Raw genomic sequence first — 72089 nt, 5'->3', positions numbered from 1 at the left:
GGGTTAGGGTTTGTGTGTCACTGGATTGTAAACTACTTGGCAAAAAAAATAAATTTTAACAGACTTTTATACTATAAATATTGATGGTAAATCCACTGTTGTTTAATATAGAATTGTTTTATAGTCTATACAGTAATGCAATTACATCAGAAGTAACTAATTAAATTACAGAAAAATTAAAAGTAATCCCTAACTTTACTTTTTCAAGGGAAAATTAATTGCCTAGTAAAGCATTATACCCAACACTGATTATTAGTATATATATATATATATATATATATATATATATATATATATATATATATATATATATAAAAAATGTCTGACATTTTGAACGTGACGAAGTACTTTAGATATAACCTCACAATCTAAATAGTTGAAAAAGGTTTTTAAAAGGTTTGTACATCTATCAGAGCTTTATACATCCCGTAGTGTAAAATTGTTTACAACACAACTGCAAAATATGTAAAATGTTACTATATACAAAGTGAAGTGGACATCCACAAACCAAATGATAATATGTAATAATGTGGTGCTTATGTACTCTTTCCCCTTAGACACAAGTTATTTATGTTGCTCTCCCCGCCATCTCTCACCTCTCCATGCTCCACTGCTCTGCCCTTCGGAGTGTCCTCAGGTAAGAAGTAGAGTCTAGAACTTGCCAACAGGCGGCGCTGCGTCTGATCTTCCCAAAGCAATGTGACCTCCGCTATACACACAGGCTCCTGAGGGCCACAGCGCATGAAGTAGAACTCCCCAAGCTTCCAGACCTGAGTCGGACCCCCAGATTCCTGCTTGCAACCCACTGACTTATAAAAGGCAAAGGAGCCTCGAAGGCAGCTAGGAGCACCTAACCACTGATTAAGACAAGAACACACAAAAGCAAACAGGTTAGGGAATAAAAATGTCTGAATGCACATATGAGAACAACAAAATAAAGTCACTCACATAAGGCTTTTTTTTTTTGCAGATGTGTGAGAAAAGATCTTTAATACCTTCAGCATTAAAGGGATAGTTCACCCAAAAATGAAAATTCTGTCATTTACTCAGCCTCAAATTGTTCCAAACCTGTACGTTGAACACAAAAGATGATATTCTGAAGAAGATATTTTGAAGAATATGGGTAACCAAACAGTTGATTGGCCCCATTGACTTCCATAGTATGTGGGGAAAAATACTATGGAAGTATATGGGGCCCACGTTTGGTATCCATATTCTTCAAAATATCTTCTGTGTTTAGCAGAAGAAAGAAATTCATACAGGTTTGGAACAACTTGAGGGTCAGTAAATGATGGCAGAATGTTCATTTTTGGAAGGACTATCCCTTTAATGAGTCAGAGTACAAAATTATAGGTTACACAAGTTCAAAAGCAGTCTGTGGTTAAAAAACAACTTATCAATTCATACATTTCATTTGGAATTTGCTCCTGTGCAGATCATTTAAGCAAACAGAAATGCTGTCGTTGCACAAACACTTCATAACAGTCAGATCACTCTGGAAGAAAACATATGTATACGAAGCTCAAATACACACATGCAAACACCCTTCACATGATTCAAATTATCTGTCTGAGCAGCAAGCATTGCGGTCTTCTCAAATCAGCTGAGCGGTAAGACTAAAATATTCAATGTCTTGTCTTCTATCAGTATTTTTGCTAAAATCTGAGACAAAAAGTCCCCCAAAACATACTATACAGTGGGGCAAATTACACATGAACTAATCATTCACGTAACCTACTCAGAATTGTTTTTTTAAAGTTTCCATGGTTGAAAACACATTCCAATGTATTAATCTACTTAGGAATGGCCTGATAGCAATGGAAAAACACATAAAGATTTTTCTATTATTTGAGTTGCAGAAAGTAAAACATACAAAATTCCACAGAGATGATGCCAAAATATGGTTTGCTGCTATCAAATATATATATAAAAAAAGTGCTGGAGGTACATTCGGTTACTAAAAATGGATAATAAATGTGGAGGCTAAACTAAATCTTTTATGTTTTTGTTTTTGAGAAATATGTATACATATGAAGATTGATTCATTTATCTTCAACATACTGAAGATAATTTAGTTGATAATATATATTTTTGGTCAAAAGCATGAATGTATAATAGTGTGTTTAAATACATTCTTTAACTTTATTTTTAATAACATTAAAATGTTTTAATACTAGACTAGTATTATTGTTGTTGTTGTAATAGTGTATTTAAAAGGTTATTGTTATTGTATTAGCATACTAAAAGAGTTTAAAAAAATAAATAGGATAAAAACAAATAAAATTTAAATTAAGCTATAAATAATGCAAAAGGCTAATTAGAATTCATTTATCTGAAACAAAATGAATTAACTTGATAATAAATATTTTGATAACAGATGAAATAGACAATGAATGCGGTGAATGTCACTAAAACTAATTATTTCAAGAAATATGTATATACATATGAAGACTGATTAATTTATTTTCGACTTCAAAGAGAATTCAGAATTCATAATACATATGTTTGGTTAAAAGCATGAATGTATAATATTGCGTTTAAAGGTAATCTTTTGAGTTATTTTAATAAGAATAAAATGTTTACTAGTACCATTGCTGTTGTTTTAATATCTCAAGTTATTGTTATTGCATTAGCATACTTAAAGAGTTTTAAAATAAATAAAACAAAATAGTTAAATAAAGCTATAAGTAATGCAAAAAGCTAATGGGAATTCATTTATCTGAAACAAAATTATTTAATTTAATAATAGATATTTTATGAGGCCAGTGTATGTATAGATAATAGCTTATATGTTTTAACTATGATAAAATATATAATTTGTTGTTAATATCTGAACTTAAACTATAAAAGATATTTCAGCACTACAGACTATTTTTTTATGGAAAGAGTAGTTCACAACACAATGACAAACTATAAAGAAATAAACTATTATAGCATTGTAAGATTTTAAAACTATAGGCGACCTTTTTGTTTGTTGTTATTAATATCTACATTAAAATATTTATAAAATATAAATTACAAATAATGCAATATGCACATGGAAATTATTATCCTTATACATACACATCATTGTGTGTCATCCGTTTTCTATAGTAACATTGTATTACCTCTTGAACGTGGTCTTGAGCATGACATATTCTCAGTTCTTTAACTCAACATGTCAATCACAGGACACGTTCACGAGGTAATACAGTCATGGGTCAATCACCCCCGCCCTACCCCCACCGGTAACCCACATATTCACCGAAAAACCGACCAATCAGAAGCCACAACATTCGGCGTCCACATGTCGAGCGCCTACTGGTAAAAAAAGAGAACTAGACTTACAGTTAAACCACAATACACGTCTGTGACAGTCAACTTTTTAATTTATGTACTTCAACGAGTACCGAAGTGAGTGTATCACCACAATTCTAAAAACACATGGAGAACGTGTTAAAGATTTGGAAAGAGAAAAAATAACCAAAATGACCTTGGGAGTTTTTATTGAGCCCAAAATTGTTTACATTTATTAGTATGCATAATGAAAAAGGGCTCATATCAGAGTTGCTTACGATGAAAATTGTTTATATTTTATATACACAATAATTTCGATAACAACAGTGATAAACAACATCCTCAATCCGGGTGCTCTGAAGCTTAATAATGGTATTCGTTCAATATCTGTGAAACAACATATTTCAGCCAACTTCCTACTGCCACATACATAAAAGTCTCATATATCATGACAAAAATATACCTAGCATTTCTAGCCAACACGAATAATCGCTTAATAATATTAAAAGCATTAAAAACAAAACGATATTACGTTATTGTGGCTAAACACAACATTTAAAAAAAATAATACCAAGGCTCATGTAACGATCAAATAACTTGAGCTTGACGAAAAAACTTCGCAGTCTCAAATAAAATCAGCAGCTCCACCAAGTTTACCTCTTCCTAGAAGTTTCATTAACACTTCATTTTAAAATCATGCTCAATATCCGCGAGATTTCATCGAAAAATGTGTCGACAGATTGTGAATAAAAACAATATAGCTTTCCCTTTAAAATCGTGGGCTCGATTCGTATCGCTTTTAATAAGACATTAAAACAAAATCGGTTTGGCAAATGTGAAATGTGGGGGTGGGGGGCAAGAGGGAGAATCTAGGCAGTCAACACGACACACAAAGAAATTAATCATTAACGAAAAAAATCGAAATATCAAACGCACGCGTACTTGATATAACAATAAATCGTCACACAAAAACGATACAGCATCGAGGAAATTTCAATTACATTTCAAAACAAATAAAAGTTTCTCGGCGAAATACGAGACAATATTTTCAAGTCTTCGTTGGCTTGATTGGATAGGAATCAATTCGGCATTTTAGCGAACTTCAAATATTACTACGTGTCGCGGGAACAGCGGCTAAAAAATAGGATTTTAATTTTTAAAAACAAAGCAGCAAATTTCGAGCTCGCGCGCCGACCGCCTTTGAGCTGCAACAAAGTAACAGTTTAAAGTTGTAATTCAGTTTACCTGTATCGTACTCTGCTCCATTGCAACTCAACATTCCCTTATCCCTCTCGATGCCCCCTATCAAGTTACACAGCCGGGTACTAACAGCACCGGCACACACATAAACGTAGCTGAAGAAAAGCTTGTGCCTTTTTGTGAAAATAGGGCAGGATCTAGGTGTGGCTTAACTCCATTTGCCAAAAGAACTTTAATATATGTTTTGCATTGTACACAAAATTGCCTGTGGAAACATGCTCGCGGTTTAATTTAATCCAATGACTAACAGTGATCACGAAATACAACACATTTTCAATATGGAGCCTTGAAATCAGCATTTCAAGACAAAATCTATATGTACAGTACAGAGCATGCGTGCTGTTCTTCAATAAAACAGCTCATTTTGAATGCATAAAATAGATAGTGAACCCTCTAATAAATTTGCATTACTAATCTGACGTGAAATATTTCAAATGTAGTGTTATTATTGTTATTTTTAAATAGTCAAATAGTAGCAATATAATGAAATTTCCCTCTGAAAATATACATTTTCCGATTGTAAACACTAGTCTTGTTGGCTAGTATAGTCGTTTGCTGAAACAGTTAGATGAGACCGTGTTTAAATGTCGAATAGATATTAAAATATTTATATAATAAACAATACAAAATAGTTATATTTTGTTCTCCAGCAGGGGGAGTGTGCACGTGATCATTTCCACGAGACAATGGCTGTGACATTTCATTTTTTCCCCCTGCTCTTGCTGACACCAGAAACCTGATTTGCGTTAAAACACAGTTGAATGGTGTGTAGTAGGCAAAATCCTCATAATAGTAATTTAAAAAAAAAAAAAAAGTTGTTTAACAATTTGGTAGCAAATATAACATTACTGGCCAGCTCTCATTTCTTAAGGAGAGGGCAACAAACAAATACAATTTTACAACACTGATTGTAATGTTATTGAGACTTTGATTATTTCCCACAGTTGCAGGCATGCCTCCTCCTCCCACGATCTACACCCCTGCTTGTGGCAGAACAAATGCTGTCCCCCATCAGCCCTGAGAGGATCTGTGACAGCAGGAGGTCACACCACCATTACAAATAGCCTCTTGCATTTGCACTTGCATTTTTATTCTTTCAGGTTATTGTAGAATGTCTGGGAATCTGAAGCAAGTGGATATATATTTTTTCTATTTTCCCTGTTAAAAATATTTTAAAATATAGACCTGGGGCCACCATTTTCTGTATTCTGAATGGTCATCTTTTTTGGTGAATGAATGAATAAAAGGCATAAATATAACTGCATAAATATATTTAATATATATATTTATATATTTAATATTTAATATATATATATATATATATATATATATATATATATATATATATATATATATATATATATACATAATATATTATTTTATTATGATGAATTGACACACACACACACACACAGTCACACACACACACATATATATATATATATATATATATATATATATATGTGTGTGTGTGTGTGTGTGTGTGTGTGTGTATATATATATATATATATATATATATATATATATATATATATATATATGTGTGTGTGTGTGTGTGTGTGTGTGTATATATATATATATATATATATATATATACACACACACACATATATGTGTGTGTGTGGCAATAAAGGTAATGTATGTAAATGTATATAATGAATAATTGTATATTGGATTCAAATAATAGTTTTCAAGAAATTATATGCTTTACAAAAAGTATAATAAATATTTAAACATTTTGTAATTATGAATTGTGCCATACAGCAAGGTCAATTGTTTCTTGTTTCACATATGGCTCTGTATATCAGCACTGATGGTCAAACTCCAATTAAGTCATGAAAATAACCGCTTACTTGGTTTATTTGGTTATTTTAGTGGAGTTTGCAACTTCATCTTAAAAGTGAAATGCCTCTTCAGCACACAGGAAGCTGGGGCATTCTTCCTCACACTGGCTTTAAAAGACCTCATGGAGGCGCTGTTGCCTCCAACATTTTTTTGTCAGTGATAAGCTCTGCAGATGTCGGCTTTCTCGTTAGACGATTTATCCTTCAGTTTCTCTGAGATATGACAGTTGAGATGTGCTTAGGCATCCAACATTCTCTAAATACACCAATAAAAAGGGTTTGTAAAGTAGTAACATATGATATAAACAATGGCGTAATATTCAGAGACCCCTTATTCTGTGGTGGAAATAAACACGCTTGATAAGGATGTAACAAATTAGTTCACGGTTTGGCTTCATAATTTCCTGCTTCTCTTTTTCTGATAATGCTTGTTGTCTCACTTCTTGGCTCCCTGCTGCCACAGCTCATCATGGTTCCTACTGAGCCACTGTGAATGCTAACAGCTACTTTTCCACAGCCAACAAATTGAATGATTAACAAAAGTCTTATCTGTGTGACCAGTAAGCATATTGTGCCATTTTGCTGTTAAAAGGCTAATTTAAAAGGCTATAATAAGCATTTCTACAAGTGAAATACACCCTTGTTAAAAAGAAGTGTGCTTAATTGTATTGAATGTGTAGTTTGAATCTTATTTAAAAATACTGTAATTGCGCACAATATCAATAAAAGGCCACTAAAGTGAACTTAAAAAGAGTACACTTTCATGGCTTTTTCTTAACACACTGCATTTTTTACTTTAAAGTACATTTTAAATCAATGTTTTCATAATCTGTTGTCTTTAATAAGTAGCCTACACTCATTTTGATGTGACTAACATACTGAAGTAACATGTAAACTACTTGCTTAACTGTAATATTGTGTAACTGTGTAAGTTCATATACTTTGAATGTGCCAAAATTGCCTCAAAAGCACTCTTAAGTTCAACTATTGCATTTAATATAAATTTAAACTATAATACATTTTCATTTAAAAGTAAATAACAGTCATTACATGTCTCCAAAACATTATATACAGTTCACACTTATGTATATTTATTGGAAGTATATTATTTTTCTAAATCATTTTTTAAAAGTATGCTAAAGTTCTTCTTTTTCACAATGGTAATGAGACAGAGAAGCTAAAAACAAGTATGTTTTAGCATGTATGCTAATAGCTTGTTTTGGCGTGTAGTGATCATAACTTTTCATAATAAAGTTTTTTTTTTTTTGATTGTCTTCTATGATAAGCTCAAGTTATTAAAGTATTTTGTAAACTTTGTTTACAAAAATTTGTTACAGTATTTATTAATCTTTGTTTATGTTAGTTGTTCATGGCTTGTTCATGTTAGCTCACAGTGCAACTCTTGATTTTAATAATGTATTAGTAAATGTTGAAATTAACATTAACTATATTAATAAATGCTGCAGAAGTATTGTTCATTCTAGTTCATGTTAACTAAAGTAGTAAACTAATGAAACCTTACCTTTTGTGTGTGTGTGTGTTTGTAAAGGTTTTGTTTATGTAGTAGGCTTGTATTTGTGCATGAAATTACTGTAATGCAAGACAAATTTAAGACTGTCTGATTTTTTTTTATATTAATATAATAATAATAATAATAACAATAAATAAAAAATAAATCTTACATAAATAAAAATTCTCACATTTATTGTGGTTCTGTTTGGGCAGGTTTCCCCTAAACACATAAATCAGGTAATTTAGCTCTTCCTAGATCCCGGACCAGGAAATTGTCTTTTTTTTTTTTTTTTGGTGATACAGCCAAGTATTATCTTAAAATCCCTGAACTCAAACTTTACTATAGGAGCCTCAAGATATACAGAACAGTAGATGCACACAATTCTAATCGGCGTAGACAGACATTAACTGGACATCAGAAATGACTTTACTTCAGATTAAGATTTTTGATTGAAACCACGTTTGAACAAATGTCTTCACTGTTTGTGCAGCCATTTAATATTTAGAATTTATTTGTGTGTGATGTTTCATTTTGCTTATGTATTCTGGCATGTGTCTTCACACAGATGGGTTGCATTTCAGAACATGCTTACATGCATATCTGTTTGCCCACAGCAGAGTTGAAGTCTTTCTCTACACATTCCAGACTGTAAGTTTCTCAAAGGGAGGGAGGAAAGGCTGTCATATTTTATTTATGAGAAGTTTGCAACAAATCAAATGATCCCAAAACCAAAAATATTTGTTGTATTATCTATCTATCTATCTATCTATCTATCTATCTATCTATCTATCTATCTATCTATCTATCTATCTATCTATCTATCTATCTATCTATCTATCTATCTATCTATCTATCTATCTATCTATCTATCTATCTATCCATCCATCCATCCATCCATCCATCCATCCATCCATCCATCCATCCATCCATCCATCCATCCATCCATCCATCCAGTTCGTAGTCATTAAGAAAAAATGGAAGTAAAGGCATTTATAATCTTAAATTTTTTTTTACTTCAAATTAAATACAGCACAACTGTTTGTTATATTTATTATATTTATATTTATCATAAACAAATTTACTTTAAATATAAACTACAGTGTAATTTCATTAATGTTTGCAGTAGCAAGGACACATGAAAATCTTAAAACACTGAGACTTTCACTTTAAACAAAGAAGTTATTAAACCACATGTAAAACACTTGGGTTTTTTCCTAATATTTTATAACTCTTATCAACATAAACAGGAGCAAAATACAGACAACCCAGGGTGGGATGTTTTTAAGTATTTAATCTAGCCTAATTTAGGTAGAGAAAATATCATACCGAAAACAAACAAAACTCTAGCAGTGCCAGAGAGGGGAAACATTCCACAGGAAGTGGCTGAAATGGTTGGAACGTTCGCTGGACAAAGAAACATAGCAATGGCACTCTCGAGTTATGGGACGGTATGCCTGAATTTTCTTTTAAAACTGACCTTGACCCGGTGGAAAACCAAGCTTCTCAGGAAGTTTGTGGCATCCTGAAATCAGATAGCTCAAATGTCAACATACTTATTGCAGCAGTTTTCCTTTCTCTCTTGGCAGTGAAATCTGAAATATGACACTTCATGTTTTAGTTTGCAATCTTGCAAGAAATACTACTCAGTATTAACAACTTATGAGCTTCCTTGTTTTGCTCAACTTCTCATAAGTCAGAGGCACGAGCCCTACAGGCTATACAAGGCCACAGGGATTCTGGGTTTCTGCCAAATAGTAGAGCAGAAGTGCTGGGCCGATAATCTAGTTCGTCAATGGAACAAAACTGGACCTGTTTCAGTCTTCAGAATTTCCCTTCAGGAGTCCATAAAGTATTATTGCTGTAAAATAAAATCCTTTAAGCCAGAACTAAAATCCGTTCCAAATTTAAGAACACAAAAGCCATTGTTTCAGTTTTCCTTCAGCATAAAATATGCGTCACAATATCACATTGATTGACAAACCTGAGCATTTTCAAAGAACGTGTGGTTATGTAATATGAGTATGACGCTTATGCACGGAGGTGCGAATCACGACAACTTTACGCTGAGGACAACTTGATTAACACCCAAGTGACAACAGCAAGAGCCATGGTTTATAATCTTTGATTTATTTATTTATTTTAAATTAAATGAACTGCAGGCATCTTTCAAAGATTATACATGTACCCAGTTTTTTTTTTTTTTTTTTTTTTATGTGTGTATCACACTTTAAACTCAAACGTTCTCTGTTTTCTAAGATGAAATGAGGGTGTAGCATATCCAAGAATATATACGCGTAATCACTCACTTACTGATACTGTAACGGTGTCAAATCACATGGGAACTTGTCTTCTTTTGCTTAAACATAAAATAATAATCACAACACTTAACAATAAAGTTCAATTTGTTAACATGATTTGTTAGTTAATGCAATAGGTATAATGAACTAACAATGATCAACAATTTGTTTTACATGCAGTTTTGACATTTCAAATTGTCAATTAATTAGTTAATGTTTTATGGATGAACATTAATTAACATTAAAGAATATTACATTTATTATTAACCTTAATTTGGATGAATAAATGCTATAAATTTTGTTACATTAGGAATACAAATGTATCAACCAATTCTAATATTAAGCCTTATTGTAAAGTGATACAATGTTTCATTAAAACATTTACATTTTAAAAACTTAAATGTATTGGACCTTCAAATGGACTTAGATTTGTCAACACATTTTCCACTGCAGATATTGGGTGCAGAAAACTTGAATCCCTACATTACAGGGTCACAATTTCAATGTGAGTGTCCCGCCGAGAGCCGTCATCCCCACCCCCTCACTCTGTGACATGCATTCCTCGTGTTTCCCTCCATATTCTTTCTTTTCTTCAAGCACATTTGCAGGGGCAAAACAGGAAGACCAGTTCTTCAATCATCATCTTTGTTCTCGTAATCTGTAATCAAGTTACATTATATATGCACACACGTTTAAAAGTTTAGGGTCAGTATTTTTTTTTTTTTTGTTGTTGTAAAAGAGTTTTAATCACTTTTCTGCAAGGGTACATTAAATTAATCAAAAGTGACAGTAAAGACTAAGTTACAAAAACAAAAATCTATTTAAAATAATTTTTTACATTTTATTCATCAAAGAATCCTGAAAAATATCAAAGCTTCCACCAAATTTGAAGCAGCACAGTAGTTTTCAACATTAATAATAAATGTTTCTTGAGCATCAAATATTAGATTTCTGAAGAATCATGTGACACTGAAGACTGGAGTAATAATGCTCAAAATTCCTGAAAATAACAGAAATAAAGGACATTTAAAATAGAAAAGTTATATTATTGTAATAATATTTTACAATATTGCCATTTTTACTGTTTTTTTTTTTTTTTTTTAATTGTGTTTGACCAAGAGTGTGACTTCTTTCAAAAACATGAAAAAGAAAAAAATCTGACCAATCCCAAACTTTTAAATGGTAGACAGTGTGTGAGTAAATGTATATGGAATGTCTGCTTAGAGCAGATGTTGCTCCATCTTGGGTACAAAAACAGCACAGAATGTGAATCATGAATTTCATGAGTCAAATGAGGAAAATATTCAATAATCAAGCTGCTCTCTGGATGGCCTTTTCTCCTCCGACCCTTGGAGAGGAAAACCCTTCACTGTGCACAAAGTGAATATAAAGGGAATTACAACGAAGAGCCGTATCATATAAATTCCACAAGGTGGCGCTGCCATCACACAAATTAAATTGCATTACACAATGCACAAATCAGACACTGCTCATCCCAAACCTCTCTCCCTTTCTCTCTGTGCGTGTGTGTGTGTGTGTGTGTGTGTGTATATCCTATTAAAAAGAAACCAGAATGGCATATTAATGTTGCATTACTTCCTTCCATGTGGCTGAAATATTTTTTAGTCAACCTGTTGTTCATCTGGTCGGAGACTGACTAGACTACATCTAGTTTAAAGGCAACTAGGGCTGCAACTAATGATTATTTTGATAATCGATTAGTTGGTCTTTTTTTTTTTATTATTAATCGGATTAAAAAAATCCTAATTTTATTATTTTTATTTTATTGACAAAAACACATTATTGCACATCCTGCCCAATGTACTTGAAACAAATGTACCAGTTGAATGCTATGAAAACATGCCATGCTTAATTGATTAGACTAGCTATCATAATAAAAAGAGAACACACATATTTTAGTAATCTATCTTGTTTAAAATTAAAAATGTTATTGCAATTTATTAGGCAAATAACAAACTTAAACAACTAAATAGTCATTATTCACATATAATATCCAAAAAATAATAACAATCTCTGTTATTGACTGTAATTGGGCATCTGAAAAAACAACTATAAAGTACTTTACTTTTTTCTGCCTTTCTTGTAAAACAGTAAATTATTTGGATAACAATAATTATATTGTAGCATTAGAAATACTGCTGTGACTAAGGAGCTTACACATACTTGTGGATTAACCCTTACAGAAACATGAAAAAAAAAAAAAAAAAATTGATTTTAGTAATAACCAATATTAATAGTTTAGGACAGCTGTGGACACAATCACCTGTCATTTCTTTATCCTGTAAATAAGAAATGTCTTACATTTATATTCAATTACATGTTGTTATCCCTTTACAGGTACTACTCTGTCATGTTGACTTTTAAATCTAAATTTAACTTTAAAAAACATATTTCTCCCTCTCTACCTCGCTGGCGCTCATTCAGTAAAGTCTGAAGTTTAACGTATATTGTCAGGATGAGCCTTATTTGTTTAAGCAAAATGGAAATGCTCACGTGAATTTGTAACATTTACAGATAAGGATATAGCAGCAGAAAGAACGTTTTGCGCTGAGGACGCACATCCTTATAATAAAGAATTCTCATGTTTTGGGCAGCTTGAATCACATACCTTTCCTGCAGCAGCTCAATCTATTTTCTCCACTATTTTTAGATGCAATTTTGTCCATACAAATGGGTTATTCAGTGCTGTATTTGACGCGACTGGCAGAAGTTTTCTGTGCACGGTGGGCAGACCCGACTAATCGATAATGAGAATCGTTGTCGATGATTATTATCAATTTGATCGAATAGTTGTCGAAGACCTAAAGGCAATATTTCTGTAACCCCTTAACATTTTCCCAGCAGTTTATAAGGGACTTTCAGAAAACGGTATGGTAAATATTGCAAGCTTTTCAATCAAAATGTAAAAGAAAAACTTGCTGTAAAGGTGTGCTCACATCAGTGAATTCAGACAAAAAGGTCATTGGCAATAGCGTATCAATGAAGCACAGCTCACACAGAAGTCCTAGCAACTTTCTTTTAGTCAATGCAGTGAATTCGTGTGACCAACTAGGGAACTTGTTTGCCCTCATGTTAAACTCCAACTGCACAGATTCCTATTGAATTTCGCAGATAAAAAAATGAGATTTAATACAAACTTCATGAGGTGCCAATATCATTTAATACACTTTTATAAGACAACAAAGACTTTAAATATATAAATTTGTCATTTTTTAATTTTATAAAAGGCCATACAAATGGAGAGGCATTGAAAAGCACAAACACCAGTGTTAGTAAAAGCATGTTGACACTATCTTTTGAATTTTCTTTTTCTTGAAAGTCTTAGGCTGTTCTTAGAGGAGTCAATAAGGCAGTCAGTGTTTTCTGATTGAGAAGTGAAGGCGTTACTGGGACAGGAAGTCGTCGTTGAACAATCTACACTTTCAGACGTCCCAATCACTGCAGGATTGGCAAGACCACTGGGGAAGCATTTATGAAAGGATTAGTGCTGATTTTTTGACTTATGAACATACAATGTTTAGCAAACAATATTGAAATTGTACCAGTTGCTCTTTGTTGACACATCAGATGGCCCAGGTTCATCACTGCCTGAAAATAAAGAATTAAATATAATAAAAAGGCTCATCTGTCAAGCTTTATCGGCATAAACACACCAGAAACGCAAGAAATATTACACACCAGTATGTCTTCGTTCTGTCCGTTCCAGAGCAGAAAGTAGGCCGTTTTCCTGCAAAAGCACTACAATAATGACACTTGACACAAACACAATGCAAATCCTCTCAGAGAACGTTTAAGATTTAAAAATGACGTTAAACAAGTATTAGGAGTAAACATACTAGTTTTACTATATAACTGTCACCTCATTAGTTCTTGAGTCTTTCTTTAAGCACAACTCGACATGATCTTGATACTCCTGGGGTGAAAACAACTCCTGACACAGGAAGCACTTCTCCATCTCTGCTGACCTGCGAAGAAAAACACCATTAAAATGGGTTGTGTTTTTAATGACACTACTATTGTAATTAACTGTCAACATGTTCATTGAATGTTTGATGTACCTACTTGCCAAATCGCTGAGATTCCTCTGTTAAATTTCCTCTGGTCCTCCTCCGTCGGGCAACAACTACAATAAAATAAAACATTTCACTTCATAAATTTCTTGACCTATCCCAGAATTATCTCATGGACAATGGACTCTATGCACACCAACTGCATATGTATTTCCGCTTAAAAAAAAAAAAAAAAATCTCTGCTACATGAACTTTGTCACAACTGTTGATCACAAATAATTACATTATATATTATATACATTATTAACTTATCTATTTTTAAACAGACAAACATTTTAGCATATTACATTAAACCATGTTTTTATAAATTCCAGAAGCATAAAATGTGAAGGTGGATCAGATCAATATTGATTTGTCCTGTTCTCTAACACTCCCTCAAGTTTTAATTTTGTGCTTAATTTTCTCAGATGTTAAATGCAGAAGGGATTGTGCATAGTGTATAAGCAGCGGTGGTAATCATCATAATTTGATCGGTCTTCTTTCCTACATCTATTTGCATACTGAATATTATATTCAGCATACATATAATTCACACATAATATTCAGCAATATTTCTGATTTGACTGTATTGACACTATAGGATGAGAACTGAACTGAGCTGAATGATGACGTTCACCGTTTTGTACAGAGGTGCTTTATAGCTGAATTGAGCTTAATCATAATTGTTGATCTTGACACAGTTATTGAATGGAACTGAATTAACATTGAACTGATTTCACCGGAATAATGACTTTACTGTTGTCTTTTAAAGCTGCTTTACAGCAGAATTGAACTCTCCAGTTGCATCATTGTCAAATCATTATTTTCCTGTTTATTCCTGCTTTGAAACAAACTGAATTGTATAAAGCGCTATATAAATAAAGGTGACTGGACATGACTTGAATAGTTACAGAAGAGCTAGTAGAGAGCTGACCTTGTGATTGTTCTTCCTGCTGGTCTGCTTCACCATCACAGAAAGCTGCGTGCACCTCGATTCTGCTGAGGGGGAAGAGTTTAGAGCACATGGGGCACTCCATCCTCTGACTTTGAGGAGGAGCTGCTTCTGTTGGATCGCTCTCCTGCTCCATCATCTCCTCCGCTGCCACAGACGCACCTCCTCCCTCCTCTACCTCCATCACCTCGCTGTCAGCATGAGACTGGGACTGTGAACGAGGGAAGCTCAGTTAGAATTATAAGGTCTTTTTTGAATTCAGAATCCTCTGGTTGTAAAGAAAATGTTCCATTTCTTTTAGGATGCTGCCTAACTGTTGGATCAGAGCTGTATAGTGCTACTGTACCTGTGCGGGACTGGCAGGACTGGTCATCATTAGCTCTGGTGTGCTGTTTTCAGTCATCTGAGTCTCTGTATTCACATTCATCCAAATTATGTTTATACCACAGGAAACATTTTCATTATCTACTGAAGAGCTGGAAATTTTAATCACATACCTGGACAAACTAGATCATCCTGTTCACAAGCCTCATGAGTCTGGGCCTCCTGTTCCTCCTGCTCAGCTGGACACTTTATTTGAGTTTCATCCGAAATATCCCACGGAGCATTTTTCCTGTCAGTGAGATGCAATAGGACAGCTTTATAATAATGTCATGATATCACTAGTCCTGTCTAGAGCTTCATCACCATCCACTTCATCACTTTGAGTAAATCTTTCAGTTCTAAGCCAACAATTCCTTCAAAAATATATAAAAAAATAACATCTGCAATAAAACAAATGCAAAAAATAAAAAAAATAAAATAAAAATTATATATATATATATATACACACACACACACACACATACATACACATTTATATTCTACCATGATACATTTTTTCTTTGATGAACAAATTCATTTATTTGAAATATAAATCTTTTTTAACATAATAAATGTCTTGTTTTTTAACTTACTGAACTATATATACACACACATACTTTATATTTTTTTTATAATTAAATATATATATTATATATATATATTATATACGTGCAGATAGCATGGAGAGATGAATGACAGGACGATGTCAGAGGATCTTGCATCTTTGTGCTAGATACCAAGGACACCTTCAGGGGTCTTGTAGAGTCCATACCTCGGCGAGGCAGTGCTGTATATTTATATATATATATATATTTGATGCTGTGTGTTTGTGACATATGTATGTCACCCAATTCTTTTAAAGGGTAGAATGAGTAACATAATTAAGACAGAAAAGCTACTTTGGTGGAAATCTAAACACCAGACCTACCTGAAAGATTTATTTGCAGCTGCAGTTATAGGCTCTTCTTGGCTAGAGAAAGGGTTTTTTTCCTGTTGAGAAGGCAAACAGCAACAGGTGCAGCAACATTCTTAACAACATTTTGTCTTTGTTACGGTCAATAACTGGAGTGTCATCTTGTGGTTGATGATGGTATTACACTAAAACAAGAAAAAAACCTATAAAGCTACTTGGAGTCATGGATCCAAGCAGACATGCTGAAATTCTGGTTCTGACAAAAAAAGAATTTTACTTCACATGACACTGACAATCCCTAGATCTAAACAAATGCCCTGATATAGAGAATACAGTAATACCAAGACCAGTATACTTACCACTTGCTCATCTTTAGTCTCTGGAGAAGACAAAACTACGTATGTCTCAGTCTGTCCTCCCTCAGCTTCCTCCTGTGACCCCACCACAGACTCCTGCCTTGCTTCGTCCCTCTCTTCTTCTACCTCTATTCTGTTATTTTCCTTCTCTCCCTCTTCTTCATTCTCCTCCTCATCCTCCGATAGCTGAGGAGCTCTGTGGCGCTTCCATCTCCTCCCACCAAACGGCCTCTCTGATGAGCGAGGAAACACCTAAAAACAAATGTATCATTTGTAAGGGTGTTGAAATTAATTGTTTCTAAGTTGCATTCTGCATCGATGCAGTAATAGACCATGATCGATTATTGCCTACTGACCATCTCTGACATTATTTGTTGCATATGCGCTTTTCGCTCTGGTGTAAAATGGTGGAGGGAGGCAAAACACAAAAGCAAGTAATAACAAATGCACCCACTATATTAACATTTACAGTGTGCAAGCATGTGTGTGCGTTATTGTAATTTAATTACACTACTTGACAAGTTTCATGCGCTTTTATCAATTACTAGCTCTAAAGGCTCCTGTCATATGCCGCGTTCAGACTTAAGATTTGTTTGATGTTTGCTACATTCAGGAAGTGTACTTCATATATCTTCATAGAGTTCATATATCTGACTGCTTGTATTCATTGACAAAAATGTAGCCATGTGCGGTAATACTGAAAATTGAGGATGCAACGCATCATGATGCATTGTGGAATTGTATCGAATCGTTGAATCTTGAGACCAGTGACGGTTCACACCCCAAATCCTTTGGTAATCTACATTACTAAAATGGTATATATAAAAGAGGTATTGTTCCAGTGGGTTTGGTAGATAAAAAATAAATCTAAATACTGTATGTGACAAACAATATTCATGAGGAAAGCTGATTAGTTTCAGATTGCTCCTATAACCATTGTAATGTGACGTTTTGACTAATGAATGCACTGATGTCACTCACTGGCTGTCCCCAATCTGCTTTGCGCAGCAGTTCTCGCTGGGCCTCCTTTAGGCTCTTCTCATACACCTCCATCTGACACATGATTACACGGGTGTACTCGTCCGGGTTTTGCCCCACAGGACAGAAAGGCACTCCCCAGTAGTAAGAGATTGTGCATTGTCCTTTTTTCACTGAAGTACGTGGAGGATTACAATCAGAAGGTTTGGATTCAGCAGCTTTGGATGCTCTTGAGACCTCCTCCAGGACAGACTGAGACATTTGTGTGTCTTGTGTGGAAGGATCGAGGGTGATGGTAGTTGAAGAGATACAGGACTGGTTTGGGGAAAGCTCAGTCCTGATTGGCCGAAAAATCTTCTTGACTGGGCTCGGGGAGAGAACCTGCAAATGACGACATTTTCCAATTGTCGTTAAACCTTGATGTTTACATGTAGCTAGTGGAAAAATGTATCTACATTAGGGCTGTCAATTTAATGCAATTAACGCACTTGCCCTACCCCAGACCTATGTAGGTCATTTTACATTTCATAAAGTTGATTGATGACAAATATTATGCAGGGCAACAACTCACTGCGTAATGGAGCCTTTAAAATGTAGTTAGAATGTCCCTAAAATTCAAGATATGATCCTGAATGAATCAGCCGTTTGAACGAATCGAATGAAAGAATGATTCAATGACTTATTTATTGAGACATTTACCGCAACATACTGGCAATTTTAGTTTGTTATTTAGATTATAATTTGATCAAAAATTTCATATTTCCATATTAATAAAAAAACATTTGAAGGTAAAGTTCAACCAAATTTTTTCCGAAGCTACTTTTTGTCATGTCTATTTGATGCTTTACGCAATAAAGCGTAACTTTAAATTATCTTTTGGGGATAATTTGATTAAAGTCCCCCTGTGGTGAAAATCAAGTTTTTAATGTTGTTCATAAGTCTATCTGGTGTTTTTAACAAGCTTTAAGACAAACCATGTGATAATTCATAAGTCAACACCTTTGCTGAGTATTTTCTCTTTAAAACTTCAGTAAACCAAAGACAGTCTCAAAGCCTCTGGTGTTTCTGACTTCACAAACTATCTTGTAACCAATCACGTCAATGTGCCAGCGGGCTTTAGCATATCATTAACTGAACGCGCAAGGGAGTCTCAAAAGAAGGTCATCCTGGTATATTTTTCTGTTGCTAACTATCATATTCATAGATCCATGTATATTACATGAGGCAAGGGTGTAGAGTTACATTCAAGCAATTTTAAAGGCTTTATGATTTTTTTTTCCCAGGAAAGAATGTTTAAATATGTAATCTGAGTTTTCAGGGATAAAATGATTGACTACAGGGGGGACTTTAATTAAATTAAAAAATTTAATCACTTGACAGCCCTAATCTACATGTAATCAGCATATTCCAAACAACCTAAGACATGCACATACTTTTTGTAATTAATATCACCCAGAATTATCTTTTTTTGGACATGCACTGACACAAGTGGATATTCATTTAATTTTTACCCCAAATTCTAAATACAGCATATGCCAGATTCGAATTTCTAGAAAATTCAACATTAGCTGTATCTGGTTATGGCAATATTGTGCTTACATGAGGCTTACATAACCAGAATACATCCAAATACTGATATTCTTGTGCATGTTACTGCCTAATACCCCTCTGTTCGAATGACAGGCCATTAACATTCAATTGTTTTTAATATACAAACTGTTAACTGTATAGTACGGTTTCCCGCCTACCTCTTCACTGCCATCATCTTCATCATCATCATCATCTGTTAAATGCAAGACCATGTGACTAGTAAATTCATTCCAAGACTGAGTGTTTGGAGCAGTTTCTGCAGCTTAAAACATGATGAAATGATAAGGGTTAACCCACTTGTTCAGAATCAGAGATAATGGCCCTGCCTCCACCTGGTATTTAGATGAGTTTGGTTGATCGGATCACAAGTGATCCACCTGGGGCCTGTACCATGATGGTAGATGAACAAACTCAGGGTTATAGGATTAGTTTCGAGTTGACAAAACCAAACCACACCAATCCGGCTTTGTTGGTACCATGATGCAGATCATCAACTTTCTCTGTCAACTCAGGCTTTGATCCTGAGTTTGTGGAGCGCGGGCACATGAATCCATGACATCAGTGGCAAACAGCCAATCACATGCCTTGCAACAGAAACTGTCATTCACTTCTCGCGAGAGAGCCAGTGTAATTCAAAACTCTTTCGCTGAAAATGAAGAATTTAAATGCATTTACACTAATAGAAAATACTTGTCTGTGAAAGAAGACAAATAAAAGAAATGATCTTTCTCTATCAGTGCAAGTGAAAGTTGTGAAGTTTGTTGATAATATATAGCGATAGAGACTTAAACATACAAGGTCACATGTAGTAATTTTTAAAGAGTATATATTTACTCCTTATTTAGGCCTATATTACATAATGATCTATATATATTAATATTCATTGAAACTAAGTGCTTAATAACTACTTTTACACTTAATTTGCCTGTGTGTAATGGATTAATAAAAATATAGATCATATAATTATACAAATCATATATAAATTATATTATTATTAAGACAATTTCATCATTAAATATTTGTTTTTACTATATAATGACCTTTAATTTAGAGGAATAGAAACTGGGGGAGTGACTTTATTGCATTGGGTGTGTCAGTGTCACTTAGCTTACGTCTGATTGGTCCAATTTCAGTTTGAGATCTCTAACACAGAACATAACCTGCCCTGGAGCAGGTTAGCCGTGGAGCGTAAGTTACTAAGGCGATGAACACCACTAAAAGCCAAGTTACTTTCATGGTACCTAAAACCCAGGATTGGCGCAAACTAATCTGAAACTTACCTGGTTAGCCAGCTAATCCAGCTTCATGGTACAGGCCCCTGGTATTTTAGTCCATCTCTTTTGTCTATTTTCAACCACTTATGTCCTGATTTCTTTAAGGGGAGGGTTTATGGGTGGGTAAATGAATGGGTTTTTTCAGATGTTTAAATCTAATGGACAAAATAACATCACGCAATTTATATATGAACGTGCCCAGAGACGACGGGAAAAACATATGAAGAGGAGCAGCTTTTGTTTCTGCTCTGATAGCTGCAAGATCACGCCGAATGCTGTGAAATGGTGAGAGAACACTGTGCTTGGTATGTTTTTTTTGTCTTCAAACCAAACTTGGGTCTTCAGCTGACAAAGTTTAAATCCAGTCTGCTTAGCCACGCTTCCCATAATGTTTACGCGTTAAGTCAGTAGGCGGTCTTTAGTGGCTTTTTGAACACATTTACCCACATGAGTTTTTCCACTACGAAAGCAATCTAGTCAAATGCGTTTTCGACTACCTTTGGAAGTGGTTGAAATTGGACAAGCTCAAAATGTTTTAAACCCCATTTAGACCTGTATTTAGCGTCGTCCACTTGTGATCTGATCGACCAAAACACATCTTAATACCAGGTGGAAACAGAGCCTATACACTACCGTTGAAAAATTGGGGTCAGTAAGATTTTTGTTTTTGAAAGAAGTCTCTTGTCAAAATTCTTTTACATGTATTTGTAGGATTCGTTTATAAACAAAGTACAAAAGCATTTATTTGAAATATAAATCTTTCAGAATATTATAAATGTCTGTAATTCTGTATAAAATTCCTTGCTGTATAAATGTATTAACTGTAATGTATGTCAGTAGGAGATTTTATATTACATTTTTTAAAAAGGCTGAATAATTGCCCTGGCTGATTTAACATTTGTATGGAACCATCGCACAGAGAACCCAATAACTTGACAGGCCCTGTCGGCAGGAACCAAATTCGCTCTGTGTGGTGACATATACTACAAAACACTGCTCAGTCTTGCAGCAACAGTGGGTCAACCACACATGCAACTAGAAGTATAAAGTAAATGCTTTTCTATTGCCAGAACTCAAAATCAAATACTAAACACGAAGCATTTTGTTTGACATGAAGTATGCAAGTTAATCTATATTTGTGTAGCAGCATCAGACAAAGATGGCAAGTTGAAAACTGTAAACTCTTGATTCTAGGCCATATGGCTCAGAGTAAATAGTTCAAACAGCCAGCATGGCCACAGTAGAGAGGAGGAGTGTAAGAAATGGCATACCAGTGTTAGATTTTACATTCTCACCCTGAGGGGTTTGATCCACCACTTGCTTTTGGTCAAGAGTTTTCTGTTAAAATGATAAAACAATAGAGTTAGAACACAAATAAAGATGACAGATAGATCTCCAGAAACGAGATCCCTGACTCTAGGGCGAATCCCAAATCACATTTTATGTATCCTATACAGAAGAGTATGGGCAACATAGTATGTCAAAGATTTACAGATACTATACTATACTATACTAGCTCTCCAAGAATACAAATTGCTTTTTTAAGTACAATAATTGAAATAAAATGATTAGAAAGCTTATTACAGAGGATTAAGGCCTGTTCACACCTTGAATGATAACTTTATTAGCCTAAATTTAATCTGTTCATCATATAAATGCTGTCTCTTCAGAAAATTTGGACTAAACTGCTCAATTCATATGGATTAGTTTTATGATACCTGAGAATGAGAGTGAGAATTTTCATTTTTGGGTGAAAAAATTGTGTGAAATCATTTTTGTCCTATACTTACACTTGTTTCAGTGACATCTTCATTGTTGTTTTTAGGCACACATTTGGGGCTTGATATCTGGGATCTTTTAGAAGGTGAAAGGCACGTATCTGGATCTGTGCTCAAACCTTGGCTTAGCTGTGTTGGTAAATGAGTATCTTCATCAGGTATTTGAGTATTATCTTCATTCCCTTTAACATTTTTGTCCTCTAGCAAATCACTTGTTCGTTTGAAGTCACCCTGAGTGAAGACTTGCAATTTGGAAAAGGGCGAATCCTGTTGGGGGGACCGAAATCTGTCAGGGCAGGTGGAAATGACAGTGCTGTCCTGTGTGTCAAAGTTTATTGAGCCTGTGCTCTCCGGGATGAGTTCCTGACTCAGTTTCTCCACACATACTACAGGCTGGCAATTGAAGCTGCCATGCCTGGAGAAGACAGGGGATGTCTGGGACACAGAGCGAGATATGAAGAGCTCGTCCTCCGGAGTGTCACTGATGACTGTCTGTTTATCTGAGGTCTTGTCCTGGGAATATGCATCAACATGTGGGAAACAAAGGGTAAGGTTAATACTTTTATAATGAACCCAGTAAAGCCTGACATGACATAATAGTAAAAAAAAAAAAAAAAAAAAAAACACTATATATTTTTAAATGGAAGAGTTTGTTGAAGCTTTAGACCTTTTTTGTTGTGTTGTGTATAAGGGTTGGTAGGATTATGTTCACCAAGAGTGCATTTATTTGATTAAAATACAGAAAATACTACGGCTTTTCACACTGTGCTTAACCCCGGGTTATTGTCATTCTGAAACATTGCTTTTAACCATGGGTAAATGAACGTTTCACACTTGTAATTATAGCCCTATTCGGACAGGATTAGTTTTACATGGGGAGGTTGGGTAAAGTAATTATTACCAGAGCTTCTCAGTGATTTTAGTCCCGTCCGAATGTGCTATCTCAGTAATCATTGCGGAAAATGTCAGTAAAGATTACGGCGACTTTTACCTTCTGTAAAAAGGTCAGGAAAAATTACCTCAGGTAATACTAATCCCGTTCAAATAGACCCGCTGTAAATATGTATGGTAAAATTCTGTCATTTTCTGTTTAAAAGTAGTTTTTCAAACATGGAAGCACTTGAAGAAACGTTCAGTTGGGTTGTAGGTGGTTGGACAAGTCTGTGGCAAACCTCAAGTATTTTCCACATACCTTTCAGAGCAGAAAGAAGATTGAAAGCACTTGGCACAAAACTAATTTTAGCTTTAGCTAAGTGCATAATCCAATCAGAATTTAATTAATAAATAATTTGACCGGACCTAACTGTTATATATAGTTTATATATTTAGATTATGTGTTTGCACACATGGTATCAGGAAGCAACATATGCCCACATGACGACAGGGAGGTGACGGCGGTGCGTAAATCAAGTTACCCCTCCCACTTCTGCTAGTTTTACTGAGATGTCTTATCCCGTGCGAATTGGCCATTAATGTTACAGATGTCCTGAGGTAAAATTACATTACTTCACCTCCCCATGTAAAACTAATCCCGTCCGAATAGGGCTTTAGAAGCGGGGCTTGCACCGCTTTTTACCCGGGGTTATGAAACCCTTCTCCAGAGCAGGGTTAGCACTGCATTTGTGGTGTTACACACTGCGGTGCCAAACATGTCTAGTGTGAAACGATGCAGTATTAGAATGTTACAGCTAAATGCTTAGCAACAGACGACCAATTGCGTACTCATATTTGCCTGCTTTGGACAGTCATGGAAACACTGCGCATTGTATATAAACACTAAATTCAGCGTTTGAGAAGAAAAATGTCAAATGCTGACAGAAAACACGACAATTTGAGTGAAGAAAATACTGTTTCATTCTTACCTTTATAGTCTGAAATGCATGTTCAGTATAAACTCCATAGTACATTCGGCAATACGAGGATGTGCAATGCTAGAGCTTAAACCGGTCACATGCTGTGTTTATATAAGAACATTAACCCAGAGTTTAGGAATGTACAATGTGAAACATTAGCTTAAGAATATCTAGGAATTATTGTTAACCCTGGGTAAATTATGAGCAGTGTGAAACATGAAGCAAGATTACCTAGGATTCCATTTACCCGGGGTTTAGAATGACCCAGGGTTAACTATTTCAAATGTGAAAAGCCCTACTCTCACACGAACATTAGGGAATTAACCTATTAAAAGTAGGTTAATACTTTTATAATTAACCCTGTAAAGAGATGTAAAAATAAACAATCTCCAACAGCCATGTATCAGATTTTTCTTAAAATGATGTATGGATAATCGAGTAAACCGAAGTTGTTTCATTCCAGTAAATGTTCATCTTGAAATATTACTAACAATATAAAACTTATTCTTATGCTTACTTTATAAAAATCAGTAAAGAAAAAAATGTGTGTACCATGACCTGAAGGGGTCACTTTGATCATTTTGACAATTTAGAGGCCTTAGAAATTTGTATATCAAATATGATACAGTAGGCTTTATTGGTTTAAGAAGAAAAAAGTATTTAATAATATAATATGAAGCCATTTCATAACAACTAACCTGAGTGGTAGCAGGAGTCCTGGAGACCTGAGCTGAGCTCTTCGATGAAAGATGTGAGGAGGTCATCGGTGAGAAATCAGGCATTTCTGGCAGCGGACTAGTCGTTTCCCTCTCATTCTCGCTGTTTGTCTGATCTTGGCTGGGGTAAGACAGCTTTCGTCTCAAGTGTGATATCGCACTTGCTACATTCTGCTGTGGTTGATCTGAAGAGCTGGCTGCTTCATCCTGACCCTCTGATGCTTTTACAGTGCTCTCCTGCAGAAACACATGCAGCATTTTTGATTAATCCCATTCTGCTCATTGATTGGTTAAACTTATGAGAGACTTGTGAGATTTAAGGCTGGAATACACCACACGACATTTGCACAGATTTTCCCCTTGATTTGCAGTCTGGACGAGGTGATGCTAGTTGCCCAAAGTCAGAGCTAGTCTGAAGATTTTGGTCAGTCTGAGATGACAGATTTCACAGAAAATCACCTAGTGTATGATGGGCACAGACTCCAATTTTTTTAGCTTCAGACTTTGATTCAATCCACTTGATATTTTGAATCTATTTAAAAACAGATATTGCTTTCATGTGTCATGCAACGAGGTGCATGTTTTTTGTTTTTGGAACCACTTGAAAGTCTGGTAGTGTGTGATCCTCAGTCATTTAGTGCAGTGGTTCCCAACCACATTCCTGGAGTACCCCCAACACTGCACATTTTGCATGTCTCCTTGATCAAGCACACCTGAATCAAGTCATCAATTCATTAGCAGAGACTCCAAGACCAGAAATGGGTGTGTCAGACAAAGGAGACATGGAAAATGTGCAGTGTTGGGGGTACTCCAGGAATGTGGTTGGGAACCACTGATTTAGTGCATCATGCCAGTATTTCTCTGTAACCATTTCAAAAGTCAGCAAGTGTATGATGCCTAATTTTTCAAAATCTGTTCCCAATTTAAAAGTCGTGTAGTATATTCCGGCCTTTACAAGAATAAGTTACATTAAGACTTTCCGCTATGGCTTTCTGTATGTCTTTGTCTTCCAGCCTTCGTCTTTGTGCTGCACTGCTTGCTTCCTGCGCGCTTAGTTTTAGGGCCAGGTCCAGCATCTCTTCTTCTGTCAGCTCTGAAATTTCAGAGAATTGAGGCATCAGAATGAGATGTACATCCAAGATTTCATGGCACAATTTATGATTTGTTAAGAAATTCTGTGTTTCGGTACCTTGTAGCTGTGACTTGTTCTCCCTTCGTCTCCATCGGGCTGTCCGAGACGACCGTTTAACGGGAGAATCTTCCTCCTAAGGATAACAAGGCAAATCCAAGGTGAGTTTCTTGTCATTTCTTTCCTTCCATTTAAAATTAACCACTGTTATTTACTAGAAAATGTCATAGTTGTTAAAGTCTGCATGAAACAGAAGTTGCAATAGTCTTTTCTTCCCTATTGCGATGTAAATCTAAGTGAAACGGCTTCTGGAACAGGAAGAAATGTAGATTTTGTCCATGGGGAATTGATTAGATAGTTGTGGTTTGCTATGATGGATCTCATGCGTGTGACAGGTTGTCCCACCTTCATGCCAGTAAACACATAATCAGACAGAAGAAGATTTGTTGCAAGAGGAAGGGATGTTATTTTGATTAAAGTTTTTAAGGGAGCATAATTATTATTATTTTAATGTTGTGCATTGAATGTAGAATGTTTGGAAAACCTGTCTAATTCGTTTTACAGTTCCATTTGGTGACGTTAATAGCACAGAAATTAGCACAACACAGCTAATACTAAATATGTGGTACTAACTATGAAATTTAGCAGAAACAATTGTTACCATGGTAATTCATAAAGAGAAGTTGTTTTTCCCACTTAGCCAACTCTCAAACCTTTAAACGAACTTAAACACGCACACACTAGGTGGCTGTCTACTGCATACACAGTACCTCTTGTTCAGAATCAGAAATGACCAGGGTCTCCTCATTGTGATCCACTTTGCTGACTTTCGCTCTTCTTCCGCTTTCATCCGGTGTGCGCTTCCGGCGTGGCATCCTGCGACCTCGATAACATTAATTTTCCCTCTCTGTACACACCTAGACACGCACTCTGAAACGCTACCTCAGCTAACTGCTCAGAAACTTTTACTGAACACGTTCAGTGTTCATATTCGGTAATACAATGTTAGCTCGCCCAGTCAAAGGTTCGAAAAACAAGGATTTCGATTCCAGGATATTTTCACAAGCGGTTGTCAGGTCACGTGATAAAAGAGACAAGGAAAGACGTTACGTCAGAGCCGACAGCGCGCGCGCTGGCCAAATCTAAAGTTCGAATCATTTCCGTGAATCGGTTTGTTTCAAAGAACCGATTCATTGATTCTTTTACGTCATTACGCCGCCGCATGAAGCCGAATTTTAAATTTACTAAATAAATTCATTAGGTTCTTAAGCCATTTAACAACGCAAATGCAATAATAAATACATAAAAAAAAATACATTGAAGGACATCACACACATAAATTACAGATGCAAGGATATATTTGAAAATTTTATAGACTCAAAATTAGTTTCAAGGGCTGTTTGCATTGAAACAAGTAGGGTTTCAAGTCACTCCACTCACTTTAATGAATATACAATTTTTCTTAATAACATAAAGAGATCCATAATATACATTTGGGTAGTTTAAGTAAAACTGTTAATAGATTGATAGCGTGGTATATTAATGCTCCAACGTCTAAATAAATCGCATTAATTATTTTATTGGCACATACTGCTGTTTATTATATTTTAAAAATGAATTTATACTGTTGTTTACATTAACATCACGTGCCCCAATTCAGTTTGCTGAAGCCAAAATTCAGCTAATAAAAACATTTATTTCGAAATAATTTCTAAAGTAAATATATCCTATAATTTCCACCTGCAACAAAATTTATTCAATTACGGCGAGAATTGGACCGATTCAGACCACATCCTGAATTCACTAAAAGATTGACAAACCAGCACAAGATTTGAGGTGATAATTACATAGGCTATAGTGTCAAATCGATGGTTTTAAGATTCGCCGTAACTTAAAAGGGTGCCAATTTTACTTGCCAAGTTAAAAAGTAACGATTCCTTTAGCAGATAAACCAAAACACTTCAATTCAACTGCAATCATAGCAACAAGTTATGTTTACCTCGTCTAGATTCTCTTAAAGATCCTTGTCATCTGCATTGCTTAGTGCATATAATTAATTTTGTGAAGCATGTAGGATAAACAGTGCACATATTTGTTTTTAAATAGAATAAAAATGGGTTACAGCTTATCGGTATGAAGAGACTTGTGCAGCGCATGTATCGTCTGCGCATGCGCGACCCGCCTCCTGCAACCATCATGGCGCAGCAAGAGTCGAATGGAGATTTTCCGTATTTACCTTCAGGGGCGGCCGAGGGTAAGAGATCGGCGACACTCATTCAGAATAAATCGTGTTACTTTTGCTGCATTATTTATAAGTAAAACATGACATTTATTCCGAGAATGTACAGTGTCTGAGAGTGGGGAGAAGTGTAAAGCATGATAGCCTAGCTCAAGCTCCCCAGTGCTCTCAGGACTGCTGCTTTAGTGTCTAGGCAGAACAGTGTATACAAGGTCGATGTAAGACATAGCCTGATACTTGCAATTAAATGCAAAGAAAGTCTATTTTAGGTTTATTTTGAGCTTTGCATACTTTGCATCGAAGCTGTGTTGTATGTTTCTTTTGTATAACAATAAGAAATGTCCCTTTGTATTAACTGTTTCTGATGCTGCCCTGTCTTTCAGTGAACCGAATGATAAAGGAGAACAGTGACTTGTTCTCCGATTCTCAGTGTAAAGTGTGTAGCGCTGTCTTAATCTCAGAATCCCAGAAACTTGCACATTACCAGGTAAGATTTCACATTCACATAGACAGTTAATATGATCGCACCACGTCCTTTGTTCCTCAGCCAGTACGGTTTTGAGAACTAAATATTGATTGCAAGTATTTCAGGCTGTGTTCACAATGACATACTAGCATACTACTCATACTATTTCTGCAGCAGCATACTTTGTATTTTTTGTTTGCACATAATACCCAGATGACCACTGAATTTAACTAACTCTGCCGTATACAGCAGAGCACACTGTGCTGAGTACTATCATAAACAGTATATAGTAGATACAGTCTTCTTGAGTTAGATTTAAAGAGCGAAAATCGTACGCCCAACATGGTGGATCTAATAAAGATATTAATATCTCTGCTGCCATCTCTGATACCATTCATGATGGAATGAATTGATGATTTGAAAATGTGTTATTCAGTTAAATTAAATATTTCCCAAGATGGCCACCGTGTCAGCTGGCTTGCCTTAAAAGGGACTTTTGTGTACAAAGGGCCTGTCCCAGTACCCACACTTGTGGACTCGGCCACTTGAAAGTAAGTGCACACGACTTTCCCAGGTCGAGCAAAGTTTAGTGCCCTTAACGCACTCTAAATCCACATTCTCTCTAAAACTACTTTGTAGCGGTATTTTAGTCTAAAGTGTGGTGTACTTTTCATAATCAGGAGGGTTAGCGGACATTGTCGCACACTGTCACACACAATTTTTGTGTTCGCACGTACGGTGCCCATACAACAGCGCATGTGGGAGTGACTTGAGCGATTGAAAACAAAGTTCACTAGATCGAACACGTCAGGGCAAGAGGAGTATACTTTTAAAGGCTCTTGCACTCAACTGTGCAGAAGATGGTGCGGAACACAGAAAATGACATAAACCCAGGCCTTAAGCGTATCCCATCATTCATCGTGTTCAGGAACTCAAGTTCCCCTGAAAATGCAGGAATTCGAGCTTTATTAGATTAATTAATTTGTTAGTAAAACAAAGTTTGGCACTTTTTATAAGAGCAGAGATGAGTTTGTAAAACTTAACATAGTGTTGTAAAAACACAAGTAGTAAGCGTGTGTCATCGGGTCCCTCTTGCAGTATTCATGCCTATTTGAACACCAAATATGGGAAATATGGCATGTAAGTAGATAAGTGGTCAAGTGTGAAGACTGTTTCTCACAATGGAGCATGCTTAATGTGACCTTCAATTTCCAGCGTGATGTTACAAAACCCATGAACATCATCTGCTTCTTATTTGATCGCACTTTCAAAATTTAAGACATTTAACCCAAATGTGGATGAGAAATGCTATACATATTTCCAAAATGATAACTGTCTACCCCTTGCTGAATAATGCTTAGAAATTGTTTGAGGCATTGTGACAACTGTAGTGTACTACTGGATAAAACATTTATCATTGTATGAAGCATACTATACTCTTTCACATGCTTAAAGCATACTAAACTTTGAATAGTACTTGTGGATGGTATAGCTTAGTGGTTAAAGCTCCTGTCCCATGACAAAAGCACTTTATAAGACATCTGCTAAATAACAAATTAGAACCTTCTCACTGTTAACTTTCCTGTGTCTTCTTATAGAGCAAAAAACATGCAAGCAAAGTACGCCGGTACATGAGCATTCACGGTAATGAGGAGCCCATTGCAAAACGTTTCAAGTCTTCAGATGATGATGTAAGTCAGATGAATGGCCAGATATGTAGGCTTATTGAATATTCGATCACAGATATGTTTGTGTCCTGTATTAATGGCCTGTGTTCTGTGTTGCAGACAAGTATTGTCGATGAAGGGGGCAAATACAAAGCCTGCAGTGTGTGCAACATGACATTCTCTTCCCCAGTGGTGGCACAGTCACATTACCAGGGCAAAGTTCACTCCAAGAACCTTCGCTTGAAGACCTACGGTCAGCAGACTCCGGGTAAGACTTGAAATTATCATGAAATTTAGTACTTTATGTAGTGTCCTGGAATGAACAAACTGAGCTGTACACACTTGTTTTTTAGTAGATGGACTTGCTCTGTGATCTTTTGCAATGGGTATTTTCATGATGCATAATACCTACAAATTTTATTGAAAAGTATTATTTTTGGAATATGTTGTATGCCACAATGCAATGCTTTTGACTTGACCGTTTGACTTGACCTTCTTGACTTGAACTTTAATCAAAATATCTTCCCCTCTTGCAACAACATTGCTTCTTTTTTCTGATGACGTGTTTATTGGGGTGAGGGCAGGACAACCGGTCACTCACATCGACCAATAGCAATTTAGCAAACCGCGACCATCTAATCAATTCCCCAAACTACATTTTTTTTTTTTTTTTCTTTTCTTGTTCGAGAAGCCATTTCACTCTGATATACGTCACAATAGGGAAGAAAAGACTTCTGTTTCATGCTGACTTTAAACATACAATGAAGTAGAGCTGCACGATTTAATCGTTAAAAGATCGCGACATCGATTCAAACACCCACGCAATCTTATTCCTAAATGACAACTATTCAGCTATGTCTATTAAACTTTTGACAAAATCATAACATTTAAATCTGTGCTTGCCCTGCCGCTGAGACTACCACACAGAATCGTTATTTCACACTTGCAATAATTCAAATGATCACAGAAGTACTGCGATTAAAAGTTTATAGTTCAGATATAAACACTGATGTCTACGGTAGCGATCAAAATTGAGCAAATCCCCTTTTGAAAGTAACCTGGTGCTTCAAGTGCTTCAAATAACTATGGTGTCGATTACAGTGTTACACCACTATGTGGTTGCAAGAGACTTTATTTGTCTTATTTCTTAATAATTAATTCCAGAGATTTGTTCAAAAACACTTATTTAATCCAGTAATTAAACAAGTTAAGTCTTTATGAGTGAGTCATTGAATCATTCATTCAAACCATTTTTTATTTCAAAATAATTAATTCGGTATTAAACATTTTTAAATAGACTGCAGCAATTAATATTTTGTTAGAACCTCTAGTAAATTACATGTTATTTATTTTAATTGTGTGTTTAGAATCGTGGGAGAACCGTGATCTATTTAAAACAATTTATCCAGAATCATGCAGCTCTACAATGTAGCGTAGTCATTTAATTCTTTTTCACACTGTAAAACCCGATAATTTACGGTAACTCAAACCATTTGAGGAAACCTATTGCCGTAAACCATTTAAGTTTTAAAACCAATAAGTATGAGTACTGTAAACTCATATACATGAGTAAAGTTCACTTATATTTTAGTTTTGGTTTAGTCCATCATTTAGTAAAAATCTGCTGCATGGAGACGCGCGTCTGATGCCTGTCATGGGCAAACTCGCGACTATGATCAGAAAAACCAACATGCGTGAGAATTCTGTCCTTTTTAGGGTCTCATCTTCCTGTTTTTGGTTTGTTTACATGTCTTTGGTCCGTGTTGCGTTCATATATCATTCGAACCGCACCAGAGTTCGTTTGTAAGTGGACCGAGACCCATCTTTTCAGCGGTCTCGTTCCGCTTGTTTGGTGCGCATAAGGGTTCGGATGGCAGCGGTCACACGTTCAAATGAACCGCACTAACCAAGCAATCACACCAGGGTTCGTTTTAATCGAACCAAACCAAATCGAACCAAACATGCCAATTGTGAACGCACCCTAAAACAAAACAATCTTATCTGACATTTTTTTTTTTTTACCAAATAAGACTGGACAAACAAGGAAATATGTTTGTTTAAAAATTTATAATTTTAAAATTGAAAAGATTATAAAATTTAAATAATAATATAAAATAACTATGTTCTAACACCACCAGAAACAGAGTGGATCATTTTTATGTAGTAAAAAAAAAAAAAAAATACACTTTTTTGTATGAACTTAGTGTACTCTAAGGGCAGTGCACTGACCCAAGACTTGGCAGACATCAACACATCATCTTCAAAGACAAACAAAATATCCAGTGGGTTTAAAGGTAATGTTCCCTCGTCCTCCTCAACAGCAATGATGGTGACTGTTGCCTTCTGCACCTGGTCCAGCTCCTTTTTCTAAATGCATTAGAAAAAAAATGATAGTGTATGTCACCACACATAAAAACAACCCTTGTCAGGGCAGACGCCATATTTTAAATTTTTATAAATGAAAATAATGTTGTGAAGGATCAGAGTATTATTTATTCAATAGGGTATGCTTATTTAAAACCCTGTAGTACTTACATTTTCACAACACGTCTTCCAGAGTTGTTTGTCAGCAGGATTTAATTGGGAAAAAAATCAGCTGAATGTTCTAGACCTTGAATTGAATTTGTTAATTTTCATTAATAAAATGTATTGTGGCATCAACCTAAAGTTATTTATTACACAAACAAAAGAAAAGTGGTGCTTAAAGGGGTAGTTCACCCCAAAATGAAAATTCTGTTATTGTTTACTCACTATCATGTCATACCAAACACAAGACTCTTGTTCAGCTTTGGAACAAAAATGAAGATATTATTAATACTCTCGCATCATTTTGCCCATCCATTGAAAGTATTGAAATATTTAGCTTCAAGAGTTGCATAAAAAACAATCCATATGAATAAAGCAGTTTAATCCAAGTCTTCTAACAAGACACACATTTGATTAACAAATGTTAAACTTGAGCTGAGATTGGTTTATTACGTGTCAAACAAGCCTTGAGCCTCCATTTACAATATTTGCTGTGCTCAATGTTTATATGTGAATAAAAGCCTAAATGAAAGTACTTTTGGAAGTCTGAAATCTAGGCAATCTTTATTTTTTTGATGGATAGACAAAAATTATGAAAAAATATAAAAAATATATTAATAAGATTCTGAAGATTAATAAAATTAATAAAATGTGTTTGGAACAGCATGAGACAAACTGATACCGTAGTTTGCTAGCCAACGTTACACACATTCGTATTACTGAGCTGGTTAATCTTCAGCTAAAGAGGTAAGAGAATAAAACAGAAAACGTTCAAAAGTGCACCAAATATGAATAAAGAAGTTTGAAATGCTTACCGGTTATTTTTCTTGACCGTGGCGTGAGCTGCTGTGACTGAAGGAGGGAAAATGGTGTGGTTTTTGTTGCCTCAGAAACACACTGGGATAATACTTTGTCATGAGTAAATATAATTACTTTTAAAAAGGCTTAATATGAAATAGATTAATGTATTTATTATTGTTTGTGTATTTATTTGATAGCTTTTAGTTATTTATTTAGCCATAGACATAAGCTTAAACCATTAGTTAAAAATAACACATTATTTCTATCAACTTATTTAGATTGAGTTCTGCTTAATATAAGAAGTATTTGAGTTCACATCACACAATTTGTTGAATTAACTTTTTAAAAGTCTTAACTAAAATGGACTTATTTCATTTAGTGAATTTCACTATTAGGTTTAAGTTGTAGACAATATTCAGTATATATTACGCAGCATGCTAATATGATGTGGTTTGAACTGGTAATTTTATCTAGAAAGCTGACCTGCTGTGTTTTTGCTCATCTTCCAGCATTACCTCAGCCCAAAGTACAGGTGAAGAAGGATGAAGGTCTACCTAAAGGTGTGCAGGGGCCGGCAGAGCGTGACCCCAACCGCTTCTGCTCCATCTGCCAGGCCTCCTTCAACAATCCCCTCATGGCTCAGCAGCACTACAGTGGCAAGAAACATAAAAAACACCTGACTAAACAGAAGCTGATGGAGACATATGGGCCGTCCTCTGCACCAGGTCAGAACATAGAAGGGGGGTCTCTCAGCCTGTATGTAAAACCTCATGTGGACATCAAACAGGAATTACATCAGTAACACTTACATCTCACATGTAAGGAATTACATCTCAGAATTTTCATCCAGCCGGAAAAGTAGCACTTATTTACAGCTTTATAGATTTTTTTTTAAAATTCAATTTACATATTTGTATAGTGCTTTTCACAATATAGTTTCGAAGCAGCTTTACAGAAAATGCATGTCTACATTAAAATTTAGAATGATCTGTTATCAGAGCTGACTGAGTCAAAGTTATGCATTTCAGAATTGTACATATACAAATCATGCAGTTAGCTAACAATGTATTTGTTTAAACTATGTAAAGTAGAAACAATGAGCTCAATCAAACAAAAAATACATGTTGTTAACAAATGATTTGGATAGATAGAAAAATTTAGCGTTGGTGCACTGAATAATTTATATATAAATATGTATTATTAGTTAACAAAAGTACAGGCTTCATAATTCTGTGAAAAACATTCAACCACAAATGCATTATAAGCACATTTTTTGTTTTTAGAAGAGTCATAATTATTTTCAGTGGTAAGCGACTGCATCTCTGGTTGTATTTAACCTGGAATGTTCCTTTTTAACCTTTTTTTTTATTAAATACCTTTTAATCTACATCATTTTTACTTCTAAATCTTTGCTGCCATATTTAAGAGGTCATGAAAACTGAATAAGTTGCATAAAACACAAGGAATATGACTGACTACATTTGCATGCACAACAAATTCTGTTTAACAGAAGAAACGGTGGGTTGAAGATATATTCTGAACACAATATTCTTTCACACATGGTTGTTGTAAGTAGTGGTTGAACGATATATATCGCCAAGGCCGATATATATTGGCCAGTATTTGACATTTAATCATCGTCATCAGGCGATAAATTTGTCTTTGCCTGATGTGTCGTAAGCGGGACTTTCAAACTTGCCAGACTTGCACAATTTACCAGATAACTGAGTAGGGTTGGGTATCGATACAGATATCCTGATTAGCCTGATTAGATATTCCGATTAGCAAGATCTCGATTCGATTCAATGAATTCAAAGATTTCATTTTCACTGGCCCCACCACAAAAAAAATTATAATAAAAGAATAAAAGTTTTGTTTTTTGACCCATGTATCCCTGTATTGTGGACACCAAAATTTTAGATACCAGTGAAATTTAACAATTCGATACCACAGCTAAAACTGCTATCTAACTAATATTCATTTCAAATATTATCAAAGACAAGTTATCAGTCATTAATAAAAAATTAAAAAAAAGAACAAATAATTAAACTAAAATTAAAACGGTGCTTTTAAGGCTTTTCACGTAGGTTTAACTGTAGTTTTCAGGTACAGAAATTGAATAAAGTTATCAAATGTAAAATAACACTGCATATAATCTTTACTGTACAAAATAATTTAATGTTAATCCTTATTAAATTTACAAAAACATTAAAATATTAGGCTGCTGTCACTTTAAGAACTGCATGAATCCACATGCGTTATCTTTTTCTACTGTTTACGTTCTTAAGCCATAACCGTTTACTAGGATACTCGCCAATGCGGACATTTTGAAATAAATTTGAATTTCTCTGTTTAAATGAACACTCCACTTTTTTTTAAAATTGGGCTCATTTTTCAACTCCCCTAGAGTTAAACAGTTGAGTTTTACCATTTTCGAATTCATTCAGCCGAACTTCGGGTCTGGCGGTACCACTTGTCTTCTGTAGTTACATTGTGTACTAACACCAACGGAAAATGAAAAGTTGCGATTTTCTAGGCCAATATGGCTAGGAACTATACTGTCATTCCGCCATAATAATCGAGGAAGTTGCGTAATATCATTGTGCCTGCTGCACCCATGGTACGACAGCAAAGTTCCTTGATTATTACGCCAGAATGAGAGTATAGTTCCTAGCCATATACTATGCTAAAAGTGGTACCGCCTGACCCAGAGATCAGCTGAATGGATTTGAAAACGGTAAAACTCAACTGTTTAACTCCTTTAAGCACAAGGAGCCGTGAAAGAGAATTCATTTTATTAGTAGATGCACAGATTTCTGTGTGAGCACACAACTTCTCACACTGAATGAATGACCGGGTCACCACTGTCAAGCAAAGTAAATAAGAGGATGACATCTTGTGGAGAAGGAAAGAAATAAATATGGAAAAAGATTGATTTGTGGCTTTTGAGAATCGATATTGAATCGACCAATCATTTTAAAAAACAATTAATCAAAAAACTTTTTTTTATTGAGTGAGCTGTTGGTTACAGTGTTTGTTTTTACTTTTTGTTATTTGTTACATATTTCTTTAAGAATTTTTTTTTTTTTTTAAGAAGTTGACATTTAAAGTATAAGTTTGTTTATTTTACAAATAATTGTATCAAGTTCAAATTACTTTTTTTTTTTTTTTCAAATGATTCATTTATAATTTAGTAAAATACATTTAATTTCAACAATTATGCATGTTTTTTTTTTCTTTTAAATTAGTGTGGGGGATATATATATATATATTAGCCACCCTGCTCTCTAAGATATCTGCATCAGCCATTAAAAAAATCAATATCGGTTGACCACTAATTGTAAGTATGTGTATCTACGCATGCATGTTTCTTTTCTCGCTGTTATTTTCCGGGAGATTCAAGTTTATTAAGATCTTACCTTCCAAAATGCCAGACAACACCATCATGAAATGGAAAGGGCCAGGCAGTCGTTGTTAAACATATGCAGCCGTGCACTGGTAACTCGGCAACAGAAGAGGAGAGAGTGGGTGAAAGTTTGCAGCAAGGACTGATGGGAGTGAGTTGTAGAATGGCAAGACAATTTAAGAATGTTGAAATGTTCATTCCACAAACTGCAATCATGGAAAATGTGATAACTGCCATTGTGCTTTACAAACTGGGAAATTGTGAGGAATTTGCGTGCGTTTCTCCTTTCAGTTGTTTTTCAGAATAAGGTGTTTACATGCAACATTTGTTGCATGTAAACGCCTTATTCTGAAAAACAACTGAAAAGAGATGCGCAGAATTGGGTGGGGTGGGAATTGGAATTTGGGGAATCAGAATATTATCTTAAACTGAATCAGAATATTGATGTGCATATAAGATGCGCATATAAATGTATTCAATGAACACGTTAACATGACAAAATAGTCAAATTTGTAATAACATTGTGACTATAAAGGTGTGGTCACTTTAGCAAAATTTTGCAAGTGAAAAGTTCAATTTTCTGTTGTCAATAGTGTAGCGATATATGAAGCAGAGCTCAAACTGAAGTCACTTTCAAACAAACCAGGTAGTCAAATCTGTGTGACCAACTTGAACCCTTTGCAAAATTTCTGCTCATGTATTCCTGTTGAAATAACTGAATTTCGCCTGCAAAAGTTTGTCAAAGAATGGCAAATATGAAAGCAAATTAAATTAGTTTAAGCACAAACAAGATGTCTTGTTTTAAACCTTTGAGATTTAAGTAATGTTAACATAAAAGATGAAAAAACATTACTGTAAAACAACTTCATTTAATAGGACACCAAATATTAATAAGGAGGGAAATGCTGATTCTAGGGCTGGGTATTGACACAAATCAATTCAATTCGATTCACTCAACTAATTCAATACAGGCAACCCAGTCAGTTCAGTACACTGATAAAATATTGAAGTTTAAAATGAATAAGAGTTCAAACTATTAAATTCAATTGCTATTTATTTTTTTTAGATGTGACCAATACACACACAAAAATGTTGTATACAAACTTTAAATTGCTCATAAGGCTGTTTTTATATCAACATTTTAATATAATCATTTAAGCTGTGGCTATCAACTTGTTTTCAAGACCGATTTAGTCTAACAATAAATAAGACATCACAAACAGGTTAAGTAAAAATATGATTAAAATGTATATAGTGACTATATTTAGCAAAATACCCCTTTCCCAAGATATTTTTTTTAGTTGACCAATGAGTAATGAAATGAATGAATGAATGGCTTTCCTGAGGTAAATGTAATGTTAAGTGACATGTTGTTTATTAATGTCTTTCCATGGTTGAAACACAGATTGTGCGATTACATGAGATTTCAGTAAGTTGTACTGTTTCTTTCAATATAACTGAGGAAGAGCTGGTCGGTTCATGTGCTGCTTGAACTGAGGCACTACTAATGGGTAAATGCACAAAAAAAGTAGTTTTATGATGTTTAACTTAGTTTTGTACTAAAAATGTCTTTGAACAAGTACATAAAGCTTGCAAATAGATGGATTTTAAAGGTGCCATAGAACGTCTTTTTAAAAGATGTAATATAAGTCTAAGGTGTCCCCTGAATGTGTCTGTGAAGTTTCAGCTCAAAATACCCCATAGATTTTTTTTTTAACTGCCTATTTTGGGGTATCATTAAATATGAGCCGATTTAGGCTGCGGCCCCTTTTAAATGCTCACGCTCCCCGCCCACAGAGCTCACGCTTGCCTTTTAACAGCATAAACAAAGTTCACACAGCTAATATAACCCTCAAAATTGTTCTTTACAAAGTGTTCATCATGCAGCATGTCTAATCGCATAAGTATGGTATTTATTTGGATGTTTACATTTGATTCTGAATGAGTTTGATCGTATGCTCCGTGGGTAAAGCTAACATTACACACTGTTGGAGAGATTTATAAAGAATGAAGTTGTTTATGAATTATACAGACTACAAGTGTTAAAAAAATGAAAATAACAACAGTCGTCTCGGTGAATACAGTAAGAAACGATGGTAACTTTCACTAAAAATATCATATCATCATGGATCATGTCAGTTATTATTGCTCCACCTGCCATTTTTCGCTGTTGTCCTTGCTTGCTTACCTAGTCTGATGATTCAGCTGTGCACATCCAGACGTCCTGCCCTTGTCTAATGCTTGAACATGAGCTGGCATATGCAAATATTGTTACGTAACAGTCGGTGTTATGTTGAGATTCGCCTGTTTGTCGGAGGTCTTTTAAACAAATGAGATTTATATAAGGAGGAGGAAACAATGGTGTTTGAGACTCACTGTATGTCATTTCCTCTTGTTATTTAACTATGCCAAGATAAATTCAATTTTTAATTCTAGGGCACCTTTAAATACTGTCTGTGGTTGATTTTTTTTTTTTTTTTTTTTTTTTTTTTTTTACTGCTCAGTGCTCAGCACAACAGCGGCCTGTTTTTCCGTTCATTATATTTCATGGAAATTCAGCATTTTAGTCAGTGAAAGTCAGGGAAAAGTCAGCGAATTTGACATTAGGTGGGAACCCTGTTTATAGTTAAAGCACCAAATAAATATGAATAAACATCAGAATGTATGTTGAAAGAAAGAGTTCAAATAACTGAAATATATCATGTGTCTTGTAATCGCTCAACCAGCATTTCAACTGTGGAAATCAAACAGCTTGTAAACAATGTCACACAATGTTACATTTTACCTCAGTAAAGCCATTCAGTGACCATAGCATGTTAGTTAACTAGAAAAATTAACTTTAGAGAGAGACATTTCCCTAAATATATTCACTATATTACACTCATCAATTGTTTAAATAGTTTAAATGTTTATATTTTGAAAAATCTATTTGAGTTAACATAATTATCATAGTTATAACATTGTTATAAAAAACTGCCTTATGTGCAATTTAAATGTTTGTAAATTTGAGAATTTCCTTGTGAAAATCGACGTACTATACCTGATATACAGTATATCCAAATAAATCGATATCGAATTGTAATCGGAACTGAATCAAATTGCAAGCTTGTGAATCAAATTGAATCGTGAAATGTCAATACCCAGCCTTAATTTGCAGACTCTGTGTTTTTGCCACAGCAGTAAATGTTAATAAAAAGTTAAATGTCATTTCTCTCAGCCTCCACACTGAAGGGCTACCCATGTACTGTGTGCAATATTGAGCTAAACTCCGTGGAGCAGTACCAGGCCCACATCAGCGGTTCCAAACACAAGAACCAGTGAGTGACTTTCATTTTATAGCCCTCTTGAAAAGGTTTACTTTCCTTATTGGTCGACTAATAATGTATTCCCCCGTTTCAACAGTGTCAGACCCAAGAAAGGGCCAAATGCATTTGCGTGCCCACCTGATAATTACCAGCCCGATTTCCAGTATCCACCCAACCAGGAGGGGCTGGAGGCCGCAGGGGACTGGGACAACTTCAACGAGGGCTATGAGTGAGAAGATGCCCTCAGTGTTGGCTGCCCTCTGCTCATTTGTGACAAGCTTCCTCTGTTTAGGCACAGGTCAATGTGTGTCTGCACTGTGCATCTCCTAATGCCAGCTATTCACAACAATACATCTCTTCCCGTCCTTTGATTCCTTCTGTCACTCTCACACACAGTTGAAGGGACCACAATAAACTTCCACAGCTTTTTTTCTCCTCTCCATAACCGAAAACAACGGAGGCAAAACTTAAGAGTGCTGCTTTTTTCCAGTGTTAGGAGTATGTTTATTAGTGTTATGTATTAGTTTGGTTTACAAAAATTCATTTCCACATACAGAAGCAGGTCCTGGAGGGGGTTTCAGGAGATGTTTTGTCTTTATGATCGATACTCTTATTTGTTGCTTTTTATCTTAAAATACTCAAGCTCCATGTTTTGTGTTAAATTAATGTCTGTGGAGTTCAAAACCGTTGAATTTGACATTTGGAAAGTTTGTTTTTTTGGGGAGCTTAGAGTGCTTTATTTTTTAAGTTCTGATTTTCTATGTCAATTTCGGAGAAGTGTGTATTTTTAAGCAATTTTAGTCGTTTAATCTGTTTAGGCTGGTGAGTAGTTGTCTTTCATTTTTACCTGGCTCCTTTCCATTTCCATATAAACGTAAATCTTTAAGTAGGAAGTATATTGTAATTTCATATGCTTAGAGATTTAAGCTAAAGCTTCAGTTCTTACATCCAAACTGAATTTGTCCTAGTGATTAAAATTGTCCAATCATAAAAAATTAATGCCACTCCATAAGGGTGATTTTATTTATTTAGTGTCCATTTAGGCACAAACACATGAGTTCATCTTGACGTTGTCACAATGTAGATTCTTGCAGTATATTCTGGTGTGTTACTCTTTTTACAGTCAAACTATTAGGAAATTGATTCGTTTCAAACATGTTATAAGATGAAAGCCTTTGTTAGGGTTTAATGTGAAAACGCTTTTGAATTTCAAGTAGGAAAAGAAAATGCAACAAGTTTTCGATGACTGTTGAGCATATGTGTAATGTATAGCTTGCATTGTTTATTTTTGCAATGTACATTGCAGATTGTTCTCGGTATAAGAGACTGATGCCAACGCTAAGACATCAAATCAGCAATAGTCCAGTTAGTGTTTAGCACCTCCATATTAAGCTTCTGATTACAAATGATTGTTTAAGAGTCTGTTTATTTGGGGGAATTGTATCTTAAGTCATTGTGAATGGTTGAAGCGCTACTGTCACTAAAGAACCGAATGTGAGAGACCATTAATCCTTTTGTGTTTTCTCAAGAGCCTAGTTTTTTTTTTTTTTACTCTCTTGAGCCTATGTTAGATGAATGTTTGATGAGGTGGGAATTCATACAGACTCATAATCCGTTATGCTATTGAACACAATAGCAGTCAGCAGAAGAACTACTGTAAGTGAGTACAGACAGTTGCTTAGCTTAGGAGCCTGAGATGATATGCTGACAAATGTTTTTTGAATCTTAAAGGCTTCTAAGCAGCACAACAGCAATTACGTGCTGGATTAGGGCTTTTAAACTCGGTAGCATTTATGTTTTTGGTGTAATTTTGCTTTTATTGGTCAATTTCTTTTTTTTTCAACAAAGTGTGAGCCTAAAAAATGTATGTTACTTTTCATCCAGTAAATGTTTTGAGAAAACTCTTGTATTTCCGACATGTTTTAATGAACATACCTGAAATCATTCTATCTACCTTAATTTGCAACGTGGAAATAAGCTATTTCTCATAAATGTGCATAAAACGGTAAACCAGCGTGTTACGATAGCAAATGAATGTTATCGTATTAATGTTATCAAATAAATACCAGTTTGCAACATCAAGAAGCTCAACAGACTGTTTTCATACAGCTAAAATAGCTGGAAGCAGCTAACACTGAAAGCCTTGCATTTAAATTAGAAATGGCTGTGCTGCTCTTAAATTAAAAAATAAGGCATATACTTCAAAAGGGCCATATTCTACTTAAAAAAAGAAAATGTCAGTCCACGTATAATTAAGTTAACCATTTTCATCTATTCTTTGACCTTTTGAATTAAAGGGATAGTTCACCCAAAAATGAAAATTCTGTCATTTACTTGCCCTCAAGTATTCCAAACCTGTGTGAATTTCTTTGTTCTGCAAAACACAAAGGAAGATACAGTATTTGGAAGAATGTCAGTAACCAAACAGATCTCGCCCACTCCCATTTACTACCGTAGTATAAAAAATAAATACTATGGTAGTCAATGGGGGGTCGAGACCTGTTTGGTTACTGACATTCTTCCAAATAACTTCCTTTTGTGTTGAGAAGAGCAAAGAAATTCACACAGGTTTGGAACAACAGTCAACATTTGAAGTGGATCAAAAAAGTTAATCAAAGTTGTCCTGAGAAGGTGGTTTTAATACAACTTTGATGAAAGGTTTTGATCCACTTCAAATGTTGAATACTGTACTTGATCTAAATGATGACAGAATTTTCATTTTTGGGTGAACTGTCCCTTTAATGCTGCCCTAAGCAATGTTAGCCACCTTGCTAACTTTTGCTAGACACTGATTATTCAGATTCTTTTTTTGCTACTGCACCTTTATATGTAATTATATTACCTTCTATATGTAAATAACATCTGCTTTGATGGCTGAATATTGAATTCTAGACATTTTAGTGTAAATTATTTAATTTACGTATGGTTATAACTTGTGAATGAATGACCTGTTTTGTTTTAAAAACAAAAACAAAAAACAGGTAAACGTAATTTTATTTTTCTATAGCGTCGAGTTGGGTCCTGTCCCAAATGGAATCTAAAACCCTTGTGTTCTTGCTCCAAGCCTGCTGCTTCAGTGCGGGCTCGGCAAAAGTGTGCATCAAGGGCTCATATCTGCCACAAAGAGGGGCGCTCACGTGCACCCTTCTGAGACCTAAAATGACAAATGGCACCTATACAAGTCTTGTGGACTTAAAGGGATAGTTTACCCTAAAATGAAAATTAAGTCATAAGTTACTCACCCTGGTGCTGTTCAAATGCTGTATGCCATTCTTTCTTTTATGGACCACAAAAGGAGATTTTTTTTTTTTTTTTTTTTTTTTTAAATCCCCGCTCATGCTCGAACATAATAATGGCAGTGAATAGCAACCGGCATAAATCTTTTTAAAAAAAGACTCTAAAGTATTCCATGCAACACGTGACATATATTCCCAAGTTTTCTGCAGGTAAATGATATGAAATTTCATGTATTTAATGAAAATCCTGACCTTGACTGTTGGTCTTCAATGCACAGTTATGCGACATGCGTGTTTGCTGCGATTTGTCCAGGAAAAAGTAGTGAGAAATCAAGATTAACAAAAATGCGAAATGCAATCCCTAAAAAATCCCAAATTTTATGTTAATCATTTTTGTTAATCTTGATTTATCACAACTTGTGTGCTTTTTCTGGGCGAGAGTCACACTTATAGTGTTACACGAACACGTCTTGTAGCCATGCACTGAAGACCAATGGCCAAGGTCAGGATTTTCATTAAATAATACATTAAATTTCTTATCATAAGCACCCAAAACACTTGGAATATATGACACGTGTAGCATAGGATCATTATGTGTTGCATCTTTTTTAAAAAGCTTGATGTTGGTCACTATTGACTGCCATTATGTTTGAGCATGAGTGGGACATTTTTAAAAAAATTCTCCTTTTGTGGTCCATAAAAAAAAAGAAGGGCATACGGCATTAGAACAACACCAGGTTGAGTGATTTATAACTTTTAATTTTAGGGTGAACTATCCCTTTAACTGGCACATGCACGTTGTGACCACTGTAGTCCACAAGACCACAAGTCTAGTGGGACAGGCCTTGAACTTCAGGTGGGAAGCTAAATGTATGTTCTGTATAGTCTCTATGTAAAAGATGACACAATTTAGTAATTGTGATGCTTCTATTTAAGTGATAAAAATCATTTGCAGACTTTTTTACAAAATACACTCATCACCAATAAAATGTGCAAAACTTTGTTTTACTACTGAATTATCCCCCGGTTTAACAGACTAAAATGCATGTTTTAGCAGTTTTAACTGAAAACAACTTGCACTGACATGTCTTAAAAATATTTCAGTCATTGTTTTGTCTCAAGATGTACACCAGTACTGTTTTTTTTTTTTCTAAGGCACGTTTATAAAAGCTACTTAATTGTCCTAATTAAAATGTCCTAAGGCTTAATCCTGACTTAATCTAAGCCGTCTATGAAACCAGGCCTATATGTAATATATAAATAATTTAAATATTTTGCACTGAAACGTTTTCCTTGAATTCTTCCAATTTCGTGGCACATGAGTTCCTAAACATGTTGAATGATGGGATAGGCCTATGCTTAGTCTCAAATACCATTCCAAGTGGTAAACAGAATTATGTCAAAATGTCAAAAGATGTCATCAAAAAAAAAAAAAAAACATGTTCAGACCTTGTCCTCTAGATGGCGTACTTTACACATTACTCTTTAGCTTTTCTTAATCCCTACTTTTAGTGCAAGATGGATATTGGGCCAATACATGGCTAATATATCTTCTCTGAAAGGCATTTTTGTTAATGTAAACTTATCAAAATCAAATCAGTTTTTATAGCTCATATTTTGATAGAACCATTCGCCATCTGTAAATCATCATGGATGAATTAGTAGCAAGGTCATAGATTAGAAACAACTGAGACAACTCTCAATGTCATTATGGCACTGTCAATAAACTTTTTTGTCTTTTTTTTTTTAAACAGAGATAATAAATCAGTCACTAATGAACAGAACAGTCAACAGTTGTTCCCAGCATGCTTTGCATAGGACTGGATCAGCAGAGTAAATGTCGAAATTAAGTGCTATTGTGTGTTTGAGTAATTGGAAAAATCTGTTAATGTTCAGTTATATTTAACATTTGAAAGAGTTTCTGTTATATTTTTGCAGTTGCCATTGTGTTGAAGAGTAGAGCTTGTGCTTAGGTTGTGGGTACGTTAGTGTTAACTTTTTTGTCCATGGCAAATGTTTGTTATGCTAGCCACAGAAAAGCTAACGTGTAATAACCAGAAAGAGTTCATAATACTCTCTTCTTGTTAGTAATTAGATGTGGAATAAACCTACTGAGTACAAATTTCTACCTCAGTTTTATTGAGTACATTCTAGCTTTATTTTTTAGCACTGTTTCCAGTTCCTATCCCTCATGTGCTGTAAAAATGAATGCGGCTAGATTTTGCCAGGTATTTCCATTCATAAAAAGGCAGTGGGGAGGAGGCTTGACTATTTTCATTGATAAGATCTATTTACTCGAAGGGGGAGGTATCTGGTGCCTTTCCATTCACTGAGAGAGAGGGGTACTGCCCCTCCAGCGAGGCGCCACGGTGTATAAACAACCCAGTTCTACGTATACCAGCATGCTGAAACATAGACTCCCCTGTGTGAGCAGAACAAACCCCACCCACCACCATTTAAAAGCTGGTCCGTATGAGTGTATGTATATTCACTGCAGAGATATTAGCACCGTGTTGGGTTTAGCTCTCCAGTGAATTGCTGTTATTTACAGGCATGACAGATTAATCTCTACAAATTTACCCCGACAAAGACGTTTAGAATTACCTGGACCTCAGCGCTGTGAAAAGAGGATTGTTTCGAGCTGGCTGTAGCGCAACGTGCTGTAACTTTAGTGGTTATAGGCTGTAGTTTCATAGTTTGACCCCTACATTTCATCTGAAATGAGGCCCGGGGAGCTTTGGGTCATGTTGAGTGTAACTTGATGAATGAGTGCTGGACTTTGGCAGACCCATTCAAGTTTACACTCGCGTTTCTAAACATGCCCTTGTGTATTGAATGACCACATGGACACTTGTTTGAACCGAGTGCTGTTTGCTAAACCCCTTTTCGGGCTGTGTAGTCATCCTTTATTTGCTGCTTGCATGATTTTTGGCCTGCATGGAATAGACTTCAAGCATTCTGTCCTGTCTTTCTTATTTAATGTTTAGCTATTCCTTTTTCTGTTATTTCTTTTTTGTCCTAAGGCAAGACACCACAGGTGAATATGATCAAAATGAACAATCACAGTACATTAAAACAACTGGTTTGTAAAAGCAAAGTTTTCTGAAATGTACCTCCGGTTTCACAGACAAGGAATAAGCCTAGTCCCAGACTAAAATACATGTTAAAATATGTCAGTGCAATTGTTTTGTTCCAGGATTTACACCAGTAATGTTTTTTCCTAAGGTACATTTATAAAAGGTACTTAAATGTCCTAATTGAACTAAGGCCTAATCCTGACTTATTCTAAGTCCTGTCTGTGAAACCAGGCCAGTATGTTTAAAGGGTTAGTTTACCCAAAAATGAAAATAATGTCATTTATTACTCACACATGTAAGACCTTCGTTCATCTTCAGAAAACAAATTAAGATATTTTGTGATGAAATCCAATGGCTCAGAAAGGCCTCTATCATGTCACTGAACCTCTCAAAATCCAGAAAGGTACTACAGACATATTTAAAACAGTTCATGTGACTATTATAAAGTGTTGAGAATACTTTTTGTGTGCCAAAAAACAACAACTTTTCAACAGTATCTAGTGATGGGTGATTTCAATATAGAATCAGTGGTTTGGAGTGCCAAAGTCACGTGATTTCAGTAAACGAGGATTCGTTTATGCGCTTCGAACCACTGATTCGAAACAAAAGATTCGTAAAGCTTCGAACTTCGAAGCAGTGTTTTGAAATTGGCCATCACTAGATATTGTTGAAAAGTCATTTTTTTGGCGCACAAAAAGTATTCTCGTAGTTTTATAATATTAAAGTAGAACCACTGTAGTCACATGAACCGTTTTAAAATTATGTCACTGAGCCATCGGATTTCATCTAAAATATCTTAATTTGTGTTCCGCAGATGAACGAATGTCTTACGGGTGTAGAACGACATGAGGGTGAGTAATAAATAACATAATTTTAATTTTTGGGTGAACTAACCCTTTTACTAATATGCACTAATTTGCACATATTTCCAGAACAGGAATCTGAACATTGGATAAAGTCAGGTTCAAAATTCTTGTTTCATATTGTTGATATGTTAAATGTTTTTACAGAAGGTAAAAAGGTAAGATAGAATGTATATAGAATAAAACTGGAAGAATTTATGGCTCAGTGTAGGAGAAATATATATATGTATGTAGGAGTGTAGAAGAATATGTATGTATGTATGTATTAATTAAAATCTACCGATACAAATAAAGTACAATAAACACTTTTATGTGTATTTTGGATTTTTTTTCACTAGTGTGAAAGAAGCCAAGTTATGGAAAGAAAAGAGACCTAAAAATTGACTAGTGCACAAAAATGGTTTTGCCTGTATGTCTTGCCTTGACAATAATAATTATAATAATAATAATATATTTTTAGTTTTTTGTCCTTTTCGGAGCTTGACAGGCCCTGGTCGCTGGGAATTTGTTCCCGCAGGACTGTTTATGCATTTCTGAATAATATGAGGATTAGAATTTTTATTTTGAGTGAACTGTCCCTTTACAAATACCTTTATGATGTATTATAAACCTCATAAAAAGAATCACGCTTTAGATTGTTAATGTTAAGAACAAATCATAATTATTTAAAATATTTTAACTAGTGGAACAGCATGTGTGTTTTTGGGTGTGTGGACAGTCAGGATGCAGGAAATAAGGGTTGGGGGTTTGCTCATGGGTGAAGAGAGAAAGTGTTGTTTAGGGGCATGTGGGCGGCAGGAGGCTGTATTCTCTGTTTTGCCTGTCACAGTTTCAGGGGGTTATTGTCTAGGATGGAGACATCCGGAGGTCAATGCCTCAAACCCTGTGTGAGGCAGGGAACAAAACAGCCCTGTATAAGAACAGACCAAATGGGAATCACAGGTGGCAGGAATGGGCTACATCTATATGGAAATGAGCTCACTGTTCTCAGCGTCCCTCTGCAGCCACTGCTAATTTGCTTGATGCGCTGCTGGCCTCTTATTTTCACATGGAAGGAGAGTTAGGGTGGATCTCATGAAAACTGAGAATGTCCAAGTCAAAATAAATAAGTTGCTTCAAGAAAAATTAGTGTACATATAGGACTATTTGGATTACTATTTTTGAATGACGTGAAGATTGTTGTTTTTTTTTTGCTTTGTGACATTATTTTCATCACAGTTAAGCACATTTTTGCAAATTTTCTTGCTGTAATGTGTCCAGATGTAATTTTTCTTCAAATACTTCCATTATGTATAAGTACTTTAAAATTTAAATAAATACCTTTTTTTTATCATTTAGAAGTTATTTCCTTTGTTCAATAAAAAGTTAGACTAAAATATGACTTGGATATGAAAGACAAAAAGAAAACGGAGTAAAAAAAAAGTCAAGAGTACTTTAAAAATAATGTGTTACTATATTGTATTACTCCCTAAAAAGTAACTAATTGCATTACTTAGTTACTTTTCCATACCGGCGTGATGAATCCGATCTTCAACCAGGTGGAACTGGATTAAATAATTTGACTGTTCTGATCCCAATCTGAGTTATGATCCGTAACAGTGCCTGAGTCATAATCATGCACTGTTCGTTGTTGGCCAGAGGAGAACTGGCCCCCCGACTGAGTCTGGTTTCTCCCAAGGTTTTTTTCTCCATTTGTGTCACCTGATGGAGTTGCTGCTGTTGCCTTTGGCTTGCTTAGTTGGGGACACTTGACATTCAACTTGATATTCAGTAATGTTTTTGATCTGACACCATTCTATGCGAACTGAACTGAGCTGGACGATGACATCACTGTTTTCTCCAAAGCTGCTGTATAAATAAATTAACTAACTTAATAATAATGATTTTTACAACGGAATGAATCAATACTGAACTTATCACTGTGAAGCTGCTTTGACTCAATCTGCATGGTAAAAAGCTCTATATAAAAAAAGGTGACTTGATTTTTTATCGAAAGTAAAGTGTTTCTTACTGGGACTGGGCTTGCTTTAATGTTTTTTTAACAACAACAACAAAAAAAAGTTATTATTTTTGGCAAATGTAAAGGCCTTTTCACACCATAAGTGAAATGAATATGCCTCAGGCTGAAGGAAATGCAAATTCACACCTGTACAGTAGAGGGCGCAGCTCAAACAAACCTTTCAGCTGTGCTACAATTTGAATAGGATGCAGGAGAATAAAATCCAACACTCTTACTTCAGAAATAATAATAATAATAAAAAGATACACAAATGTGTTTATCTAAAGTCATTTTTGCTTATTAGTATAGTTGAATTAGAGATGAGATTAAATACATAAAGTATATTTGTGTTATTTAACATTTCATTATTGCAGGTTTGCTTAATATTCTGAGTTTGCATTTCACTGTTTTTATTAATTTTGAGTAATATTGAATGTGTTTTTGTGCAAGTGAGATGAGTAAATGCTCAGTCTAGAACTACAATAACCATCATGTTCACACAGCACACACAATGCCTCTGCACTTAATCCCGATTTCTCTCAACATGGGGGCAGGAGAGCAATACATGGGAAAACAAAGTAACTTGTGTTACTTATTTGAAAAAGTATTTTGTTGTAAATTTAAAAGTAAGGCATTACTAGTTACTTGATAAAAAGTAATCTGATTACATAACTTGCGTTACCCTAGACACTGCTCAAGACCATGACTAATTATTAGATATTCTCATTTAGTATTTTAATAAATAATGGATAAATAATAGAATAGAATAATATGATTTTTTTTAAACAAAATAAAATGGACAAATGAAATAATATCCTCTCTTTCCAACAAGAACCTCTTTCAGAGACACATTAGAAATGAAACAAGCACAGCTGTTGGCTCACATTTTTCACCCTGGTTGAGTAAACGCTTAGTTTTAGCCACAGAAAGGGTTGAGCCTTTCTCCTGAGATTTTGCAATAATTTTCAAGTGTTTATCCTTCAGAAACAAACAGCCCTTAAGATACATGTTCAATTTCAGCTCAAACTTATGTCAAAAAAACATAATTTCCCTAGAGCCATGATTCCAGGAATTAACACCACCAGACGTTCATGGGCAGTTACCAAAAGGCTGTTTTATAACGTCAAATCGGATGTTTGCTTGACATAATCCAACAAACATGAGAGAATGTTGAACTGGTGATAAGATGGGGGTCAAACATTTGTTTGCCTGATGGCTGGGGCAGCTTCATGGCTGCTTAAGTTTGCAAATACAAAAATAGAACAAATAAGAAAACGACTGGAGATAAATAAGTAAAAATTTACATTTTCAAGGTAATATATTTTTCAAGGTACCCCCGGATACAATTAATTATACATTTTGCACAACATGGTGTTTTACAATATGAACTAACCTTTCCTTGTCATTAAAAGTAAAATGATCTGATATTTTAAGAGACTTGTTGACCTGTTTCTGCATGTTAGTTGCATCACATGACTTTTTTTTTGTGGCCAAAAGTTTATTTTTTGAATAAACAGGACAAAAATGATCCTCACGTCACTTCGTTTGAAACATTGTTATATAATGCATAAACGTTCACACATTTTAAGTGTGACAATTTGTCATTTCTAACATTTGCAGGATATTTTTAAATGAATCCACCGGCGGAGTTAATTTCATACCACCCCTAAACAAACCCCATAAAGGAAGCCGTATATGTCTGCATGCAATTCTCAAGTAGGATTAGTTCACTATGAGAGCTGAAAGAAAGTCCCATGTACTCCATTTCCTGGGCTCCGAGACAAGTGCAGGTGGCTGAGGGGTTCGGATTACACCCCAATGAAAGTTCCCCCTACCCTCTGGTCCCTCCTCCCTTTCAAGCCCCCCCTTTACCCACCAAGCCAAACCTTTCCATGATCTGAGAATTCCTGCAAACTATTCCTAATTCTTCTGACAGATGGACACACTTAATCTACAGCGGTCAGGCTGGAAGTAAGTGCTACAACCTGTGAACAGGCAACTAGGACAGCCACCTGTCAGGACCCCTGTCACATGATAGGCACCGCATGGCACACAGCTAAGCTATTGGGATGTATTGTGCAGAAATACGCTTGGAAAAAAAATATTGAACAGTTAACGAGGCAGTTAGTAGACATCTCAAGTGCATTTCATCCCCCGAAATCCACAAAGAAAAACACAATTTTAAGATAATGATTGTAATTTTAACTGTAAAAATGCTTTAGTAGAAACCTGTTAAGTGGTTAACAGTAAGTTCCCTCACTATATATAGAGAAAAACAGTAATAGATCTAACTTTACGTTTCATGTAATTTTACAGTAAAATGTATAGTTTTTGGAATTAAAAAAGAACAAAACATCTTATGATTCACAGTGAAAAGCCGTAAACTGACATTCCCAGAATATTCCCTGTATATGACACTTAAAATCTGATGGTTTGGTAACACTTTAGAATAAGGTTTCATTGGTTAATGTTAGTTAGCTACAACAATGAATGATAAGCCTACTTCTACAGCATTTATTCTAAACATTTATTAATACATTTTTAAGATTAAAAGTCTCATCTTTTAACATTAGTTAATGCACTGTGAACAAACATGCATGAACATTTTTTAAACTAATATTAACAAAGGTAAATAAATGCTGTAAGAATATATTGCTCATTGTTAGTTCATGTAATGAGACCTTATTGTAAAGCATTACCAGGGGTGTTTAATTTGAATAATTATGTTTCTTCTTAGTTTTTTTTTTTTTTTTTTGTCAGTTATGTACATTTGTGTTTTATTGTACATCTTATGTTGCTAAATTATTTTTATTGCTTTATTTTAATGTCATGTGTATTACCATGGTGTTTTGTATTTGTGTGTATGACACTGTGCACCTTTTATATATTAGCATTTCCCTTAGCATGAGGAAAAGCTAATTATGATGAACTTTGATGCATCATGTGTCTTTTTCTTTATTACCAGTGTTATTATGGTGGCTGTCAGTATATGTGTGAAGCCTGCCAGAGGGCACTCCTTCTGTCTCCTTTACCGCTTCGTGACTACATTTCCCATTACACATTGCCTGGACTCATCATGTTATGACCTTTTTTTTCTTTTTCTTTTGTCTTGTAAACATACTGTTCATTCACTCATTGCGAAGTCTTGTTGGTGTTACGCTGCATTTCTGAGCGTTATACTTCTGGTTTCTGTGTCATGGTCTTGATCTTATGCCTGTCTCGCTGGATTTCCCTGTTTGCCTGTGCCTTGGACTTTTGTTATCTGGGTGGTTTGCTCTGGGATTATGATTATGGATTACATTCAATAAAACTGCATTTGGATTTTCAACCCATGTCTCGGAGCAGTATGTCACAATAAAACACTTAAAAGGAATAAAACAGATAGAATAAACCACAGATGCCAGGTTTTTTTTTTTTTCTATCTAAAACAACATGATTTTTTAACAGTTTGATTCATTCAGAGCCTATTCAAGATGACACATCTCTAACTTCACCCCAAAAAAGGGGTGTTTCCCACAGCATGCCAACAGATGGATATCATTTTGATAGTTTAAGTGTCTGAGGAAGCAGAGACGGAGTGCTGCTTTAAGAATCCATAGACCAGACAACAGGTGAACGGTTACGGTCAGCCGGCAAATCTTACTGATATTCTAACCTTTTGAACTTTCCCAGAACAAGGTTCCCCTGTAGACACATATTATTGCATTGCAGGACCTGTTCCATGTGCTTTGATCCACTCAATGTGAAGCAGATCTGTGGCGGTGGCCTTAACAGTGAGATAATGAAAGCAGGCTGGCTGGGAGAGAACTGACCCAGGACAATGCTTCTCTTTCAGGCTGCTGGCATGAGCTGGTGGATATTTGTACTATACAGCTAGTAAAGTCACTTACCAGCTTCAGCACCTTTAGCTGATAAAGTGGAGTGCAAACAAGAATCAGCTTCCTTTTTGGTTCAGAAAGATCTTTCCCTGGATAATAGCAGTGCCAGAGTGTTTCCGAGTTTCTTCCTGTGTGACAGCTTACTTTTTTACCTTGCTTTTGTATATACCCTGCTGAAAAATACAGCATTGGTTTCTATACCAGCTCTAACATGCTGGTTTATGATGGATTTTTGATTTCCCCACACCTTTTGAGACTTTTTTCAAAAGCTATAGCAACATATCTAGAAACTTCTTGGACAAAACTTATCTAGATTCTGTGACTCGCCCTCTGATCTATATTTATATTAATATAGATCAGTGGACTCGCCAGTGGGACATCATCTAGCGACATTTATCGACCAGTTTTTGCTACTTTCAACTGAAAACAATTGGCAACACTGATTCTGAGTTCAGAACATGATTCAAGTCGCATTCGAACCCGGATTCTCTTGAGTGCTGCAACACTTCGACCGTAGGTGCCCTGTGATGTGGACTTTACAAGGTATTCCTCCATCTTAGGTGTAATTACAGTTGAATGGGAGCGAACATGTTATTTTTGAAAGGTAATAGGAAAGGAATAAGTGAATATTGATTCTGTGAAGTGAAGTGGAGAGGGAAACTGCACCTTGTACATCACTCCAACACTTAAAGAAGTTTGAATAAAATAAAGGTGGTAAAAAGAAAGTTGAGAATCCAGTGTTGTTATTGAGTATCATCATCATGAAAGTTGCAACAATCTTTTCTTCCCTATATTGTGACGTATATCCAAGTGAAACAACGTATCTCCTTGAAAAAGTAAAAATGAAGGGGCGGGACTTGATATTGTCCATGGGGAATTGATTGGATGGTTGTAGGGGCCCTGTCAATCAGAACACAGCTTAAGACATGACTGAAAAGACTGAAAAGTTTAGCATCAAAAAGGAGAGAAAGGATTTATTATGAATACATAAAAATGACTGACGACTACACACACACAAATATGACACAATTTGCCAAACAGTTGAAGAAATGGATATATATTTATATTTAATTTATTCAGACACCTTGAACATTTCATTCATTAATCAAAAATTACGTCAGACCGATGAAAGCAATTCGAAAGCATACGGAGCCGTCTGCTCTCTAATTGCTCTCGCGGTACTTTGATGTCATACACCAATCGGTCTGTGCAGCACTTCAAGTTGAACACACATCTCTTCTCTGATGACGTTATTTACTGGCGCAAGGGCGGGACCACCTGTCACTCACATGACATCACAGCAATAGCAAACTACAATAATCATCCAATCAATTCTCAATGGACAAAATCAAGTCCATTTCTTCTTGTTCTTGTTCGAGAGGCCGTTTCACTTGGATATATGTCACAAAAGGGTAAAAATAATAAAAACAATAATAAAACTTATATTACACAAGTGTAATGAATCCGTTGAATGAAAGATCTATTTACACAATCATAAAGACAGTAGGTGTGTCCAAAACTGCATTTGATGAGGAACAAACCTCAGAAATGTTAAAAAAAAAGTATGTTCTGAAGGCTATTAATATTAATTTGTGTAGTATGAATGAAATCCAGACGTACGTCTGACATCCGTCAGTTGCGTCACTGCCATTCACAAATCCTTTGTGTGGCAAATGTCCATTGGATGCACACTTCAAAATTTTGACATAAGTAGTAGGCCATCCGGGTACATTTCAGCTAATCTTTTTATGAATACTGGGAATTCTGACATAGAACTCATCTCACATTTCATAGATAGTGTATAACCTGATCTGTTATAGCAGGAAAGTATAGGCAACTTGTTGCCATCTATTGCCACAACACTATAAGCTGCAAAAGGAGTTACTGGAATTAATCAGTAAAGGAATCTGAACCTGTGTGGTAAATGGACTCAATCAATTCGAATCATATGAATCCAAAGCCCTGTTAGTGTATAACAACATCTTAAAATATGACTTATCCAATAAGAAACTATGCATTTTATAAAATGAATATATACCCATGTATCCTCTTGAAACACATTCTGAGCTTGAACTCAAGGACCAAAACATATTTGTTGCTTTATAAGCTGGATGTTGCGCTCAAGTTGCGCTTTTGTTTTGGGTGGTGGGGTGAAACAAAAGTCTCAGCTTTGGCTTTTGGGTTTTAGCCTTCCTTCAGACTTATGGAGGAAGGATCTTTCACTTTCCTGCTTGTAATAAGTGACTTCTCCTGTTCCATGCACACAATGGTCACTCTGTTGGGCTCTTTTTAAAGGCGTTGAGCCTGCACGGTTCGGCAGCCCTCCCTGCCGTTTGCTTAGCCACCCAAACGCCAGGCGCAAGGCAAACAGAGCCAGCCTCCACCGCAGCCTTTCAATGCTCCGTCCTGCCTCTAAGAGGCTTATGTCCTCACCCAGGGGTGGTAGGAAGTACTGGATGAATGGATGAAGCAGGGAGGGGCAGGAAGGATGAAGGTATCGGCCCAATCAGCCGTTACTGCTGAGATCAGAGGTGCTGAAGAGTGAGAATGAGCATTACTGCTGTACCTCTCCGTTAAGATTCAAAACTCCCCTCTGTGAACCATTTGGTTGACTTTCAAAAAAGAGATGAGGAAATAGCAGAATGTCACACTTAGCTGGAGATGCAAGCATCTTTAAAGGAATCTCCTCTTTCTGTGCTCTAGGGGATTTGGCAATGGTGAAGGATCCATAATTATTTGCTAATCTGGGAGGAAGTGCTGTTTGCATGAGTACATTGAGATAGAGGAGAAGGATGGGTCTATTAAATAAGACCCCATTCAGTGAATGAATGAGAATGAAGGGATGAATAGTTCCTTGCACAGATGAATACAAGTGTATTGCTTTGCACAATGGCAGACCACAGGGACCTTTCTTTGAAATTGGGAGTTAATCTGGAAAATTCCTGGCAGCAGGCACCCAATGCACAAATCCTTATGCCTGGAGAATGGCACACTGGCACAACGTCCATTTAAAGGCCAGTTAAATGTTTTACAGCCCCCATGCAAGTCCAATGCCGAAGAGATAAATACAGCCAGCACATTTTCAAGGCCAGTCTCACTTCAGTCTCACTGTTTTATCTCAAGAGTGGCATTTTTGTAACACTTTAACGAGTTCGTTTGCCCATATAATCTTTAGGATATTAGGTTAGCTAATTTGGCTTGCGGTCCACTGAGGAGGGGCTCGATGAAGCATCTTCAACTCGAGCTCTGATACACCCCCCAGTGAATAAATATAGGATGTGATTACATAGGGCAAGGTACCTGAAATGAAGGTGGAGTTTGGGGAGGTGGAGGGATGCTGAAACAGCTGAGACTGAAGAGAGGTAAGCAGCTGCTTATATACTCTGGCTGTTGATTGGAAGATTAGATGGGCTCGCTCCTCCCTAAATTACGTTTAGGAACTTCACTTATTTTTGTCCGTAAATCTCGTAAATGATTCCAAATTACATAAAAATGGTATTCACACATACAATCATTTGAATACACCTTCTCTATGATGAGTATGTTTTTAATTTATTTCATAAAAGTTAAAAAGTCAATCAAAATTAATATAATTAATTGAATCATGTGGTGCAAACCAAAACATGCAGAAAATACATGCTGTGCCATGTAAATTTTGTTAAAACAGTGATAAACATTTTAAACATGTAATGTTTTAAAGGCATTTAAATATTTTAAAGGCATTTATTGGTAAAAAAAAAAAAAAAAACATTCATTATTTACAAAGAGTCATTATTTACAGTGTTGAAACTTCTTCATAACCTCTGCAATTTGCTCTGGCATGCTGGATTTGACAGCCAAATCCTGACAGCGATCCATTCTTACCTTATTAGTGCTCACAGTTCATCACAGTTTGTGGGCTTCTGCTTGTGCTCTCACCTTTTGAGAATTGACCACAGGTTGGGAATATGGGATTATTTCAATGTTTCCAATTTTTTTTTCCAAACTGTCAATTTAATGATCTCCGAGCCACTTCATTTTTACTCTTGTTATGTGACATGGTGCTCCATCATACTGGAAAATGCATGGATCATCACCAAATTGCTCCGGGATCATTGGGAGAAGTTGCTCTTGCAGGACGGTTTGATTCCATTCTTTATTAATGGCAGTGTTTTGGGGCAGAATTGTGAGAGAGCCCATTCCCTTGGATGAAAAGCAACCCCACACATAGATGGTGTCAGGATGCTTCACTGCTACCACGACACAGGACGCATGGTAGTGTTCACCTTTTCTTCTCTGGACAATCGATTTTCCAGATGTCCCAAACAGTAAGAAGGGGCCTTCACCAGAGAAAATAACTTTGCACCAGTCTTCTGCTGTCCAGTCCTTGTACTTCCTGTCCGTCCTTGATGGTTTTCTTGGAGAGAAGTGGCTTCTTTGCTGCCCTTCTTGACACCAGGCTGTTGTCCAAAAGTCTTGGCCTCACTGTGTGTGCAGATACACTCAAACCCACCTGCTGCCAATACTGAGCATCCATTGCTGACTCCTCAGGAGGAGGTGGTCCTGATGCTTGCTGGACACTCTGGGACACACTGAAGCCTTCTTCACTGCAGTTGAATCTCACACTTTAAAGATCTTGATGATCCGGTAAATAGTTTTTACAGGTGCAATATTCTTTGCAGCAATTCCCTTGCATGTGAGGCCATTTTGATGCAAAGCGATGATGGCTGCACATCTTTCTTTGGAGGTAAACATTGCTAACACAAGAACACAATGATTGGAAGTACTTCTTCTCTCCTCTTATAGCAATCAGTTTGCTCCTATAATCCAATTAAAATCACACTTTCCCATATGCTGATGACATGATTATTGTAATGATTTTAGCTGGTCATTTTGTGCTAGGGCAAAAAAAATAAAAAAATTAAAAATTAAATAAAAAAAACCTGTGAAATTGAAGTTTTTTTCTTCTTCTTCTTCTTTTTTTTTGCAATTATTTTAAATGCATCTGATAATGCTGCACAATAATCTAGAAAAAAATGTGAATCAACACCACAACAACTGAAGCAGTAAACTTTACAAAACATAAAATTTATGTCACAGCCAATACTTTTGGCCACGGCTGTAGAGAGGAACTGATATTTAGTTATTTTACATAATGATAATCTGACCAAAGCCAAAAAATAAATAAACCAATAATTAGATATTTGTGATAAAACATTTCACTTTAAGTTTTTTAACTTCCTACCTTAAAGACTTTTTTTAAACTTAAGAACTTTTTGAAAATAACAACTCCTGAATTGCTTTTTTTTTTTTTTTTTAATTCATTTGTAAGTTGCTTTGGATAAAAGCATCTGCTAAGTGAATAAATGTAAAATATGAACACTCACATGTATTAAAGGTGTGAGGGAAATATATTACTTTTACTTGATAGTTATACCACATGACATTTTTCAAAATCAAATGAATCCAACTGAATAAAAAGCATAAAAAGAGTTTAAAAAAAAAAAAGTAAATTACAATTAAAAGTAAATTAGATTTTTAAAAGATTTTCCTTTTCTTTAATGTGAACTCTCTAATGCCATTGACCCTTGAACTGGCCACCCAACTGTCTCAAGACAGCACCATTTCCAATACAAGTTAAGCACTTCCTTTACAGGAAGAGGAGGGTTCAGCTTTAATGTAAATACAAACATACAGATGTGGTGCAGTTTGGAACTGTGATTCAGATCAACCGAACACAAGACTCATTCTTCATTGTGCAACGGTGGCTAACCTGTTTTTGTGCCATAAGCCAGGAAATCCTGTGTTGGCATGCCGGTTTGGCTACCAGTCCATTGTCTAACTCCAGCATCAGAGACTCCATTGAAGTTCTCCATCCAGCTGTAAAATTGGGTAGAGACGGGACCCCCTCTAAAAACAAGATATTGCCCCACTCAGCTGGGTTAAAGCAAGCCGAAGGTGTAAGCTTTAGGAGGGCAAACATGCCGTGTTCGCTTCCTGCTCCTTCCTTCTCAGTATTCCAGTTTCCTGCCTGGAGCTATTGCGTTTCATGGTGCATTTCCCCACATGTATTCTGCAGTATTAAGGAAGGCCCTCCAGGAGTGCTGTTAGTGGAGGAGATGTTTCCTCAGGAAGTGATTTGCTGTATAATCTTTACTGGCCAAAAGCAAAAAAAAAAAAAAAAAAGCTCCTGGAATATGTAATTGTCAGAAAGTATGAGTGAGCACAGTTTGTCTGAATAAACACAGTCAAGGAAACAGAGGTGACCAGTGACCAGCAGAGGAATCTGCTGGTTTGGAATTGACAAGAATCCAAAGCCACTATATTGGTTTCTGTGAACAAACTAAACATGCCTGACCAAAGATCTCAGTGATTTTCTGGGAATTTTATTGTTCCATAAAATTCACTAGAAATTATTCTTTTTAAAAACATGTTCTCTTGTGTTCTCTTCAACTCTTCCAAAACAGTGCAGCAAGCTTATTTTACAACATAATGAGAGTCCTTTAGTATTCATTGCTTTTAGAAGAGCTGTTATAGAATTACACTGAATAACTGTCTGCCAATAGTTACATTTTCTATGCATTATTAATATAGAATAATTCCAGTCAATTTATCAATATGATGGATATAATATGACATAAAGCTTTTTGCTTTAATAAAATATATTATAATATGACATAAAAGCTTTTTGTTTTAATAAATATATTAAGGACCCAAATATTCAGTAAAACATCTATGCAAATTTTATTGTAACATTAAGTGAATTTTAAGAGGATTTAGCCACACAAGCTAAGGTGAATAGATGTTTTTTTTTTTTTGAAGTGTAGTGCAGTGATGTACACAATAGCTGCTAATCAGGTGTCTTAAGTAATAGCTGTTACTATATTGTGTATTTGAATATGACTGTGAAACGTCCCCAATTTCTGGTGAGCCTGGACCATATGAAGAGGGACCAAAGGGAGAAGCTTATGAAGGTCCTTGCTGACTACCCTGAAATCTTCCGAACTGAGCCTAGGAGAACCACTGTGTTGGAGAATATGATCCATCTGACGGACCCTACCCCTATTCGGCAGAGACCTACCAGAGAGCCTCGTAGCCCCATTGAAAAGGGAGATTCAATTGATGAGAGACATGGGAGTAATAGAACCATCAACCATTGCAAAGAGTAGTCCAGTAGTCCTGGTCCCTAAAGATGGTTCGTTAAGGCTGTGCCTGAACTTCAGAAAACTCACCGCTGTCTGTAAGTTTGACACTTATCTAATGCCCAGAATAGATGAGCTGGTGGAAAGGATTGGAAGGGCCAGGTACATCACTACATTGGATCTCTGTAAAGGATACTGGCAGGTTCCACTGGAGAAGAAGTCCAGGGAAAACACTGCATTCAGGACACCCATTGGCCTCTTACAATTCACAACTATGGCGTTTGGGTTACATGGGGCTCCAGGCAACATTCCAATGGCTTATGGACCATACTGTCCAAGTGTATGAGGACTGCTGTGCCTCATAATTGGATGATGTGTCATTTATAGTAGCACCTGGGACGATCACCTCCAATATTTGCACCGAGTCCTGAGCAAGATCAGTGAAGCGGGCCTGACACTAAACTGAATGTGTGAGTGGGCAAGGCAAGAGACCTGATACCTGGGATTCCAACAAGGAAATGGTGAACTGAGACCTCATGTGGACAAGGTTGAAGCCATACGCAACTGCCCCGTACAAAGAAGGAGGTATGTTCTTTTCTAGGACGAGATGAATGGTACCGGCGCTTCATACCACAGTTCTCCATCATGGCTGTACCTCTGACTAACCTGACCACCAAAGCTGTTAACAACCCAATGACTTGGACTGAGGACTGTGAACAAGCCTTCACACAGTTAAAACATCATCTGTGAACATCCCCAGTCCAGTACTTATTTTCTGACAGACAGGGCATGTGGAACAGTATGTACGTTCATCTGTGTTCATTGATGGCCAATAAAAGCAAGAGCTGATTCTGTGGTATGTTTTCTGATGTATCTATGTAATTATGACAATATTCTTTAAAATACCTTACAATTATTTAAATTCGTGGCAAAAAAAGATGAAAAAATTGTTATTCTTTTTAAGAATGGCAAATGGTTACAGGAACAATGATTATGCATATATATATATATATATATATATATATATATATACCCCTTTTCAGATTGTGTTAAATAAGCAATGCAATTTATTTTGAGGTGTTACTCTTGTTTTAAATAGTTTTGGAATGATGACCATTAGTAATTTTTTTCTGCCATTTGCTTTGATTTTTCATTTTGTTCTTGGCATGAATAGTCTTGGAGGTCTTTTGCCCCCACTGATGGGCTGCCAAGCCAAAGGGCACACCTTACTGTCCATTCACACACAAAGACCACATTGAGTCTGCAGTGCTGGACTGAGAGTCTTGACCTGTAGCCCTGAGATAAACCTTCAAAACAACAGCTGTGGTGGAGGAGGGGTGAGACCTGGGCCTGTGGCCATGGTCACGCATGGAGGCCTGCTGTTCTTCAGTTGAGATGGCCAGATCCCTCCACTTACAACAAGAGGGCTTTTTTTGGAATTAGTTCTATGAGTGGTATTGGATCAGGATATGGAGCATTTTTTGCAGTATCTTTGTGTTTAACGTGATCTATCTATTTTTTTTATGTGAATTAATTTCAGAATAACTGTTTTAGTGCTCATTGTCTCTACCGTCTCACTCAATCACACACAGTCACAGTCGAAGCTTAAAGATGTTTTCAGCTGTCATTGCTGGCTACATAAGTGGTTCTTTGTTCCCTGCATGCCGGTTTGAGCCATTGCCGGCCTCCCCGCGGCTCCCCTCCACCCCACAATTCTGTGACGTGAGGTCACCGCTATGCCCTACCTGAATCGAGGCCCTTTGTCAACCCAGGAGACCCCACCAATACTGAGGGAGACCTGCAACTGGATCTCCACGTTCCTTTGGCTTCTATTCCACTGTTCTGTTTTCTCTGTCAACAGAGCACTTGAGAGAGTGAAGGGGCAAAGTACTTCTGGTCTTATGGTGATATGGGAGTGCAAGGACAATTTAATCCTCAGCGGCCTCTTGCCCTGAGACCTTTATGGCTGGTGTGTTCCTTTGAGAGGCTAAATGAATGTTCAGACGCACAGCTGTGCGAGAGCTCAAACGAAGTTCGGTTCATGACATAAATTTACCCTTGACTGTACTTTATCTCCTATCTGAGCTAAAACAGCGATCCAAACATAATTCAAAATATTTGTGTTTGTTTTCTACGAAACTAATTGACGCACTTAATGTTGTTTTCTCATTGACTTTGTCCAGAGCTTTTCATTGCTCCCTTGGCACTGCAAAATATCAGCATTTCTTTTATTTAATTAAAGTTACAAATCATGCATAAGTGCTTGTCCTCTTCCCAGAACATTTCACAATACAGTTTTCCCTTTGAAAGCAATCTTTAAATAAGGATTTTCTTGTATGTTTCAAGTAGGCCTCAAGCATGATCGAATTACCAAACTCCGTTGCGTTATTAGCTCTTGGCGCAATTTGACTGTAAGTCTCAAAACAGATGTGATGTTTTTGGTTTCAGATGAGACAGATTTTATGTTTGCAAATTAAACGCTTTTGATATCTGAGATTTATTTGACATTTATTGGTCGATTGTCTGATGTGGAATAGATAGCTAGCTTGTAAGCCTACAACACTACAACACATCTCTGAATCCAATGGGACATTGTGCTCTTAACAACAGAGAGACATTACTGAGAATTTATGGCACTTGGGAAAAGCTCAGCACAAATGAATAGTGAATTAAGAGGGACACTTTTAGTGCCAGCATAAAAACAAACTCTTAATGCCAGTGCTGAGAACTGAGCAAAGTCCTGATTTATTCCTGACAGAAACATCGTCACAAGGGCATGTGAGCGCTTAGAAATATTTTAGAGGATCCTGAGCACAGTATTTTGTGGCACTCGAAAGCATAGAAAAATAGTGCTAAATATTTCATTCATTATTAATTAGTGTGATGCCTGTAAGTAATCCTACGTTTATGTTGATTATCTCATTTAATATTTATTTTTTAATTGAAATTGCTTTTTATTTTAAATTGAATTTACATACACTGGCATCAATCAATCAATAACATGTTAGGACATAAAAATGAAAACATAATTGATTAAAAGTTGAATTTATTATATTTGTACGTTTTAATTTTTGTTTTGAATTCCATCTACAAATCTTACACAATTGCATAAATAAAGAAAGAAATAAAAAAATAAGAACCTAAAAATAACTATTTATGACTAAAATGTGAAATCATTTGCTTTATCATTTTTAAATGTATTCTATTTTTTTACATTTTAAATATTGTATCTTATACACTGCACCAAACAACAAACAAACAAACATGTTAGAATCTAAAAAATTATGATTTATGACTAAAAGTTTAAATCATTTGCTTGATTATTTTTTAATTAATTACTTTTATTTTTACATTTTAATTACCCCATAAATGTCTTGATATCAAGATATCAAGTTGCTATGACTTGACATTATTGAAACAATTTCAGTTAATTGATCAATAGAGGAACAAAGGCATCATGACATTACAAGATGACGTTAATAAATGACAAATCAACAAAAATGGTCAAAAAGGCAACCATATTAAGTATACATACCCCAATGCATGATGGGAAGAACCTAATTAGACTTCAATAAAGCATCGATCCCACTCACCTACCTGCTGTTCATGTCACTTCAACGCAAAGTATATCATAAAATGTACATAAATTTACACAAAATTGTTAAAGCATTATTTTCACAGTGAATGTGACCTTACATGTTTTCTCGTGTGTAAGGAATGACAAACAGAGGTGAAGTCGGGAAGGAGAGAGACAGCACTGAGAGCCCCGGGGACCGGCTGCTGGTAATGGCTTTTGACGCTCACTTCTTCCGTAATTTGCCGATTAATGGGTGACAGATGCGCATAATGCTTCTGTGCATGGAGCCAGCCAGGGGAGGATGGAGCGGGAGTGCTCATGGGATGAGATAATGCCTATGAGGGGAAAAAGAGTTCCTCTCTATCACCCTCTCTTGCCCCTTTTCTCCCATCGCTGCTGCCCCAGTGTGATTTCCAACAGATGTTCAGCACAGAGAGAGTCGCCTGTCAGTAAGTTCAGCATCCTGAGAAATCTCTGGATTGGAGTTGTAGACTGGGAAAAGTTTGAGACGAGATGTCAACGTAAATCTAAGGCTAGGGTCTTTAAACTGTGAAGGTTCTGTAGGAGGTCTGATATGCACAACATTAGATTTTTTGTAACACTTTATTTCGATGGTCCACTTTAGACATTCTACTAATTATAAGTACCTTTGCCACTACACGTCAACTAACTCTCATTAGAGTATTATTAGACTATCTGCTAAATATCTGCTAAGACTTTATTTTGATGCTCACCAACAGAAATACTACTGATTATAAGTAACTTTGCAACTACATGTCAGCTTAGTCTACTAACCCCAACCTTGACACCCAAACCTAACATATAGTCTACTAACAGTCTACTACAATCTACTAATACTCTAATGAGAGTTAGTTGACATACTTATAGTTAGAAGAATGTCTGAAGTAGACCATTGAAATAAAGTTTAATGTGATTTTCTTATATATACATATAAAAATATTCTACATATTTAAACATTTTTTAATAATAATAAGTCTAGGTGTGTAATGTTTGAAAACCATGTTTTCTGAAAATTACAGTTTCAAATTATTCAAAACTGAGCCCTTTTTGTTTATACTTTGCTGTACTTTCCAAAAACCCATCAAAAGTAGTGCTTCCTGTTGCTCATGTGAGAAAAAAAACTTTTGTTCTTATTTGTTTCAAATTTATATTTGAACCTTCCGCACCATAGTCTTAATTGAGTTAAATAAAGTCTTGAATGAACTTCAAGAGCTATGAAAATGGGATGTGTATCAGAACGCATCATGTGCGGCAGGCCTTAAAGTGACAGCAGCCTAATAAACGGGCTGCTGTCTGTCATTAATCTTAATCAAAGAACAAAAGAAAAGAGAAAATCCCTCACTGCTCTTGACTGAATAACGTTTGTAGCTTTAATAAAAATGTATCTATATTTAATTTATAGTTTATAGTAAAAACTGTGTGTTGCTGTGATAAAATGTGTTTGATAACTATTCAATTTCTGTATATTTCATACATATTTGATCAATATTTAAAATATACTGTCTTTATTAATTCGTTTTTTTTTTAATCGATTCACAACACACAAACACACACACACTCACACGCGCGTGCTGTGTGCGTTTTGTTACATATCAGGACACAAATTTGTATAATGACATGGGTATTACAAGGAGAGAGTGACTTATGAGGACATTACCCCATGTCCCCATTTTTCAAAAGGCTTATAAATCATACAGAATGAGTTTTTTTTTGTTTTGTTTTTTTGGAGAAAGTAAAAATGTGCACAGTTTCCTATGATGGGTAGGTTTAGGTGTAGGGTTGTGTTGGGCGATAGAAAATACGGTTTGTACAGTATAAAACCATTACGCCTATGGAATGTCCCCACAATTCACATTAACAAATGTGTGTGTGTGTGTTTGTGTTACAGATAAAGGAATCAAATAAAAGAATCATAATACATTGATTAAAGTGAAATAAAGTATTGCAGAAATCGGGCACAACTAAAAGTTTTAAACTTTAAAAGGAGCTCCTAATTACCCCTTTTTGTAAATTGACAATGTAATTTGAGTGCAAACAATTTAAAATACTAACATGTTTTTCAAACACTCTAATTTTACAACAGTGTGTGTGTGTGTGTGTGTGTGTGTGTGTGTGTGTGTGTGTGTGTGTGTGTGTGTGTGTGTGTGTGTGTGTGTGTGTGTGTGTGTGTGTGTGTGTGTGTGTGTGTGTGTGTGTGTGTGTGTGTGTGTGTGTGTGTGTGTGTGTGTGTGTGTGTGTGTGTGTGTGTGTGTGTGTGTGTGTGTGTGTGTGTGTGTGTGTGTGTGTGTGTGTGTGTGTGTGTGTGTGTGTGCTGAATGCTGAGTAGATTTCCTGCAGCGAGTTGCAGGGCTCCGGATCTGAGGGCAGTGCGCCCCCACTAATCCCCCCTTCCTGTTTTGTGTAAATGCAGTGCCGCAGAGGAAGAGCAGGATTTATTTGATAATTAGGCAGATAATACCTTACAGCCAATTACCTGAGATGGGTGGGTTACGAGTGTGTTTGTGAGCGTGCAGGGCTTGTGGTAGGGGTGGTGACATCCGTACCGCTCCACACTTGTTAATAAACATTCACCGATCCAGATTTGCAAAAGCTTGGATTCCTGTTGGCTGGGTGAATCACTGCATGTGGAAACTAAGCATCTAATTGAATGCTGTCAAGTAAACAGGCAAGCGTCGGAATCTGGAAGAGTTTGTGGCTTTGCAGTCCTGCCTAAGCAATTTCACCCTGCACTCGCCTCTCTATTCACATAAATATGGCCATGGATCAAAGCCTGGCCCACAAAATAGCATCAGTGTGGAGATGCTTCTGTAATGTGGTTTGAAGAACCAGAGGGTATTTTTAAGACCAAATGACTGCAAGAAATTTTGCAGTGAATGAGTTTTTGAACCCTGTAATCTGATCAATTTTCTTTCACAGCTGAAATGGAAAAGAAAGGAATGTGCTCTAAAGGAAAAGACAGATTTACTCTGCTAAATTAGTCTGTAAAGGAAGTCCTTTGTTTATTTTCAGCTGTAAATGGGATCTCCTGTCAGCACGACATTTGCCTTGGCCTTCACACTTCTGTTTATTGGTATCTGTGAGCAAAGACTCCCCTGCAAGCCCTTCATACTCTGAAGAACATCCATATCAATCTCTGGCTTACTTTGTCTGGATATTTGCAGAGATACAAGGAGACATGCATTTGAGATAATGAGCCAATCGCTTTATTGGAAAAGGCATCATATGGTCTTTAAGACATCTTCAACACAATTCAAACTTTGTTGATGTATAAACCCTCTTGCATGGGACACCTTTCCTTAAATATAAAAAAAATATTCTATTACACTTTATTTCGATGGTCCACTTTATGCATTCTACTAACTATAAGTAATTTTGCAACTGCATGTCAACTAACTCAAATTGTGTAAGACTTATTGGGAGGGAGCATGAAGAATCATGTTCACACATGAATTGGCACTGACCTTAACCTCAGTGTAAGTTTTTGGGATGTGCTGGAGGAGACGTTACACAGTGTACTCACCACTTGTATTGTCAATACAAGATCTTGACCAAAAAATGATGCACCTCTCGATGGAAATAAATGTTGTGATGTTATTTCCATCAACAGGTGCATCAAATTTTGGTCAAGATCTTGTATTGACAGTGCAAGTGGTGAGCACTCTCTAAGGTCTACTCCAGCACATCCCAAAGTCTTTCAATGAGATTAAGTCTGGACTCATCGGTGCCAATTCATGTGTGAAAATGATTCTTCATGCTCTCTGAAGCAATCTTTCACAATTTTAACCCTGGTGAATCTTGACATTGTCATCCTGGAATATGGCCATGATATGCCTTCCTACATGGTTGTTTAAGAAATGAAAGGCCATACGAACATATAACATGCTAGAAACATAATAATGTAATAATGAACCATTCATATATTCTTAAGTATTTGCCTATTAAAATCCAAACAGCGACTTATATATATGTATATATTAGCTTTAATTATGTATATATAATTTATATTCAAATTCTGTAAAAAAACTTTTTGTGAGGCCTGGGACACCAGTTTGAAAACCTCTGGCTTAGAACAATATGTGTTACCTAGACTAATCTGCAATTCATGACATTTTAGCCATAGAAGCTAAATTTTAACACTTTTGTCTGATTGTATTGGTGATTTGACATATAAGTTTGACATATGTTAGCTTGATAAACAGTTTTGGAGATTGTCTTTCCCCATTCATGAGCTGTAGCTAAATGGGGCCACCAAGATGGCCGCCAAGTGGACTGACTTGCCTAAAAATGACTTTTATATTTCTCATGTAAACACACTAATGAGTTGAAATGCTATTTCCACTTCATTTAAGCACAGACATTTCCCTCATTTTGGTCTTAAGTTTTACAGTGTGTCATACCTCACTGTTTGGAAACTGGCTCTTTTACACTCTGATCCACTTCACTGGAGGCTGCCATTTTCCAAAGTCTTGGGCTGGATCCCAGTCTGTGCCCCCGGCATGCGTGTCGCTCCTTAGCTGAAGTGTTCGCGTGGAAGATCATATCGTGTTGGTTTAGCCATTCGATACTGACAAACATTTATTCACCCCTCCACCCTTTCTCGTCGGCCTCTGCCGTGCCACTCCAGGTCATTAAAAACTTGTCACAGTTTGGGCTGGTTTAAAGGATTGGCATGGATAAGTGGCCGTCACACGTCTTGTTGTGGGAATGCTGATAAAGTGGGTTGGTTTGGAGATTATGGCAGACTATGAAGGGAAGTGAGGCGGTGAAGGGGCCCAGATTCCCCATTCCGATTGCAGGGGCCCATCCCACTCCTCCCATGCTTGAAATCCAAGCCAAATCAATTACACTCCCCCGGCACCTCAGAAATTACAGAGCAATAAATAACCCCCAGAAAAATATGAAGAAGTTATGAGGGTCTGCAGACGGTGGTGAGGCCCACGGCTCCTTCATGGTTCCCTCTTCTCCCCCTCTATCCGTCTTCGCTGCGCTCTTCCTCTTTCAGTGACTGAAGATTAGGTCCCCTTGATTCCTCCAGCATCTCTAGTTTCAGGGCTTTCTGTTGTCCATGACCTACAGTCCAGCTTAAGGATATGTGATCCAGTGTGTAGCAAGCGCCCTGCTTCTCCTATAGCCGACAGGGATTGTAGGACATTTATATTGTTTCCTGAATTGGACCTTGAGCCCTTAATGGAAGCCAATATCTCACATTTTAGAAATTCATATATTTTTGTTTCATTTTTGTCTTTGAAAAGCTTTTGATATTTATTATGCATGAATGTTTATTCTAATTAATTATAATATTCTGTATTTTTCTCTAATTAAATTAATAAATCCTAATTGTATTCTTTTTTCGTGAAGACATATAGAAATTTTCTTAGTGAAGGCTTTGATTCAGCTACACCAACACACTCTTATGGCAATTCATAGCTATTTTAAGTTCCACTGAATTAGTGGCTAATTTGTATGAATTCATACAGTATGTCTCATTCGTGCCTGTTCATATCACCTCCTTATACCCACTGAAGGTTAGGTTTAGGGGGGACTTTCATTTGGGGGGACAAACATTTGTTTCCATATGAATGTTATGGTATGCTGGTGTAGAGAAGAGGCAGATACGGATTTCCACAATAGCACGTAGTATTTAATACATAGAAGGCAAGGAGAAACCAACATACACATGTAAATAACATTCAAGACGGACGAGGAATGAAGGGAGTGAGTGCAATATAAAGGGAGTGCTAACAATAGAGTCCAGGTGCAGGTGATGAGTGATGATGAGGAACTGACGAGGGAAGTGAGTGCAGGTGTGGAGAACAGGAGGATTCTGGGAAATGGAGTCCAGGGAAACAAGGGATCTGTAACATTACCTCCCCCTCCCGGTAGGCGCGTCCTCGCGCCGTAGATGTAACAACCGGGAGGGGGGCGGGCGCCCTGGAGACCTCAAACCGGAGCAGGGGAAGGAGTAAACTGGAGTGGAGGTCTCCAGGGCAGGTCCAAAAACCATGGCGGGTCAGGAGCCGTGGGCAGCCATGGGGGGTCAGGAGCCGTGGGCAGCCATGGCGGGTCAGGAGCCGTGGGCAGCCATGGCGGGTCAGGAGCCGTGGGCAGCCATGGCGGGTCAGGAGCCGTGGGCAGCCATGGCGGGTCAGGTGCAGCGGGCAGCCATGGCGGGTCAGGTGCAGCGGGCAGACATGCAGCGGGCATACATGGCGGGTCAGGTGCAGCGGGCAGCCATGGCGGGTCAGGTGCAGCGGGCAGCCATGGCGGGTCAGGAGCCGAAGCCTTCGAGGCGTTGAGCCCAGGCGTCGCTGAAGGACTGGCGGGTGATGGCGGAACCGAAGGCTCCGCCGACCGAAGCGCAGCCGGGGCTCCAGAAGGCCGCAGTTGAACACAGACGACAGACAACAAAGTGAACACTAGGGGGAGTGAGGAAGCCAACTGGAAGCGAGGGACGGAGGGACGGAGGGACGGAGCGGAGACGGAGGAATGCAGTCCAGAGGGGAAGGCAGGCTGACGAGGGACCAAGGTGTGAACGGGGGCAGGATGGAGACTTGTGAGGCTGGAGGACTGATGGGCAACGGTGGAGCAGAGGGAGGTTGGAGCCAGGGTGTAGGTAATCGCCCAGAGGTCCGAGGTGGAGATCTGGGCGAGGGGGCTTGAGGTGAAGGTTCAGTGCTGAGACATATGGACGGAGGCGGGAGAGGGAGGCAGGGAGGGGAAACAGTCTTTGGGCTGGAGGTTTCAAAAACACAGTTCATAGGAGCAGTTGGTTCGGCGGCGGCGGCGGCTGGAGCGGCTGGCTCGGCGGCGGCGGCTGGAGCGGCTGGCTCGGCGGCGGCGGCTGGAGCGGCTGGCTCGGCGGCGGCGGCTGGAGCGGCTGGAGCGGCTGGCTCGGCGGCGGCGGCTGGAGCTGAGGGCTCGTAGGCGGCGGCTGGAGCTGAGGGCTCGTAGGCGGCGGAGACTGGAGAACTTTGCTCGGCGGCGGAGACTGGAGAACTTTGCTCGGCGGCGGAGACTGGAGAACTTTGCTCGGCGGCGGAGACTGGAGAACTTTGCTCGGCGGCGGAGACTGGAGAACTTTGCTCGGCGGCGGAGACTGGAGAACTTTGCTCGGCGGCGGAGACTGGAGAACTTTGCTCGGCGGCGGAGACTGGAGAACTTTGCTCGGCGGCGGAGACTGGAGAACTTTGCTCGGCGGCGGAGACTGGAGAACTTTGCTCGGCGGCGGAGACTGGAGAACTTTGCTCGGCGGCGGAGACTGGAGAACTTTGCTCGGCGGCGGAGACTGGAGAACTTTGCTCGGCGGCGGAGACTGGAGAACTTTGCTCGGCGGCGGAGACTGGAGAACTTTGCTCGGCGGCGGAGACTGGAGAACTTTGCTCGGCGGCGGAGACTGGAGAACTTTGCTCGGCGGCGGAGACTGGAGAACTTTGCTCGGCGGCGGAGACTGGAGAACTTTGCTCGGCGGCGGAGACTGGAGAACTTTGCTCGGCGGAGACTGGCGCTGCTTGCTCGGCGGAGACTGGCGCTGCTTGCTCGGCGGAGACTGGCGCTGCTTGCTCGGCGGAGACTGGCGCTGCTTGCTCGGCGGAGACTGGAGAACTTGGCTCGGAGGAGACTGGAGAACTTGGCTCTGCGGAGACTGGAGAACTTGGCTCTGCGGAGACTGGAGCAGAGGGCCAATCCATGCCCTCAAACACAATTAAAATCCCCACAGGCACTGGAGCTGGCTCTGTGGGGACTGG

The 72089-nt window shown here is 36.7% G+C and overlaps 3 protein-coding genes and 1 non-coding gene across 7 annotated transcripts in view; 1 reads left to right on the top strand and 3 right to left on the bottom strand.

The window, feature by feature from the left end:
- The window catches only part of zgc:77151 (uncharacterized protein LOC337153 homolog), a 17037-nt gene extending 12265 nt beyond the window's left edge, over positions 1 to 4772 (bottom strand). Inside the window, exons 1-2 of one of the 3 annotated variants that reach the window (XM_067376421.1) lie at positions 4522 to 4772; positions 597 to 857 (exon numbers count right to left, since the gene is read on the bottom strand). In XM_067376421.1, the coding sequence (XP_067232522.1) occupies positions 597 to 857; positions 4522 to 4542 (282 nt within the window). In that variant the 5' untranslated portion in view covers positions 4543 to 4772. Of the gene's footprint in view, positions 1 to 596; positions 858 to 1407; positions 1914 to 3933; positions 4305 to 4521 lie in introns of those variants that run through there. The other 2 variants (XM_067376423.1, XM_067376422.1) reach the window with 2 other exon arrangements.
- Positions 4773 to 13358: 8586 nt separating this feature from the next.
- On the bottom strand, positions 13359 to 27291 carry uimc1 (ubiquitin interaction motif containing 1). 2 transcript variants are annotated; one of them, XM_067375216.1, is made up of 18 exons: positions 26933 to 27291; positions 26223 to 26298; positions 26002 to 26126; positions 25016 to 25270; positions 22477 to 22977; positions 21958 to 22024; positions 19571 to 19674; positions 17826 to 18203; positions 16848 to 17096; positions 16504 to 16565; positions 15710 to 15825; positions 15559 to 15623; positions 15195 to 15423; positions 14274 to 14334; positions 14071 to 14176; positions 13890 to 13938; positions 13754 to 13799; positions 13359 to 13669 (listed from the first exon to the last, which is right to left on the bottom strand). In XM_067375216.1, exons 1-18 carry the CDS (start codon positions 27035 to 27037, stop codon positions 13501 to 13503), a joined length of 2763 nt encoding a protein of 920 aa, XP_067231317.1. In that variant the 5' UTR covers positions 27038 to 27291; the 3' UTR covers positions 13359 to 13500. The 2 variants fall into 2 exon arrangements, with proteins under 2 accessions (XP_067231317.1, XP_067231318.1); XM_067375217.1 differs by having other exon boundaries at positions 19571 to 19605.
- LOC137013386 (small Cajal body-specific RNA 14) lies at positions 21584 to 21713 on the bottom strand. The gene has a single exon (XR_010893721.1). It is a non-coding gene; the product is annotated as a small Cajal body-specific RNA 14 (non-coding RNA).
- Positions 27292 to 28295: 1004 nt separating the features above from the next.
- On the top strand, positions 28296 to 42777 carry znf346 (zinc finger protein 346). The gene is made up of 7 exons (XM_067375218.1): positions 28296 to 28416; positions 28785 to 28888; positions 30466 to 30558; positions 30655 to 30802; positions 34371 to 34586; positions 40485 to 40584; positions 40670 to 42777. Exons 1-7 carry the CDS (start codon positions 28296 to 28298, stop codon positions 40803 to 40805), a joined length of 918 nt encoding a protein of 305 aa, XP_067231319.1. The 3' UTR covers positions 40806 to 42777.
- Positions 42778 to 72089: the final 29312 nt, after the last annotated feature.

The sequence above is a fragment of the Chanodichthys erythropterus genome, chromosome 22 (assembly GCF_024489055.1).
Source record: "Chanodichthys erythropterus isolate Z2021 chromosome 22, ASM2448905v1, whole genome shotgun sequence".
Lineage (NCBI taxonomy): Eukaryota > Metazoa > Chordata > Actinopteri > Cypriniformes > Xenocyprididae > Chanodichthys > Chanodichthys erythropterus.
This window is presented reverse-complemented; position numbering and strand designations above follow the sequence as displayed.

Excerpts from the sequence above, each read along its gene's own strand:
- uimc1 (XM_067375216.1), bottom strand. The coding sequence starts at position 27,037 with ATGCCACGCCGGAAGCGCACACCGGATGAAAGCGGAAGAAGAGCGAAA. Across the intron at positions 25,271-26,001 it reads CCATAGCGGAAAGTCTTAAT|GAGAGCACTGTAAAAGCATC; the intron begins GTAACTTATTCT and ends GTGTTTCTGCAG. Across the intron at positions 15,624-15,709 it reads GGATGATCTAGTTTGTCCAG|AGACTCAGATGACTGAAAAC; the intron begins GTATGTGATTAA and ends ATGTGAATACAG.
- znf346 (XM_067375218.1), top strand. The coding sequence starts at position 28,296 with ATGAAGAGACTTGTGCAGCGCATGTATCGTCTGCGCATGCGCGACCCG. Across the intron at positions 30,803-34,370 it reads CTACGGTCAGCAGACTCCGG|CATTACCTCAGCCCAAAGTA; the intron begins GTAAGACTTGAA and ends CTCATCTTCCAG. Across the intron at positions 40,585-40,669 it reads GGTTCCAAACACAAGAACCA|TGTCAGACCCAAGAAAGGGC; the intron begins GTGAGTGACTTT and ends CCGTTTCAACAG.